Here is a 60948-nt window from a genome sequence, read left to right on the forward strand (position 1 = left end):
AGCTAAATAAACAGAGGTGCACCAACACCTCAAGATTCACAATCATTGTCCTCAAGAATGACTCAGAAAGCAAACCTGAGGCTTTCACAAGAGCTTTCCTTACAGTCATTGTGATTTTTATTTTTGGATCACACCCAGTGCTGTGGGTTCAGGGGATTCCTCTTGGCTCTGTGCTCAGGGATCACTCCTAACAGACTCACAGGATATTATGAGATCGAGCCAGAGATGAAGCCGGGTTAGTTGTATGCAAGACATATGCCCTCCCCACTATGCTATTGCTCCAGCCCCATCACTGAGATTTATTTTTATTTTTATTTATTTTATATAAAATCTTTATTTAAGCACAATGATTACAAGCATGATTGTAGTTGGCTTTCAGTCATAAAAAGAACAGCCCCCTTCACCAGTGCAACATTCCCACCACCAATGTTACCCTCCCTCCTTCCCAATCCCTAGCTATATTCAAGACAAGCAATCTAATTCTGTCATTCAATAAGATTGCCATGATAGTTGTTAGTGTAATTATTTCCCTAACTGAATTCACTACTCTTTGTGGCGAACTTTATATTGTGAGCCAATCCTTCTGCCCCTTATCTCTGTTGTCTCTGAGCATTATTACAATAATGTCCTTGATTTTTCTTAAAATCCATAGATGAGTGAGACTAAGCTGTGTCTATCTCTCTTCCTCTGACTTATTTCACTTAGCATAATAAATTCCATGTACATCCATCATGACTTCATCTCTTCTGACAGCTGCCTAATATTCCATTATGTATATATACCATGGTTTCTTTTTTTTTCTTGGTTTTTGGGTTACATCTGGCAGCACTCAGGGGTTACTCCTGGCTCTACATCCAGAAATCATGCCTGGCTAGCTCGGGGGACCATATGGGATGCTGGGGTTCGAACCACTATCCTTCTGTATGCAAGGCAAACACCTTACCTCCATGCTATCTCTCTGGCCCCATACCATGATTTCTTTAGCCATTCATTGTTGAAGGGCATCTTGGTTAATTTCAGAGTCTGGCTATTGTAAATAGCTGCAATGAATATAGGTGTGAGGAAGGCTTTTTTTTTTTTTTTTGGTTTTTGGGCCACACCCAGTGGCGCTCAGGGGTTACTCCTGGCTATCTGCTCAGAAATAGCTCCTGGCAGGCACAGGGACCTATGGGACGCTGGGATTCAAACCAACCACCGTAGGACCTGGGTCGGCTGCTTGCAAGGCAAACACCACTGTGCTATCTCTCTGGCCCCATAAATCTTGAGGAAGGCATTTTTTAATTGTTGTGTGTGTGTGTGTGTGTGTGTGTGTGTGTGTGTGTGTGTGTGTGTGTTTCTTAGGGTATATCCCTAGAAGTGGTATAGCTGGATCAATTTCCAGTTCTTTGAGAAATCTCCATACTGTTTTTATAAGGGCTGGACTAGACGACATTCCCACCAGTAGTGAATGAGTTCCTTCCTCTCCACATATCCGCCAGCACTGATTGTTCTTGTTCTTTGTGATATGTGCCAATCTCTGTAGTGTGAGATGGTATTTGTTTTGACTTGCATCTCCCTGATGATTAGTGATGTGGATGGAGCATTTTTTATGTGTCTTTTGGCTACTTGTTTTTCTTCTTTGAGGAAGTGTCTGTTCATTTCTTCTCCCCATTTTTTTTATGGGTTAGATTTTTTTTCTTGTAAATTTCTGTCAGCACCTTGTATATTTTGAATACAGCCCCTTATCTGATGGGTGTTGGGTGAATAGTTTCTCCCACTCAGTGGGTGGCTCTTGTATCCTGGGCATTATTTCCTTTGAGGTGCAGAAGCTTCTCAGCTTAATATATTCTCATCTGTTTATCTTTGCTTCAACTTGTTTGGAGAATGCTGTTTCCTTCTTGAAGATGCCTTCAGTCTCAATGTCATGGAGTGTTTTACCTACATGTTGTTCTATAAACCTTATTGTTTCAGGCCTGATATCAAGGTCTTTAATTCATTTGTATTTGACCTTTATGCATGGTGTTAGATGGGGTTACTGAGATTTTCTTTAATGGTGCTATGCAAGGAATGGACATCTGACTTCACACTGGCGAGGCCACACTCAGCCTCTGAGCCACTGCCCCAACTGTGTCCCTCTGTCCTCTGATCCCCTACGGAAGATCTTAACACACAAGACAAAGGTCCAGGATGTGACCTGGCCTGCTTGAGGTGCCCAGAGCCAAGGCCCTTATGAACAGGAAACTCCCCTGGCAGAAAGCTCAGGCAGTCATTCCTCTGTGCCAGGCCTCTTCGCTGCCCAGAAAGCTGCCAGTCCCTCCCTGCAATGATGTGACCCAAGTGTCTGTATGTCTGGCTGACGTCACTGGATAAAGCTCTTGGGGAACTGCAGGTCCTTTCATGTGCAGACAGTCTATCCTCCTGGCCCCCAGAGAAGAGGCAGGGAACCGAGTCTGACATGTGATACTTTGTGTGTGTGTGTGTGTGTGTGTGTGTGTGTGTGTGTGTTTGAAGGGAGACCTGACTCTCAGGGCTCAGGGGTTCATTTGTGGTACCTGGGATTGAACCCGTGTCAGCTGCATATGTTTTTCTTACTATCCCTGTCTCCTGAAATTTTGTACTTTTGAGTGTTTGTTTTTGGTGGAGGGTGGTTCTGCCACACCTGGCAGCACTCAGGAGGGACATATGGGATGCTGGGACTCAAACCCAGATTGGCAGCATTAAGGCAAACACCTTCCCCTCTGTGCTATAGCATTTCAGTCCTGTTTGGCACTTTTCAATCCATTCCATGGTCATGAGTTGTTTTTTTCCAGAGCCTGGTGTGACCTCACACCCTTGTCCATGCCAGGCATGACCATAATCATCCCCAGAATAACCCAGTCCCCCTCCTCCACCACCTCAAATAATCCTTTATCTGCCCCTTCTCCCATCCCACTTTCCCTCCAGTCCTCATAGTTTTCAGCAAGAATCCAGGACTATTGCTGTTTGGACCAATTTGGTTTTTTTGGTCTCTGATCTCATTCTCTGAGGTTTGTCTGTCAGTTCCTGACTTATTTCCAAGCACCTGGCCCCAGGTTCCAGACCTTTTGTCCCCAAGGCACAATTTGATCAGCAGAGGACTTTTTCTTGCTTGTCTTTCTCCTTCATCCCTGCAACTGGGGTCCCAGAATATTGTTCCTGTGACCACAGCCATAGAGTCAACAGCAGTTCAATGAGCCTTCCTCCCCTTCAGATAAATGGCTCTAGCAGTGGATACGGGTGTTGAGTCATGTGGCATTTCCACACTGGCGCCTCCTCTGAGATTTCTCTCCACAGTCCAGCCAGCCAAGCTCCCAGAACCACACTGTGGTTCTGGTTCTTTAGATAGAGGTGATTCTTAGGGTGTGGGATGATGACCTCTGCAGCGTCAGTCTGGGCTCCTCCAGCAGTTGAGTAGATGAGCACTTTTCCCTGTGCCCACGGGTAGCTATTTTTGCTTAATGCTATTTCTACCATTCTCAAGACCTTCTGTAGAATATGAGATGAGCACTTCTTTTGATTTTGTTTTTGGGCCAGACTCAGTGGTGCTCAGGAGGACTTAGTCCTGGCTCAGGACTCAGAAACCAGTCCTGGCAGGCTTGGGGACCCTATGGAATGCTGTTGATGGAACCTGGGTTAGTCATATGCAAGGCACACGCCCTTCCTGCTGTGCTATTGCTCTGGCTCAGGAGGACCATTTTTGAGTCCTACTAGATGGGAGGAGGAAAGGAGGGTTTTGGTTAGCTGGGAGACTAGGGTGCAGCTCCCAGAAAGCATGTTCATGTGGGAAGTGTGTGGGTTTCCTGCAGACAATTTCACTGCAAGAGTTTATAGAAGAAGGGGTCAGAGGGATAGTACATTTGTTTGCACATGGCTGGCCTGAATTTGATCTCGGGTATCTCATAGGGTCCCCTAAACACCACCAGAAGTGATTCCTGAGTACAGAGTCAGGAGTGAAAGACTGTCAGGTGTGGCCCAAAAGAAAACAATAACAATAAAGAGTTTATGGAAGTTAATGTAAAGAGGTGGTTTGGAAGTAGGTGGGGCTGAAAGCTGGTGCTCTAGGGAGCACCTCCCATGAATTGTCTCTCCCCTTGAAAGTGACCATCTAGAAGGCAGTGATGGGAAAGCCCCACTGAAAAGGGGGTCAGCACCCCAATGCCTGAGGGTGAGCCTCACACACCTTAACATTTCAATTTTTATTTATTTATTTAATTCTTGGCCACATCTAGTGATGCTCAGGGGTTACTCCTGGCTATGCACTCAGAAATCACTCCTGACTTGGGGGACCAATTGGGATGTGGGTGGGGGGATCAAACCACGGTCCATCCTAGGCTAGCGCCGGCAAGGCAGACACCTTACTGCTCCATACCACCTCTCAGGCCCCAACATTTCGATTTTTAATTGAGGAGCTAACTCTCACTCCTGGCTCAGTGCTCAGGGAACATTCTGGAGATACTTCGTGGAGCCTGTGTGGTGCTGAGTCCAACAAGGTTGTCACTTCATGGGGGGCTCCCTTAGGGGCAGAAGCCCTCTCCCCATCACACACACTCACATTCTCACATACTCACTGACATTTGGACACTCCTATATACACTCAGACTCTCACATATACTCCCACGTACACTCACACTTTCACCTAGTCACACACACTTCCAAATATTGCACACACACATTCACATACATTTATTATATCTTACACACACTCACATTGAACACTCACACACTCCCCCAGGCCAGTCTGACGATCGACCCCCACTCTGTGGCCCAGCCCTGGCCAGTGTTGATCCAATTCCAGAAGCTTCTTCAGCGAGGACTTGCTTCTCTGAATCCACCCACAGTCTTACAAGGAACTTTTAACAGGAGCCCCTACACGACCAGGCTAGGGGTTGGCAGGGGGTGGGGGTGCCCAGGAAGGGGTGTCCGGCTCAAACCAGATGCCCATGGCCTAGGCACCAGCACAGGGAGGCCCCTGAAGGAGAAGGACCTGCAGGCAGGGGGCGTTGTCTCCTCGGGCTGGAGCCTCCTGCTTCTCCCCTCACCAGGACGCAGCAGCAGGGTTGTCTGACCAGAGAGCAAGTGCCTTGGGTCAGTGACAGGGCAGAGCAAGCAGGAGGAAGTCTGGGGTCAGGGGTCGGGCAAGTCCAGGAGAATAAGTTAGGGAGGAGGGAAGGGGAGAGAGAGACAGAGACAGACAGAGACAGAAAGACAGAGAAATAGAGGGAAAGAGTCAAGAGGGAGACAGAGACTCGGAGAGAAAGAGTCAGAGACAGAGAAAGACAGGGAGAGACAGAGGGAGATAGAAACAGAGAGATAGAGGGAGAGACAGAGAATGAGTCAGAGAGAGACAGAGAGGGATAGACATAGAAAGATGGAGAGAGGGGAAGAGTTAAGAGGAAGAGACAGAAATAGGGAGACAGAGACAGACAAAAAGAGAGGGAGAAGGAGAGGGAGAGACAGAAGCAGAGACAGAGAGAGAGGCAGAGACAGACAGAGAAAAAGACAGGCAGACAGAGACTGAAGAAGAAAGAGACAGAGATGAGAGCAGGAGTCAGAGAGAGACAGAAAGAGGGAGAGAGAAGGTGAGAGAGACAAAGACAAAGGAAGAGAGAAGGGAAGACAGAGAGACAGAGGGAGTTAGAGATGGAGATGATAGAGGGAGTCAGAGAAAGATAGGAGGAGAGATAAGGGGAGACAGACAGTAAGAGAGAGAAAGAGACAGAGAGAGAAAGGAAGTGGGAGACAGAGACAAAGATACAGAGACGAGAGGGAAAGAGACAGCGAACAAGTATGCTAGAGCCCCATCTGCAGTGTGGAGCCCCCTAGCTGACCCTTCCTTTCTTGCTCTTTTTCCCTGTTCCTCTCCTCTGCCCCCCTGTGGTCCCGAGTGCCAGGCGGAGCTGGATCTTGGCCTCACACTAGAAGATGAAAGTGTGTGTGAACATAGGACTGATGGGTGCCCTGACTGCCCCCCAATCCAACACTGACCCCCACCGTGTCAGCTTCTCCCTGGAGAGCTCCTAGATTCAACACTGAACCCAATATGTCAGCTTCCCTAACAGTGCTCTCAGATCCAATACTGACCCTCTCGGTGTGGCCTCCCCAACAGTTCTCCCTGTTCCTTCCCAGCTCCACCCTGCCTCCTTGTTTGAGTTTGCTGTTGGTCAGCAGTTTAGTGGGCTCTGTGGTCAGACCCACCCATACTTGCCCCCTCTACCCCTCTCACATGCCCATGGCCCCTACCCCTATAGCCACTTCTTTACCCTAGCCCTCCGCACCACACTGACAGGCCAAGGGAAGCAGGAGAGAGAAGTAGCAGGCTTGACACCCTCTTGGCTGGAACTTTCCAGAAGTTAACTCTTTGGGAATGGGCCCAGTCCTGCTTTTCGTGAACATGAGAGCAGGTGAGCCCAGAGCACTGGGCTGGAAGTAGCTGGACTTTCTGCTAGTCTCTGTCACCTCTGGGTGTGTCTGTGTATAGCACAGTCTCTGGTCTCTGAGAGAGAGAGAGAGAGAGAGAGAGAGAGAGAGAGAGAGAGAGAGAGAGAGAGAGAGAGAGAGAGAGAGAGAGAGAGAGAAGATTTGGTTTGCAAAATTCCCAAAGCAGACAAAGTTCTCTGCAGAGTAAGCACATTTGCACGTTTCCACGATCCCAAACTTGTAAAGCACCATGACCAGGTTATCCAGAGTTTACTTTTAAAAATGAGTTTCAAGGGGGAAGGGATAAAAAATGAGTTTCAAAGCAAATGACAATCAGTGAGGATCCAGCGTCCTATGCCTAGCAATTATTATTTTATGGGAGAAAAATGTATATATGTTTGTGTAAGCCTGATTTGTGGTTTGTCTTTCCTTTTTTTTAACTATTTAAAAACTTTTTACAAGTGACTAATTTGAGAGTGGAATATGTAAACTGTTTTCAACTGGTAGTTTATGAATTAAAAAATAATTCATTTAGACTCCAGAGAGTGGGGTACAGGGAGGAGGGGGCTTACCATGCACGTAGCCAACCTGGGTTCAATTTCTGGCATTCCTTATGGTCCCCCAAGCCCATCTGGAGTAATTTCTGAGCACAGAGCCAGAAGTAATCCCTGAGCACCACTGAATGGAAACCCCAAAACAAAAACAAACAAAAATTTAGTTCAAAGACTAAGTGGACTTAGTATTTTATTTATTTATTTATTTACTTATTTTATTTGGCAATGCAAGGAACTGAACTCAGTTCCCCACACATGCAAGAAAAGCACCCTATCAAAGCACTGCATAGCCTAGCCTGGAATAATATTTTAATAATAATGATAAGGTCCACTGACCAACCACTACAGTGCCATGTGGGATCTCCAGCCAGGTGTGGCAACATTCCTCCCACTTCCGATGATCGCCTGGACTACCAAGCCATCTCCAGACAGGTGTGGCAATGCTCTGCCCCCTCCGCTGACTGCAAAGACTGTGTACAACCATCCTGTGCCTGGCATTGGATGCTTCCCGCCTATCATTCCTTCTTCTTCAGAGGTGAGCTGTTCTATACACAAAAAGTGGAGCCAGAAGAGCTTTTGTGTCTGCCCGCACCTTCTAGCCAATGACACCACCATAACATGTAGAAAAATCCACACTACAAGCATGACAATGGGGAAAAAATACAGGTCAACACAAGGCATAATGAATGAAGATAGCAGCTCTGATGGCCTGAAAATGGCCAACCACCTACTTAGTCTCTCAGATAAGGAATTTAGAGAAGAAATATGGAGGATGTTCACAGAACTCAAAGAAAGCATAGATTGAGTTGAATGGAACACAAACAAGAATCAGAAGAATATGAAGATAGAAATCAGAAAACTCCAAACTGAAATAACAGGTCTGAAAAACTCAGTAGATGAAAAAAAGAAACTCTATGGAAAACCTCCCCAGCAGAGTAACAGCAGTTGATGATAGAATCAGTGAGTTGAAAGATGAGATGCATAACAACTCCATCCAACAAAGAGATTGGAAAAGAACATTAAAAGCAAATGATCAGGCAATGAAAAAATTACTCAAAAAATGTGAAAAAATAAAAATAGAAGTCTTCTATAAACTCAACAGAAACAACATAAGAATCATTGAAGTCCCAGAGACCCAGAAAGAAAATCCCCAGTAAGAATTGACAATTAAAGACATCATTGCAGATAAACTTCCAGAGATAAGGACTGCATACAAACAAATTCTGCATGCCCGAAGAGTACCAGCTAGAAGAGAACCAAAGAAAAGCACCCCAAAATACATTATAGTCACAATGACAAATCCCAAAGATAGGGATAGAATACTGAAAGCAGCAAGATCAAAAAGGGTAATTACACTCAAAAGGGCATCCTTAAGATTTACAGCAGATCCCAAGCCAGGAGCAACTTCTGAGCGCATAGCCAGGAGTAACCCCTGAGTGTTCACCAAGTGTGGCCCAAAAACCAAAAAAAATAAAAATAAAAATACAGCAGACCTGCCACAAGAAACCCTCAAGGCCAGAAGGCAGTAGTGGGATATAGTGACATAACTCAATGAAACAAATGCTTTGCCTAGAATACTGCATTCAGCCAGACTCACTTTCAGGTTTGAGGAAGTATACATAGCTTCTGGATAAACAATAGCTTAGAAACTTTAAAGATTCAAAACCAGCCTTAAAAGAAAAACGGAGGGGCCCGGAGAGATAGCACAGCAGTGTTTGCCTTGCAAGCAGCCGATCCAGGACCAAAGGTGGTTGGTTCAAATCCCGGTGTCCCATATGGTCCCCGGTGCCTGCCAGGAGCTATTTCTGAGCAGACAGCCAGGAGTGACCCCTGAGCACCGCCGGGTGTGGCCCAAAAAAACAAACAAACAAAAAAAAAACAAAAAAAGAAAAACTGAAAGGTCTCCTTTAAGAAAAGATTGACAAACAGACACACCAAACTTCTAATTATCTCTCTCAACGACAATGGACATAATGCACCTGTTAAGACACACAGAGTGGCTAATCAGGAATCTCAAACTCAATTTATCTGGGGGCTGTAGGAGGCAAAGTCGGGGTGATCCTTGAGTGCAAAGTCAGTAGTAAGCCTTGAACATTGGGGGGGTGTGACCCAAACAACTAAAACCAAAGAAAACAAGAAATGATTCCTCTAGGGCAGGGCCACAAAATGTTGTACAGAGGGCCACAAATGGCACGAGTTTGAGACCCCTGGGCTAAATGGATCAGAAAGCTGAATCCAATCTTCTTCTTTTTTCTTTCTTTCTTTTTTTTTTTTTTCTTTTTGATGAATCCAATCTGCTGCCTACAAGAAACACACCTGAATAGTCAGAACAAACATAGACTCAAAATTATCCAAACAAACAACACCCTTATAAAATTTGGAGTAGCCATCTTAATATCAGATGACACAAACTTTGGACTCAGAAAAGTTGTAAAAGACAAAGATGGACATTTTGTATTAATCAAGGGATATGTGTAACAGAAAGAAATCACACTACTAAACATATATACACTCAATGAGACACCAGCAAAATATTTAATACAATTATTGACAAATTTGAAAGAAGATATCAATAGTGACACAATAATTATGAGAGACTTTAACACTGCCATGTCACCACTTGATAAGTCAACCAACGAGAAATGGAAGAAAGTGGTATAAATATATATGGCACTACATTCCCAGAAACCTGGATATATATACTTCTCCAATGAACATGGGTCATTCTCCAGGATAGACCACATGCTGGCACATAAAACATACCTCCATAAAATCAAGAGGATAGAAATTGTGCAGACTACCTTCGCTGATCATAAGGCTCTGAAATTAGATGTGAACTACAAAAGGACACAGAAGAAAATCTTTAACACCTGGAAACTAAACAGCTTACTACTGAAAAACCAGTGGGTCAAAGATTAAATCAAAAAGGAAATCAAAAGATTCCTGGAAACAAATACCAATGAAGACACAAATTATCAGAATCTATTGAGAGGAAAATGTACAGCTTTGCAAAAAACATCATGAAGGAAGAAGGGGCCTACCTAAATGGCTTAATGACACAGTTTATAAAATTAGAAAATGATCAACAAAAGAAACAAAAAATAGGTAGGTAGAAGAAAATAACAAAGCTTAGAGCAGAAATCAATGAAATGGAAACCAAAAAAAAAAAAAAAAAAACTAAAACTAAAACTAAAACAATCCAAAAGATCAATGAAAGCAGTTGGTTCTTTGAAAAAATAAACAAGATTGATAAACCACTGGCAAAACTCACATAGAAAGCGAGAGAAAGAGAAACTTGATAAACCAGATTAGAAATGAAAAGAGGGGAGATAACTACAGATATTGCAGAGATTCAAAGGGTAATCAGAGACTACTTTGAGAAACTCTATCCCACAAAACATAGAACCTGGAAGAAATGGATAAATTCTTAGAGTTTTAAAACATTCCACAGTTGAATCAGGATGATGTAGCATATATAATATCCCCATTACTATTGAAGAAATTAAAATAGTAATCAAATGTCTTCCCAAAAACAAAAGCCCAGGCCCAGATGGATTTACTAATGAATTCTTTCAAACTTTTCAAGAGGAACTACTACCAATTTGTCAGATTCTTTCATGAAATTGAAAAAAAAACAGGAACACTTTCAAATAGTTTTCATGAAGCCAACATTACCTTAATACCAAAACCAGACAAAGATGCTGCCGAAATAATTACAGACCAATATCCCTTATGAACATAGATGCAAAGATCCTCAACAAAATTTTGGCAAATATGATCCAAAGCCTCATTAAGAAGGTCATTCACTTGGGCTGGAGAGATAGCACAGCGGTAAGGCATTTGCCTTGCATACAGAAGGAAGGTGGTTCGAATCCCACATCCCATATGGTCCCCTATGCCTGCCAGGGGTGATTTCTAAGTGTAGACCCAGGAGTAACCCCTTAGCGCTGCTGGTGTAAACCAAAAACCAAAAACTAAAAAAAGAAGAAGGTCATTCACCATAATCAAGTAGGTTTCATCCCAGGAATGCAAGGATGGTTTAACATCCATAAATCAAACAACATAATACACAATATCAACAACAACAAGAAAAAAAACATATGATTATATCAAGAGATGCAGAGAAAGCATTTAATAAGGTACAACTTTCATCAAAATGGGAATGAAAGGAACTTTTCTCAAGGCCATCTACCACAAGCCAATGGCAAATATTATTTTCTCTTTTTTTTTTTTTTTAGGTCACACCCGGCGGTGCTCAGGGGTTACTCCTGGCTGTCTGCTCAGAAGTAGCTCCTGGCAGGCACCGGGGACCATATGGGACACCGGGATTCGAACCAACCACCTTAGGTTCTGGATAGGCTACTTGCACGGCAAGCACCGCTGTGCTATCTCTCCAGACCTGCAAATATTATTCTCAACGGAGATAAACTAAAAGCCTTTGCTCTAAAATCTGTTACAAGGCTGCCCTCTCTCACCACTCCTATTCAGCATAATGCTGGAAGTGCTTGCTATAGTAATTAGGCAAGAAAAAGATATCAAGGGCATCCAGATAAAAAAGAAAGAAGTCAAACTCTCACTGTTTGCAGATGACTTGATCCTATACTTAGAAAAACCCTAAAGACTCTACCAAAAAGCTTCTAGAAACAATAGCAAAGTGGCAGGCTACTAAATTAGCACGCAAAAATCAATGGCCTTCTTATACGCCAATAATGATAGAGAAGAAATGGACATTAAAATAATCAACCCCATTCACATTAGTGACATGTAAGCTCAAATATCTTGGAGTAACTTAACTAAAGAGGTGAAGGACCCATACAAAGAAAACTAAAAATATTGCTTCAAGAAATAAAAGAGGACACAGGAAATGGAGACACATACCCTGCTCATAGATTGGCAGGATTAGCATAATTAAAATGGCAATACTACCCAAAGCATTGTACAGATTTAATGTAATTCCTTTAAATGTATCCATGACATTCTTCAAAAAAGTGAATCAAACACTCCTGAAAATAATTTGGAACAATAAACACCCACAAATAGCTAAAGCAATACTTGGGAAAAAGAATATGGAGGCATTACTTTCCCTAATTTTAAATTGTATTACAAAGCAATAGTTATTAAAACAGCATGGTGGGGCCGGGCGGTGGCACTAGAGGTAAGGTGCCTGCCTTGCCTGCACTAGCCTTGGACGGACCGCAGTTTGATCCCCTGGCGTCCCATATGGTCCCTCAAGCCAGGAGCTACTTCTGAGTGCATAGCCAGGAGTAACCCCTGAGCATTACCAGGTGTGGCCCAAAAACAAAAAAAAAAAAAAAAACATGGTATTGGAATAAAGACTGATCCTCAGACCAGTGGGATAGATTTGAGTATTCAAATAATGTTCCCCAAACATAAAATCAATTAATTTTTGATAAGGGGGCAAGAAATTCAATGTGGAGCAAGGAAAGCCTCTTCAATAAGTGGTGTTGACACAACAAGTTAGCCACTTGCAAAAAAGCAAACTTGCAAAAGCAAAAAAACCATTTAAAACCGTGCATAAAGGTCAAATCCAAATGGATTAAACACCTTGATATCAAGCCTGAAACCATAAGGTATATAGAACAACACATAGGTAAAACATTTCATGACATTGAGACTAAAGGCATCTTCAAGGAGGAAACAGCACTCTCCAAACAAGTTGAAGCAGAGATAAACAAATGAGACTATATTAAGCTGAGAAGTTTCTGCATCTCAAAGTAAATAGTGTCTAGGATACAAAAGCCACCCAACCCACAGAATGGGAAAAACTATTCATCCAATACCCATCAGATAAGGGCCTAATATCCAAAATATACATGGCACTGACAGAACTTTAAAAAAAAAAAAAAAAAACATCTAATCCCATCCAAAAATGGGGAAAAGAAATGTACACTTCCTCAAAGAAGAAATACAAATGGTCAAAAGACATGTGAAAAATGTTCCACATCACTAATCATCAGGAAGATGCAAATCAAAACAACTATGAGGTACCATTTTATGCCACAGAGACTGGCGCATATCACAAAGAACAAGAACAATCAGTGCTGGAGGGGATGTGGAGAGAAAGGAACTCTTACTCACTACTGGTGGGAATGCCGCCTGGTCCAGCCTTTATGAAAAACAGTATGAAGAGTTCTTAAAAAACTGGAAATTGAGCTCCCATATGATCCAGCTATACCACTTCTAGGGATACATCCTAGAAACACAAAAATACGGGCCCGGAGAGATAGCACAGCGGCGTTTGCCTTGCAAGCAGCTGATCCAAGACCAAAGGTGGTTGGTTCAAATCCCGGTGTCCCATATGGTCCCCCGTGCCTGCCAGGAGCTATTTCTGAGCAGACAGCCAGGAGTAGCCCCTGAGCAATGCTGGGTGTGGCCCAAAAAACAAAACAAAACAAAACAAAAGAAAACCCACAAAAATACAATTCAAAAATCCCTTTCTCACATTCATTGCAGCACTTTTTATAATAGCCAAACTCTGAAAACAACCGAGATGCCCTTCAACAGATGAATGGCTAAAGAAACCATGGTACAAATGCACGATGGAATATTATGCAGCCATCAGAAGAGATGAAGTCATGAAATTTTCCTATACATGGATGTACATGGAATCTATTATGCTGAATGAAATAAGTCATAGGGAGAGAGATGATACAGATTAGTCTCACTCATCTATGGGTTCTTAAAAAAAATAAAGACATTATTATAATAAGAGCAGAGACAATAGAGTTAAGGGCCAAAGGACCTACTCACAGTCTGAAGCTCACCACAAAGAGAGGTGAATGCTGTTAAGGAAATAACTACACTGACAACTAGCATGACAATGCTAATGAGTGAGAGAAGTAGAATGCCTTTCTGAATACAGGCATGGGTGGGGAAGGAGGGAGTGGGGCATTGGTGGTGGGAAGGTTATACTGGTGAAGGGGAGAAAAAGAATAATGTAATATTCTTAAATAATAACATTTAAGAATAATGATCAGGACCCAGAGAGATAGTACAGCGACGTTTGCCTTGCAAGCAGCCGATCCAGGACCAAAGATGGTTGGTTTGAATCCCGGTGTCCCATATGGTCCCCTGTGCCTGCCAGGAGCTATTTCTGAGCAGACAGCCAGGACTAACCCCTGAGCAATGCCGGGTGTGGCCCCAAAACAAAAACAAAAACAAAAACAAAAAAAAGAATAATGATCAACCAAGTGAGAACAAAAAACTATTTCTAGTAAACATCTCTAGAAAGTTCGCAGAGAATTTCCTTGACTAAACTAATACTTCTACCATCTAGATTCATATTTTACATTAAAAACTTGAATCTCTCCATTGGGTCAATGGTTAATTGACCATAGTTAATTTAGAAAATAAAACGTCATTATCTCTAAATGATTAATCATTTATCAAAATACATGTTTTTCTAGATATGGATTAGAAAATGTTACTTCTATAGAAGTGTTTGAGTGCATTCCTAAAGTCTGTTCTGCTTTTTGATCTAGGCATTTCTCAATCAGAAAAGATACTGTTTAGATCACTTGATTAAACTCCCATGTTTAATGCCTGGTGACTGAGTGAAGTGACATCCAAATGAAATATTAATTTTGGGGGTAAATAAAAGATTATTCTGTATATATGAGACAATGCATTTTTTCCAGGTAAAACTCATGATTATCTTGGCTCTGTGCTCAGAGGTCACTCCTGGAGTGCATAGGGAGCCATATTGAAACTCCATATTGGACCCAGGTCAGCCACATGAAAGGCGAAAGCTTTAACCCCTAAACTATATCTTTGATACTCTATATTTCAAAGTCAAGAATTATTAGTTGGGCCGGAGAGATAGCATGGAGGTAAGGCGTTTACCTTTCATGCAGAAGGTCATCGGTTCGAATCCTGGCATCCCATATGGTCCCCTATGCCTGCCAGGAGCAATTTCTGAGCACAGAGCCAGGAAAAACCCCTGAGCACTGCCGGGTGTGACCCAAAAACCACACACACAAAAAAAGAATTATTAGTTACATCACTATGACTATTCATTCTACTTATTCCTATTTGATAGAAAAACATGTCAGAGATAATTTTATGTATTTATTTTATACCCAGCAGTGCTCAGGACTACTCCTGGTTCTATGCTCAGGGATCACTTCTGGCTGGGCTCAGGGTACCATATGGGGTTCTGGGGAATTGAACCTGGGTAAGTTGCATGTAAGACAAATGTTCTACAAGCTAATTTCTGACTCTGTGGGTCTGGGAAGCCCACACATGGAAGACAAGCTGACCCCAGTGTAGAGAAGTTGGGGGTGGGACAGGAATTGGCCTTGCAGTCTTTGTAAGGGCCCAGCACCCAGTGTTCTTCTAAGGCCTTTCACCCTCAAGACTTCTGAGCTTGGCATGTTTCTCCTTGTCAGACTCAAACCAGACCAGAGAAGAGAATAATGGGCTGCAAATTTCTGAATTAATTGAGTTCAGGCATTACAAACCAGATTGTATATGGAGGCAATGTTTAGGCTGCTCCTCACTTGTCATGGATATTTTTATTTGGATGAAATGAAATGTTTCTTCCCAGTAGGCTCAGAGCTTACTTTGGTACTTTTTAGAATAAATATTTTAAAGTAAAGAAACCAAGAAGCCACAAAATTTGCTTTAGATCTATAAATCCTGAACACCTCAATATTTTTTTATTTTTATTAAGTAAATTATTTCACTGAATCACTGTGAGATACACAGTTTCCAAGTTGTTGATGGTTGAGTTTCAGTCAAACAATGTCCAACACCCTTCACCAGCACACATTTCCTGCCACCAATGTTCCCAATGTCCTACCCTGACATTGCCTACCTCTATGGCAAAGATTTCTCTCTCTTTCTCTCTCTTCCTTTTTTTTTTTCCATTGAGACACTGTGGTTTGCAATACTGTTACTGAAGGAGTATCCTGCATATAACTTTCCCTCCTTTTAACACCCAGAGTGATCATTTCCAACTATCATTGTCATAGTAAATCCTTCTCTACTCTCACAGAACTTCCCTCTCTTTGTGGCAAGCTTCCTACCATGGCCTGTGGACACCTCAATATTTTATAGTCATTATCAGCCCAGTAGAATTTCAGCAAATCTGATGGAAAACTTCCATAGGAATCTATCAAGCTCATGGAGCCTAAACAGTAACATAGAGGCTCAACTAGCACCAACCACAGTCCAGTCTATCCTCAGACACTGACTTTAGTATCACTCTGGAGAGAGAGCACAATCACTTCACATTGACCCTTGTGGATCTAAGTCTTGATCTTTCCATTTGCCTTTGTGTTGTAACAATAGAAAGAAAATTGGTTGGTATCTGCATAAAGTGAATGCAAAACTCCACCAATAGGGCGTCTTCTTTATATATATATATATATATAATTTTTATTTTGATCATAGTGGCTTACATATTGTTGACAATAATATTTTAGGTACATATTTACATAAAATCAGGGGGGATTCCCATCACCAAATTGTCCTCCCTACACCTCCGTTTTTGTCCTACCTCCCATTTCCTCTTCCCTCACCCCAGGGCGGCTAGAATATGTGGTCCCCTCTGTATCTAACCTACTACTTAGTAGTCTTCTAAGGGTGTCAGCTTTCTAGTGATTAGTAATTAAAGTCCCTAAATTACCTTTGCAGTCCTTCTTCCAGACTATCATCTTTCTAGCTGGATCTTTCTAGATGGATTAGATGGTAAAAGGTTAGACAAGCATAGACAGGTAAGTGTTAACCTTTGCTCTTAGGGAGGGAGGCTTGCTTTGTCCTGTCCCCCTGTTAAAAAAGTTTCCCAAGATTGTATGAGGTCTTGAAAGAGAGAGAGATCAGAGAGGCCAAAGAGCAGGGCAACAGCAGGGAGAAGGACCACTGCTCCCAGGAGGCCACTGTGAGGAAAGTTCTGCACCGAGAGAACTGGTGAAGCCCAAGAGGATTCTGAGATTCTTCCCCAGGACAAGTTTGTCCCCCAGATGCTTCCAATCTGCACCCAGACTCCTGGCAATGACCAGCTGCTCTACATTGGGGAAGATAGGACAGCACCAAGGCCCCTGGTATGGCCGCTCTGCCTAATAAGGGCTTCTCCACAAAACCAAATAACAAAGTCATCATAGTATTGAGAACGACCCATCTGTAGGGATAGTGTCAGCAGCTCATGCTTTGATTTGTGATCCCTGGATTCAACCAATTCAACCAATTCCTGTAACTTGGTGGTCCATCATTATTGCCACATTGACCAGAGCGTCCAGCTTGGGGTGTTCCCAAGCACCACACAAGTGCTCCCCAAAATCAAAGGAAGCTGACTTGTCAGAAAGGCCAGCATCAGCCAGAGCAGGTGCTCACCCAGTAGGAGGCACTGTTGTCAGGCGTAGCCTCTGTTTAGGGCTGCTCCACGATTTAGAAAGATAATCTGGAGTCACAGAGGACCCCACTGCCTGTATGCCTCAATTTCTTGGGATTGTGTGGCTGGAAGACCCCTCCCCTTGTCCTGGTGCTTCAACTTTGGTTCATCTACACCATGGGAAAGTATCCTGCTTTTAGGATAAATGATGTCATGAAATTTGCTTCTACATAGATGAATCTGGTGAGGACTGTGCTAAGGGAAATGAGTCAGAGGGAGAGGGATAGACCTAAAATAATCTCTTTCATTTGTGGGGCATAAAAAATAATATAGTATTGTCATACTATCTAGGAGGACCAGTCTATGGTAGGAAGGTTGGCACAAGAGCAGGGGTGTATAATTATGGCAAAGAAGGGACCACTTGGACAATGAGTGTTTGATATGTCAAGAACTTCGTCATGGGTGCAGAAAGGAGGGAAAGTGAGAGGTAGGATACCCCTCAGTAACAATGTTTAAAAGGGGGGAAAGGAAGAAAGAGAGAGATGGGGAGGAGAGAGTAAAATGCCTGTCCAAGAGGCAGGCAGGGTGGGTAGAAGGGAAAATGGAAAATTGGTGGTGAGAAATGTGCACTACTGAAGGGTTTTGGACATTGTATGACTGAAACTCAATCAAAAACAACTTTGTAACAATGTATTTTATGGTGATTCAATTGAAGATATTATTTTATTATTTTATAGCAAGCAAGAAATTTTAATTAACTAAAAATGAAGGAAAAGGGAAAGAAAGGAAGTAAGGAAGAAGGGAAGGAAGTAAAAAGGAAAAGGAAAACAAGAAAGCAAGAAAGCAAACAAGAAAGAATGAAAGAAGGAAGGAAAGAAAGGAAGGAAGAAGTAAAGAAATGAAGGAAGAAGTAAAGGAAAAATGAATGGAAAGAGGAAGCTAGTAAAAAGTAAATAAGGAATGAAAAAAGTGAGAAAGGAAGAAGCAAGAAGGAAGAAAACAAAAAGAAAGCAAAGAAAAAAAGAAAAACGGAAAGACAAGTAAAATGAAAGAAGAAAGAGAAAAGGAATGAAGGAAATAAAAAATAGAAAGAGAAAAGAAAAGAAGAAAGAAAGAAAGAAGAAAGAAAGAAAGAAAGAAAGAAAGAAAGAAAGAAAGAAAGAAAGAAAGAAAGAAAGAAAGAAAGAAGGAAGGAAGGAAGGAAGGAAGGAAGGAAGGAAGGAAGGAAGGAAAGAAAGAAAGAAAGAAAGAAAGAAAGAAAGAAAGAAAGAAAGAAAGAAAGAAAGAAAGAAAGAAAGAAAGAAAGAAGGAAAGAAAGAAGGAAAGAAAGAAGGAAAGAAAGAAAAAAGGAGGAAAGAAGGAACATTCTGCCATGACCAGTCAGGTCCACTCCCTGGAGTCTTCCCCAAGGACACAATTGCTTGCTTCTGCACATACCAGGACTCTTACACTAACTGCAAGGATGACATCTTGGACTTTGCTAAGACTTGAATGAAACTAGAGGAGACCAGGTGAGCAAAATATGTCTGAGCTCAAGGGCTGGGTGAGCTCACTCCTTTGTGACCTACAAAGAAATGAAGTAAGGAAACAGGCATTCTCAAATGAAAATCATCTTGAGACTTTACCAATCACTTTAATGTCCTCAGTAGCCAATAGTTTATAGTCTTATAAAGCAATCTAGTGTAACAAAACTGTCATTATTGCAAAAGAGAGCTCAAATCTGCTTTTAGTGAAACTGACTAAAGATAGAAAACCTAAACATCTGAGCAGAACTTCTGGAACTTCGTCCTAGGATCTGCGCAAAAAACAAGATCACTAATTACAGAAGACTGATTACAACAACCGTGACAGAGCAGAGCATCTGGAACCATAAAGACTCTATCCTAGACTTCGTCCTATGACCTGTACAAATACCAAATTACAGAGGACTGATTTTGACAACCACAACTGAGCAGAAAGTTTCCTGGCATCATAAAAAGACCTTGGGGTTTGACAATTAACATGCCCGGAGTCAAAGTTATTCTGTTTTTTGTGTTTTTGGTTTTTGGGCCACACCCAGTAACGCTCAGGGGTTACTCCTGGCTATGCGCTCAGAAGTTGCTCCTGGCTTGGGGGACCATATGGGACACCGGGGGATCGAACCTCGGTCCGTCCAAGGCTAGCGCAGGCAAGGCAGGCACCTTACCTTTAGCGCCACCGCCCGGCCCCGTCAAAGTTATTCTGATGGCAGTGTGTTTCAAGGGTGGAAAAACCCTGTATCTTCTAGGACAAGGGAATTCCCTTTACAATTTCCCCAATATTTACTGTACCTATGGAAGAAAACAAGCAAACGAACAAAAAAAATAAATAAATAAAACCTTGCCACACAGCCTCCCTTCCTTTTTTCGCTTCTTTCTTGTTATTGTTGCTTTGTTGTTTTATTGTTGTTGTTGTTGTCATTTTGGGTTTTTTTTTGTCATTGCTTGTTTTGTTTTGGTTTTTCCTTTTTATTTCTTTTTTTTAAATTTATATTTATAGCTTCTCGAGAGGTTCCTCCAAGCTTTTTTTTTTTTTCCAACAGAACCATAGAACTTGAATCATCTTGTTCTGCCTCATAAATTGAGAGGGAATAAAAGTGAAAGGTACCAGGGGCAAACAGTCGTTCATGATTGAGTTTCAGTCATATCTTATCCAACACCCTTCACTGTAGAAGAAACCAGTGATGTTAGATCTCTGGTGAGTTTGTGATCAGGACCTGGAAGGATGGCTTAGCATGGGGCAGGACAGCAAAAGATGAGCCCATATGGATTCAACCCATCCAGGAGCCACTTCAGGGAGATTATCTGATTTATTTTAGGTGAGAATGGGATACTTATAATATACTTCAGGAAATCAGGCTAGGGGAAAGCAGGGTGTGACCTCTATGTGTTTAGCTCCATCTCCCCCTTTTCTGTTAGCTAAAGACAAGAAATTGAGATGAGCTTGATTGGCTGTGCTTTCTGGACTACTTTTTTCCACAACAGACAGGATCCCAGAATCAGTAATTCCAGCACTACCAATAGCCTAAGTGAACAAACCCATTATTCCAGGAGCAGAACTTATATAAAAGTGTCTAATCTTGTTCAAAATTATGATTGACTACTGCCTGGACTGTCCAGAGTTGGTGTGAGTCATTCTGCACATTTTGACAAAAGTATGCATCTGACCGAGGTTTGGAGAGCTGTGTTTATGAAAGCAGCATGACGATGACAGCATTAATCCTAAAATTGTGGCTATCAGGAGCCAGATTGCAGGGAGCATCAAAGTATGTGTGTCATGACCTCTGTCATGAGTCCTTTCAGGTTAGCTGGCAGCTAACACAACCTAGTTGTGACCTAGTGTGACCTAGTATGATTATGCTATGAGAAGAGACAAGGCTTGAGAGGCAAGAGTTGAGACAGGTAAACAAGGCACAAATTATGACAAGAAAACTTTTTAGACAGGATCTAAAAGAAGAGAGCCTAGGACAAGCACCTAGCAATGTTCATGTAGAAAATGAGATGCGGTCAACACTGGTAGTGGGAATCACCCTAATTCACTGTCACTATGTTCCTGAAGTACAACTGTGAAAGACTTGTAATTCACATTGGTCTTAATAAAAACTAAAAAAAAAATTAGAGGCCAGAGCAGTGGCACAGTGATAGGGCGTTTGCCTTACACGCGCTGTAAGGCAAGGACAGACCGAGGTTCAATACCCTGGCATCTCATATGGTCCTCTAAGCCAGGAACAATTCCTGAGCACATAGCCAGGAGTAACAACTGAGTGTCACCAGGTGTGGCCCAAAAACAAAAAAATTAACATATGTATATATATGAATCCCACAGTGCATGAGATTATTCTGCCTGTTTTTCTCTGACTCATTTCACTTACTTTCTACATCATCGATGGCTAAACAAATTTCATGACTTCCTTTTTCCTAACAATTGTTTAGTATTCTAAGCAGTTTCACTTTAAACTAGAATCTCGTCCATTCTCAAATAGCGATTTCTCCATCCATTTTCTTTTTCCTTAACATTTACATATATACTTAGTCTTTTTAGGTTTAACCCACAGTTTTAAAAGTACTCAGTGAAATCCCTAAAGAAGTTTGAAAAACATTTAAAACAAACCAAAATAGTCTCTAAGATTCAATGTTACGGTTTCAGATGTATCAGGGTGGAATATTCTTTCATTCCACCTGCCATCATCAGAAGAAAAGAGATATTATTGTGGGTAGGGTACTGGTCTTGCACATAGCTAGACTGATTTTAATTCCTGGCACCATATATTGTCACCTGCCAGGTGTGATCCCTGAGCACAGCCAGGTGCAGGGCACAAAAAAAAAAAAAAAAAAAAAGCAACCAACTGATCAAACAAAAGAAAATACTTTAACCTAGAATAATTATGTTGCCTGAAATTATTTATTATCAATTAAATTGCTCTAAACATTTGTGTCATCAAAGATGTGAAAAACAGAAGATTTCTACAGATTTTTATTATTGGCTTGAATCTTTCACTTCTCAAATAAATTGATCTAATGTGGCAATTCCATTAGTAACAACAAGCAACTTCCTTTTGTAATTTTGCAAAGCAGAATCAACTACTTTCTGTGCTTAGATAAGAAGTGAAAATTTGGGGCCGAAGAGATAGCGTGAAGGTAAGGCGTTTGCCTTTTATGCAGAAGGTCATCAGTTTGAATCTGACTTCCCATATGGTCCCCCGTGCCTGCCAGGAGCAATTTCTGAGCATGGAGCCAGGAGTTTCCCCTGAACACTGCCGGGTGTGACCCAAAAACTACAAAAAAAAAAAGAAGTGAAAATTCGGGGCCAGTGAGGTGGCACTAGAGGTAAGGTGTCTGCCTTGCAAGTGCTAGCCAAGGAAAGATCGCGACCAAGGACGCCTCGGTTCGATCCCCCAGTGCCACAATGATCCCCCCAAGCCAGGGGCAATTTCTGAGCGCTTAGCCAAGAGTAACCCCTGAGCATCAAACGGGTGTGGCCCAAAAAACAAAACAAAATAAAAGAAGTGAAAATTCTTTTTTGTTTGTTTGTTTGGTTTGGGGCTATACTTGGTGATGCTCAGAAGTAACTTCTGCTCTGCACTCAGAAATTATTCCTGGCAGGCTTGGGGGACCACATGGGATGCTGGGGATCAAACCTAGGTCAGCCATGTGTAAGGCAAATGCCCTAACCCACTGTGCCATACATAGTTTAGGACCAAATTCTTTTTTTTTAGCCACCCCTGGAAGTGCTCAGGATTGACTCCTGACTCTGCACTTAGTGATCAATCCTTGTGATAATTGAAGGGGATCAGGGATTAAATAAAAGAGTCAGGGATTGAACATAGGTCAGCTATGTGCAGAGTACCCAACCCACTGTACTATCTCTTCGACCCCTCTGGGCTGGGTCTACCGTTGAGATCCCTAATCCATTCTGATACACAATCTGCTGGTTGCTCAGGAAACTCTCTCTCAGTCCATCACCTCACCAGAGTTTTCCTACCATGAGACACAGTCAACCAAGTGCAGGACTGACCACGATGAGTTGACCTTTCACCTGGGTAAGGTTGGAGGAATCATTTGACTGACAGGATTCACTTTGCCATGGAACTGTCCCCATCTTCCCCCACCAACTTCCCTCCCCTATGCAAGCTGCCTCATGACACGCTAGAAGGATCAGAGCAAGCTAAGGGTTTGTAGGAAAAAGGTGAAACGTAAAATAAAATGTAGATTAATTACCTTTGGGACACCAATATGACCAAACTTCAGGTACTGACTGTATTTGGGTTGATCTCAGCAGAACTTTTTGGGATGAGTGCAGACACACACACACACACACACACACACACACACACACACACACCCTACAATTCACCTTTTTCTACACCTGGCACAGGCTGAGAACACCTTCCTAAAATTTATAGTATCAGGAATAATGCTTTGAATTTATGAACAACTTCATGTTTGATGCTGTCATCCCTCTAGGAATACACCAATTTAGCAGTATAGAGAGCTAATAACAAGAGCTTACTAAACCTTTTGCCACTGTATTAATGAATTCATCGGAGATGCAACAATTTTCACAAGTGTGCCTGTTACTGTATTTTTCTTTTCTTTTTTCCTTTTCTTTATTTATTTTTGGCCACACCCAGTGACGCTCAGAGGTTTCTCCTGGCTATGTGCTCAGAATTGCTCCTGGCTTGGGGGACCATATGGGACACCAGGGAATTGAACCGCAGTCAGTTCATTGTAGGTTAGCCACATGCAAGGTTAACACCCTACCCCTTGCTCCACAGCTCCAGCTGCTTCTTTTCTTTTTAAAAACTTTCTTTTTTTTCTTTTTCATTTTTCTTTCTATTCTGTACTGGAAGCCTCATGTCCCAATTCCAAGGGATTAGAGACCATTGGTCTGAAAGCAACACTGACTCAGGAAATAATCCACACAAGATTAGGGAGATAAAACAGGTTCAAGGGGCTTGGAGAGATAGCACAGGGGTGTTTGCCTTGCAAGCAGCCGATCCAGGACCTAAGGTAAGGTTCGAATCCCTGTGTCCCATATGGTCCCCCGTGCCTGCCAGGAGCTATTTCTGAGCAGACAGCCAGGAGTAACCCCTGAGCATCGCCGGGTGTGGCCCAAAAACAAACAAACAAACAAAAAACAGGTTCAAGAACTTCCACCACAAGCTCTCTGCCAGCAGGCCAAGGGTACTGCAGGCAGACAGGCTGATTATGGGGTTAAAACTGGAAGCAGTCTCTCTGACTTGAGGTCTTTATTTGGAAGAGTATGACCACCCCATGGATGTAAAACAGGTAGGAGTAGGGGCCAATCCAGAGGTACTTTCCACCCAGGTGGTACAAGCACATGAAAAGAATTATCCCGCATAATGTCAGAACTGTTTACTTCAACTGGTTATTATTCTATTTTTTTGATAGCTTTTTTCTCAGTTATCTGGAAACTAGTGTATTATGGTCAACTATGTCAATCATGTGATGCATTTTGTTTTGTAGTTTTTTTTTTTTGGTTTTGTTTTTGGTTTTGGGGCCACACCCGGCATTGCTCAAGGGTTACTCCTGGCTGTCTGCTCAGAAATAGCTCCTGGCAGGCACGGGGAACCATATGGGACACGGGGATTTGAACCAACCACCTTTGGTCCTGGATCGGCTGCTTGCAAGGCAAACGCCGCTGTGCTATCTCTCCGGGCCCAGTTGTTTTGTTTTTTAGGAGTTTTTTTTGGCCATACCCAGTGATGCTCAGGGGTTACTCCTGGCTATGCACTCAGAAATTGCTTCTGGCTTGGGGGACCATATAGGACGCTAGGAATCGAACTCAGGTCTGTCCTGGGTCAGCTGCGTGCAAGGCAAACACTCTACTGCTGTGCTATCACTCCAGCCCCTATGTGATGTATTTTATTTAAATAAAGTAAATATTGTGGATTGAGATTTTTCTACCAGATTCATATAAACTGAGGATAAACATAATTTTGATCTCCAGAAATCTGGCAAAGTGTATCTTCTGTTCAGGAAGATAGAATTATTTGCTATTTTCCCTTTTTGTGCCTTTTCAATATGTCCCCCCACATGTGCTATTTACATACATGCAGAAAAAACTAGTTAAACTTTATCTTGAATATAAAAAATGATATATTAGAAATTAATTAACCTCAGGGTCAGAGCAATAGACAGAGGGGTGGGAGCTTATTTTGTAGAGCAGACCTGGGTTTGATCTCTAGAATCCCTTATGGTTCCCCCACACAGACCCTTCCAGGAGTGATTCCTGAGCTCAGATCCAGGAATAATTCCTGAGCACCACCGGGTGTGGCCCCCAAACCATAGCAAATCAATAAACTGTAAAATGACACTCAGCTATTAACTCAAAACAAAGGCATTCTCCATATTCCTTTTTTTCTTTAAACCTCTCCTTTTGATATGTAAAAGCCCACTTGGATCACTTGACCATCCCCCTCCTGAGAATTGGTATTGGTTTAATAGAAAGATCAGTCTGGCTTTGGTGCTCTGAGATATTCTTTCCTGACTGGCTTGGTTTATTAATTCTTTGCAGCAACCCTTCCTTCTTCAGACCCATCTGCTTGGGAGTGGAAATATGTGTGCGTGGTGATTTCATGACATGTGGGATATATATTTTACAACTGGTGCTCAAATAGTGACCTGAGTACCAAAAAGACCCCAAGAGTAATTAGTGATTTGACCCTTTGGTGGATAATCACCATGGCCTCCTTGAGTTAGACTGAGTGTGCAGTGTCCATCACTAGAACATTGGTGCACATGGCCCCCATTCTGAATGCCTTCATGTTGTTCAGGTCTAGTCACTCAGCTGTCCACCATGCATGTAGCAGAGGTCCCATCAGGCATAACAGAAGCAAGCAGTGAAGAGAAGAAAGTTGAAGACTCTGAGCAACATCCGGAGGCTGAGGCCCCACAGCCTTTGTTCTACCAAAGGTGCTTTGTGAGAGGACCTTGGTCCCCACCACAGCAGCTTATTGAGGTCAGTGATAGGGTAGAAGACAAAGAGAAAGCCCCATTTGAGGGGGACAGCAGGGAGATGAGTGGGTCCCTCTACTCAGATTCTGGCCCAGGAACTGAAGGCCTTTCCATCTCAAGTGACCTAACAGGTGAAGATGGAGGAGAAGATGAAGGATCCAAACCTGGCCAAAGCCCAACTGAGAAGCTGCTTTCAGAACCTTCTGCAATTTTCTTCTAGGTAATCTCTCAGTCTTCTTTGATTGGTTACTATATTGCTAAACAGTGTGTTCTACCTGTATAGATTTTAATAGATACTCTTTTGTTCTATGCCCCACTGCATGCAGATAATTATGAATTCAACTTTAGTGGTTTAGTATTAGTTTTCACAGTTCTGGGGAAATGTATAATGTTCTAATGCTTATGTTCAGAGAAGGCTATAAACATTGTGATATGTATAAAGCAAAGATTTGGAAAAAGCTGATTGTTTTGAGAATATGTATGTACAATTTGGCCTTTGACAATTTTACAACTAACTTTTATTGTGCCTATACAAAATAAAAACTACTTTTATAAGTTCTGATCTGGGGTTCCTACGTCTGGTAGAGAACAGTGGAACAAGACTTTTGTAGCCTTTCTTTTCTTTTTTTTTTTCAGGGGGGGTCACATCCGGTGGCACTCAGGGGTTAGTTACTCCTGGATCTGTGCTCAGAAGTCACCCCTGACAGGCAGGCTCCAGGGACCATATAAAATGCCAGGAATCGAACTGGTGTTCATTCCAGGTTGGCCGCATGCAAGACAAATGCCCTACCATTGTGCTATCACTCCAGCCCCTTTGAAGCATTTTGTTTATTATTTTGGTTTTGGGGTCCACCCAGCAGCACTCAGGGTTTACTCCTGGCTTTGCGCTCAGAACTCACTCCTGGCAGGCTCGGGGGACCATCTGGGATGCTGGTATTCAAACCACCATCCTTCTGCATGCAAGGCAAAAGCCTTATCTCCATTTTGTAGCCTTTCTCACTTTATTTTGTTCTGTTTTAAACAGAAATGGTGGATTTGTAAGATTATACTGAGCTATTAACCAAAACAAAGGCACTCTCTCATCTTCACCTTTCCTTTAACCTTCTCCCTTCAATACATAAAGTCCACCTGTATCACTTGACCTTCCACTTCCTGGTGAATTGTTATTTGTTAATAAAGAGCAGTTTGGCTTGGCATGTGGAAATCCACGAGGAGAGAAGCAAACTGACTCTATGACTCCTGACTGGCTTGGTTATTAATCCTTTATGGCTACCCTACCTTCTTCACACCCATCTACCTGGGTGTGGAAATATGTGTGTGTGATTTCACGATGTGTGGGGATATATTTTATAACAAAAAATAAACAAAAAACATTTACCTCTAGAAAGAGGAACCATTTCAGAGTTTGCTAAAACAGCTGCCCCAAGAAATGAGAATTGAGTAATCTTGGCACTCTAAGAATTGAATAATAGACCTCAATATGACAGCATCTTGATGTGAAAATTAGGATCCTGTGAAATAATATTTTATTTTAAAACCCTCAGACACCAGTCATATTATCTTTTTAAGAAAATACTTCTTTTTATTTTTTTTGGTGGTTTTTAGATCACACCTGGCAGTGCTCAGGGGTTACTCCTGGCTCCACGCTCAGAAATTGCTCCTGGCAGGCAGGGTGGACCATATGGAACTTCGGGATTCGAACCAAAGATCTTCTGCATGAAAGGCAAATGCCTTACCTCCATGCTATCTCTCCGGCCCCAAGAAAATACTTCTTAAAAAAAAGAAAAATAAAATATTTCTTAGTTCAGGAACCATAATGTACAATATAATAGTTTCCTGTGTAAAACATACTTAAACCAAATCGATCAGCCCTACCCCCATGCATCCTATATTCCCTCTCACTCCTCTTCCTGCATCCTTAATAGGCATGTGTGTGTGTCTAGGTCAGACTCTTGTGATCAAGTCCCTTGCAGACCACAGTTAGCACCATGGTTTAGATGCCAACATATAGACCACTTGGGCTCCACTGACCTCACCTACACTTCCCCTGGCTCAATTCCATGGACTTGTTGCTGCTCTGAGAACTGCCATGAACAATTATGTGTATATGATGTTTTGAAAGAATTTTTTTGAAAGGGGGGGGTTACACTCTGCAGTGCTCAGGGGTTACTCCTGGCTCTGTGCTCAGAAATCGCTCCTGGCAGCTCGGGGGCCCTTATGGGATGCTGGGATTCGAACCACCGTCCTTCTGCACGCAAGGCAAACGCCCTACTTCCATGCTATCTCTCTGGCCCTGAAAGAACTTTTTTTGGTCTTGCAGGAAGATACCAAGAAGTGCAATCTCTGGGTCAATGGCAGCTCTGTTTTACTTTTTCTGAGAAATCTCCATATTGTTTCCTATAGGGAGTGAGGGTGGAAACTAAATGGACTAGTGTAAAAAGGAAGTATCTTCTTTAAAACAACTTCTAAAAAGCACAAGGATCCTCAGGAAGAAAAATAATGAAAGATGATTTCATCTGGAAGCAGCCAGTTTTGACACAAGAGCCCAGATTCCAGAGAGATGAAAAAAATGAGAATGAGATTAAAACTAGCTCAAAAGAAGTCCAACTCTGAGACAACAATTGTCTTTGTCTTACTGTCCCCTTCCTGAAGACTAAACAAAAAAAGTCCATGTTCCCTTTCTTGTCTTCACTCTGTAGCTTGGTAGGTAATAGGAAATAGCCTTTGGAACCAGCATATGAAAAGATTGATCATTATGGAACCCACTAGGCTTCCCACTCTTTCTTTCGCATTATTTCCTTATAAAGCTCCTTTTATGACCATGCAGACTAGCTGATAGCTTCGAAGATGTGATTCCACCAACTTATACCCTGCTGGCATGTTTCCAATAAAGGTCTTTCAGCACATGTGTTGCCTTGTACACGTTTATTTGATGCCCTCATCTCCCCTCTTGAGATGTGAACTTCCATGCTTTCACTCTGGGATGTATGTTATCCCTCCCAAAGCCAAATGCTAATCTTACCTGGATGGTCAGACCCTCCCACAACTGGAAGGGGTCTGTGGTTGGTAATTAAAGTGACCTGGCAGCAAAGTGAGCAGTTTTGAAAAGGGGTAGCTGAAAGCTTGGAGCAGCTTCCCCCCCCCCCCAAAAAAAAAGCCTTCCCCAAAGGCCCAGGCACCCAATTTTTCTTCTATGAAAAGTACTTTTTCCGAGAACCTCGGCCTCCCAATTTGCAGAAACTTACAGAGGCCACTGATTGGAAAAAGACCAGAAAGAAAAGACTTCATTGATGGTGGACTGGTATCTGGATGCGACCTACAGCCCCCGACATGGATTCTGGCTTTGGCACTAACGGACTTTCAGGTTAAGACCACCTTGCTTTAAACTCCCAGACAGGCAGCATCTGACGGAGAGTTGCCTCCCTGCAGATAAGCACTACTCCAATAAGAGCTGCCTCATGGGGCAGAGAAGCAACAGCAGCGTGTGGGGGTGGGGGGGTGGGGGGATGGGGGGGGCGGGGGTAGGGAGCATTCGAGCATGCAAGCATGCTCCAGCCCAGGATCTCCGGTGGGGCCTGGGATTCTGAGGAGCTAAAACCATGTGGCCGGCCGTGCACCCTGGGGAGTTACCCATAGCTTATCCCCTTCTGGACAACATGGTGATAGGAAAAAAAGAAAAAGGAGAGAAAAAAGTCAGTGAAGTCCAACTGAAAAGCTGATTTTTAAAAACCTCCTGCATTTGAACTGTTTCAGGTTATCTCTTAATCTTAGGTGCATCATTGTCTTGCTGGTTTTAATGTGTTTTATAGTTTTTCCTAATTAATTTTTCCAATTGCATAATGTTTTGTTTATCTTAATATAGTAGCCTGTTTTCAGACTGTATTTTCTACAGAAATGTTCTTGTAATTTTGTTTAGGGAAGATAATGGAAAGGAACTTAGGATGTTAAGTATAAAAGTGCTTGGTTAAATAGCATTAAGAATTTTAAACTACAAATGTATTTTGCAGAAAAGTACTGATTTTGGAAAAGGCTGATATTTTAATTATACACTTTAAACTTTGTTTCTTTAAAAATTTAGGGTTCCTGGCTTTGGCTACAGGCAGATGTCAGGAAAACAAAAGCTAACCTTTCCTCTTTTGTTAAGGAATGGGGTGATGTTCCCCCCCTCCAAGGACAAATAACTAATCTTACCTGAATGGTCAGACCCTCTCACAGTTGGGAGGGATCTGTGGTTGATAGTTAAAGTGGCCTGGGGGAGGAGTGAGAGACTCAGCTGGAAGATGAAGTAGGTAGAGAAAGGAGACACAGTTGGGTGCAGGAAGGCTGCAAGCTTAGAAGCCATGTGATATATGCACATAGCACTTTGGGCCTTGTAATAAGGCTGGATGACTCCTGAAACTTCATCTGACTGCTGTGGGTCATTTCCTCACTGTTACACTGTCACCTACAGACTCGCCAGGCCATAGAGCTGCAGGTGCTGGCCTGACCTAGAAAGGCCTCACCATCCATCTAGCACCACTAGGACTATATAATTAATAATTAACACAACAGGATGTAAACCGGGGCTCTTTTACCCATTGGAGAGGGCTTCACACATATGCTCCTTGGGCCCATGTTCATGGAGCTCACATTTTTCTCTCTTGATAATGTAGACTCTCCTACTTTCTTACTTTCATGTTGGGTTATATATCAGGGATCTTCCTTCACATTTGGAGAAGCCTATGCTCTCTATTAAGTGATTAGCACTCTCTTTCTTATCCTCTTCCTCCCTCTGTTCAAAATTTCCAAATAAACTGTTTTTACTTCAACAAGTCTTTTTTCACTGTCCCCGTGTTTCCCTTGAGTGTCAGGATCAAAATGTCACGATCACATCCCATGTTTATGTCTCTCACTCCTGAATGTGTACATGACAGATATTGAGTGGAGGCAGATGAGAGCATAGTGAGATAGGAATGGGCCAAGCTAAGGTGAATTTGGGAAGTCTGTGCACTGCCAAGTCAGTGGAGTTTCTCTTTTGAGCAAAGAAAACTAGGGTTGGGGTGGTTCTCTTAAGACACATTTTCTAAGAAAATTGAAAACAACATTATATTCTTTTTCATTTATTCAAGAAGAAAAATAAAATCACACCTCATCATTTAGTTTCCACTTGGCAATCAATGCTTCATGCCCAGTGCCTCATTCTTTCTCAATACAACAAGCATTCCATGTCAGCTATTATTGAATCTCTGAATTACATCTCTTGTCCTGAGTTGAGTCATTACTTATAATAGAGAAAAGGAGTCTATAGTGGAGCAGTGGAGAGTGGGCAGATCTTGTTCCTGTTTTGGGAAGTTATGTGTATGTATGTGGGGAGGAGGAAAGTCCCCTCAAGTTATGTCCGTTTTAATGGGGGCAACAAGGTGAGGTCAGGACACCAGCGTCAGAGTCCAGAATCCTCTGTGCAGAGACGACATCTCTCAGCTCTTAGCTCTCAGGCACAGTCACCTTCCACTTTACTTTAGCCAGCAGACCTTCAGTGTGTTTCAGTTTTCTCATTTGTGTGCATGCTTGGGTTTTTGTTGTTGTTGTTGTTGTTCATTGTTTATTTTGAGGCCACATCCTGTGATACTCAGGGATCATTCCTGAGTTTGTACTCAGGAATGACTCCTGAGTGTGACTCAAAAAGAGCAAAATTATGAGACTGGTGGGTAACAGGCTCCTCTTTGACTCAGAAGAATATTTTCAGCCAGGTCAGTGCATCCTGAGAAAAGTACGGCTGCTTCCTTTTATTTCATGGCTGTTCATTTCTTCTAGTCAATGAGCCCCAGCAAAACACATAAAAACACCCCCACACTGCAAAGGCCACAATAAAAAAGCAACACAGAACCCCAGTAAGCTTAGTAAATTAAGCTTACTAACATCACCCATCTATATAGCCTCTCTAAGAAGAACTTTAGAGAGGAAATGTTGAAGATGTTCAAGGAACTCAAGGAAACCATTGAACAGACAGCCAAGAAGACTCAAGACGGTATTAGATAAGAGTAGAGATGAGAAAACGTTCCAGGACTGAAAAAAAAAAACTTGGTAGGCAAAATGAAAACTTACTGGAAGGCCTCACCAGAAGAGTAACAATTTCTGAAGATAGAACCTGTGAGCTAGAATATTAACTGCATAACACCTCCAGACAATAGCAGGAGGGAAAAGAAAGTACTCCTGGTGGTGACTGGAGGACCATATGGGTTGCTGGGGATAAAACCAGGGTTGGCCATGTGTAAGGCAAGTTTCTTCTCTGCTGTGTTGCCCAAGAATGCTTTAAGTTTTTAGAGAAATGAGTCAGGATTTAGGCCTGAGCACTGCAGAGTGTAGGAGGGAGGGAGGGAGGGAAAGGGAGGAGAGAGAGAGAGGAGAGAGAGAGAGAGAGAGAGAGAGAGAGAGAGAGAGAGAGAGAGAGAGAGAGAGAGAGAGAGAGAGAGAGAACAGGACAGGATCTAGGAAGTGAGGAAAAGTGAAACTGTCACTTTTGCAGTCACCAGCAGAAGGAAAAAATACAGAGAAATGAACAACTCCCACTAGAGCAAGTGGAGGGGTTTCCAGGACCAGGGACAGTTCTGTTCATCGTTTGTCATCACTGTCAGCTGCTAGAAAATTTAAAATAGTGCAAATATTACTATCCCAGAGCACCAGAGCCAGGAGTGAGCCCCAAGCACAAAGCCAGGAGCCCTGACCACAGAGTAAGCAATAATGATAACAATAATCTGACAGCTATTGTGTAGTTTCACTGAGGTCCGTGGACATTCAAAACAAAGATCTGTGTGTACATCAGGGTCTAATTAGATGTGTCAAATCAGACACACATTACCTCCAAACTTTCTGTGACCACCACCCTTGCTTCCTGCCCAGGTAAATGCATGTCCATGGAAGAACAGGTTTGCTTTTCTGAGGCAGGACATGACACTCAGAGGTCACTGCAGTCCTTGGGATGGGTCCTGGCAGCCTTGGGCTACTGCACAAAGGGGCCATCAGATCCCAGGTAGAGATGACTCACAAACCTCAGCCCATTTGATCTTCTGCCTTTTCTGCCCAGACAAAGGAAAAGGCGTGGAGTGTTTGCCTCCCACGACCCTGACAAGCTTCCTCTGGGCCTCGGGCCAACTGGCTCACACTGGCATTCTGGATAAGGCTGCGTGGAGATGCTCACACTTCACTTCGATGGAGTGGCTCAGGGGAGGATAGGGTGACAGGCAGGGTCCATATGGGCAGGGAGTTGGGGATAAACTGTGTTTCTTTGGTGATCTTTGCAGGGAAAATCTGCTTCAAGGCACCATCTTGATATATGCAAAAGAAGCTTTCACAATTCTGCTGCCACAGATGAGAGGTTGGAGGGAAGAAAACCTCAGGGTCTGAGCAGTTATGAAGTGCAAGAAATGCTCCCCATATGCGGTTTTGAGGGAGTCCCCTCTCCTCAGAACCAAGTACCTGTCAGGAGCCTCTATGAGCTCATGGCTGCCCCAATTTCTGTCCAAATCTGAGTCCTCCTATGGCTTCTCAGAAGAGAAAGGGCAGTTTCAAGTCCCTGAGTGCCAGTGTCAGGGGCAAAGAGGGCTCAGATGTTTGTTGGGCAGAGCCTGGTGTGTCCACAGGTGCCCACACCCCCACCTTGGTGGGGGGGAGAACACAGGTTCTTTTTTCTTTCTCTTTTTTTTTTTTTTTTTTTGTGGTTTTTGGGTCACACCCGGCAGTGCTCAGGGGTTTCTCCTGGATCCGTGCTCAGAAATCACTCCTGGCAGGCACGGGGGACCATATGGGATGCCGGAATTCGAACTGATGACCTTCTGCATGAAAGGTAAACGCCTTACCTCCATGCTATCTCTCCGGTCCCAGAACACAGGTTCTTTTCCCCCAAGCTGTGGACACTCATCACGGGTGCTAGATCACTAGAAGACAAGGTGCAGTGTGCGTTCCAGCAGAAACAGGAACGGGAGTGGGGGAGTGAAGACGGTCCCTTCTCGAACCTTCTCCATGAAGTGAGGCTGCTCGAAGCACACAATCCACCTCATCTTTGCCTGGAGAAGCCCAAGGATCTGGGCTTACAGCAAGAAGGGGATCAAGATCTTCCTTGACTTTGGGTAATCCTTGAATTTCTCCAGGTACCACCTGAAACACAAGAGAAGCTCCTGAGGTCTCACAGATCCTGTGCATGATCTGATCTGAGCTGTGGATGCCACAGCAACACTGGAGCCAAACTCAGGAGCACTGGCTTGAGATGCTTCTGGGTCACACAGGAAGGACATCTGTGTGGCAGGGCCCAGGGCACTCATGCACCCACCCAAGGGCTGGATCTAGGGAAGGGTCTGCACATGGCTGGGCTAATGCAGACATCTGTGTCAACTAAACACCAGCTGGAGCTGGCACATACGTGCTATGGTATCCACGATGGGCAGTGCAGAGCTGGGGCTCCATGAACAGAGGAGTCTCAGAAGATATGGGGATTCACACACAGGCACACACACTTTCACACACATGTATTTTCGTATACATGCACAGTTTCCTGCATGCAACACTCATGTTGTTGCACTCATGGTGGTGTCTTGTGAGCTCAGTTGAGCCTATCTGAGCACCCACGGGGAGAAGGAAAGTACAGTGACACCTCATGAAGACAATGAACTTGTGAAGATGCACGCACATATAAAAACAACTCACACACACACACACACACACACACACGTACATTTGCACACATGCGCAGTTACACACGTTTACATTAACACACATTTGCACATATACAAGTAGGGCTTCTAGGAATCAGGGAGTGTCTCCAGGATTGCCACACATAGGTGGAAGCATTAGGAGGTGAACCTGTTTCTAAGTACAGAACCAGGAGTAAACCTGAGCAGTATCTGGTGTGTGTGGACCCAGAGGCAATAGAATAAAATAATAAGGTAAACTTAGTGGGCTTTACTTCCTTCCTAGTTTGTACCCTGAGCTGAATCCTGGCCAGAGCCTCCTCTTCTCTCACTCCCCCACTGGACTCTTCCTGCTTCCTTGTGCTCTGGACTTGGGGTTCAAGGGCCCACCCTGGCCTACAGGACCAGGCTGACTCTCCTTCACCCTCTTGCATGCACGAGGCCATGGGTGCCTTTTCCTGGCATTTCCAATATCCAGCCTATGCCAGTTCCCGCCTTCTATCCATGGCCCCTCTTACTCTCTGTTGCTTCAAGACACCCACTCACCTGTGGTGGTGCTCGGCCCGAGGAAACAGGAAGCAGAAGGAGAAGAAGGCAAAACTGCAGGCCTGGAAGGAGCAGCTGGCCAGTGCGAAGCCGCACCACTCCACCAACTCCCCGAAGTAGTTGGCAGCGCTGACATACTCAAAGAGACCTCCTGTGTGAGGATACAGGGCAGAGCTGAGGACTGCGAGGACAGGGCAGGAAGGGGGGGGGGGCAGGCACGACTCCATGGCTGAAAGGCAGACTCACACTGACACTAAGGGCAAAACGGCTCCTCCCGACTCCACGCTCAGGTATGTCCTCATTAGAAACAGTTTGAGCTGGCAGAGCCAGGACAGGAGAAAGGAGATATCAGGCTGTCTGCCCCTGCCACCCTACCCCAACACCCCAGGCCTGACTCAGCCATGCCCCTTTAAGAGGGCAAGACAGGACAGCAGGGCTCCTGTGGGCAGAAGTTGGAAGGAGTACCAAGGGCAGCTGAGCCCCTGCATGTGGGAGGCCTTGCTTGTCTAGGTCTTGGACACTGAGACAAACAGCAGGGCCAGCACACATGCTCATTTGACCAGATGGCAGCGGGTGGCAGTGATACTCAAGAGATCTCACAGACCCAGGTGTTCAAATGTGCCATCTGTAGGCATGTGATTGCAGGGGGTCCCTGCACCCCTAACTTCAGTGCTGGGCATCAACATCATATGGTAGCTATGGGAAACCTTCTGGTTTTTTTTTTTTTTTGGTCACACCCTGCAGTGCTCGGGGGTTACTCCTGGCTCTGTGTTCAGAAATCGCTCCTGGCAGGCTCGGGCAACCATATGGGATGCAGAGGATTGAATCCGGGTCCAACCCGGGTCATCCATGTGCAAAGCAAACACTCTACTGCTGTACTATCGCTCTAGTTTTCACCTTCTGATTTCTTTCCTTTTGGTGTTGGAGATTGAGTCCATCAGGACAAGGGCCACTCTGCTGAGTCCCACTGCCAGACTTGCCATCTCCGATTAGAGAACCAGGTGGAGAAATTAGATGCTTCCACCACTCCTCCTACCCCACCTGTGTTCCATTCGAGTGGTCCTATCCACATGTGCTCCAGCCTCTGACAATGACTGCCTGTCTTGATGCCTGCAGTATGTACATCCCGCCAAGTGGCCCCCAACATTTTTATGTTTGTGAAGGCGGGGAGACTTCAAGATCTCTACTAATGAGTGGGAGATGCTCTCACCCTCCCCTTCCTTCCAGAAGTTTCTCTCCAAACACAGCTGTACTCCAAGTTTTTTTCCTGTGGCCACTCACATGGTGACATGGAATCTGTCCCTGTATAACTCAAATACCTCGAGAGGCATGAAGACTGCTATGAGCAGCATGGAGGACTCACAGCCCTCAAACACTTGGTTTTGACCAAGTAGTTTTGACCACTGGGTAGAAGTCAAACAAGCAAGACTGTGAGAGGAGCCGGTACCCCAGGCCCAGACATACCACGTGGGATCTTGTAGCCGGTCTCCCCTGGTTTCCGGAGATTCCTCAGGATATGGTCTGAATGGATGTTGATCACCAGGCCAGTGAGCCACAGGATACCACCTAGAAGAGACACAAGTGTAATGTCTTGTGAGCTCAGTTGAGCCTATCTGAGTACTCATGTGGAGGAGGAAGGTAAACTGTCACCTCATGAAGACAAATAAACTTGTGACGATGATCCATCCCACATGGTCATGACTAGGGCATGGCTAGGCCCCGGAGACACACAGGGCATAGCTGACTCATGTGCCTTTTGCTTATGTTTGCTTGTTTTTTTCTTTTTTGGGGTCACACCCAGTGGTGCTCAGGGGTTATCTCTCCAGCCCCTCATGTGCTTTTCCAATATTCATTAACTATGTGGTTTATCTGGATAACACAGGTGGACTCCTGAAAAAAAAAAAAACTAGCAATCGGTACCCAAAGGAAGGTGTGATCCTTCTCCATGAGTGACTCACAATATCTATGTACCCAACACTGGGATCAAGTATAATCACTTCTGTGTGAGATCCATAACTGTAGACAGAGAAGTCCATCCTCTATGGGCAGGTGAATGGGCCAGGTCTTCATGGGTGATGGACTAGCTCTAAGGATGGATGGATCAAGTCTCCATGGAAGGATAGACAGTTCTCCCTCCTTCATAGAACAGATATCCAAGGATAGATGGACCAACTTTTCATGGATGAATGGACCAGGTCTCCTTGGGTCATGAACTAGTCTCCTTGGTCTTGGTCCAGGTCTCCATGGGTGGAAGGACCAGCTCTCCATGGGAGGAGGGGATGACCAGCTCTCCATGGACAGGTGGGCAGAGGTGAAATCTTGCCATGCACCACCACAATAAACTATTCAGGTCTCTCACAGGGCTGATGGCCCAACACTTTGATCTGGGTTGTCTTCCTCTTTTCTCCCTTGCTTCCTACCTTTACCTACAAGGCCTCATTCTGTTCATCCTCAGCTTATCAGATCCTTCAGCTCCCCAATGCAGGACCCTCTCTAACTGCCCCACAGCCTTGTGTTTCTATTTCCATGGCAATGAGGGTCTTCATCATCAAGACCCTTACCCAGGCCCCATCTAGCAGAGCAAAATGCCCAAAGAAGGCTCATGGAAAGGTATTAAGTATTGATAGTGTTACTTTGAGCTTCTTACAAAGCAGAGGGCAGTGCAGTTGGACCCCATAGTAGCGCTAGGGTCACAGCTCAGTTTGCTTGGACCAGGGCTGTGTGTGGGGTGCTCTACCTGGTCCCCTGACATTTCCCCTCACTCACCCCAGGCTATTCCTAATTGTGGCTCATGATTCAGACATGAGACGCTGTTGGGTCCAGATGCCTGAGCCAATCAGCCCCTTTTCTATACTTCGGTGTCTCCTCTAGGGAGGTGAACCCCCAAACGAGAGCCTACTGACAACTGTGTCCCCCAAACACCATTGTCCTTATCTCTCTTCTGATGCTTGACCCCATCATGGCTAAGGTTGGTCAGGAACTGGATCTCTGTGCTCACTTGAACACGATACTGAATCTTGCTTTCTGAGGAATCTCCTATCTCTATATTCAGCTACTTAGTTTCACTTTGGCTGATCAGAAATGCATCATGATATCTGCTTAGCTTTTTTTATTTTTTTTTATTTTGGGGCCACATTGGAGCTTACTCTTGGCTCTGTTGGGTCTCCGTGGGGACTCAGGGGACCTCACGGAATGCCAAGAATCACACCCAGCCGGGGTTATGTGCAAGGCAAGCACCTTCCCCGCTATGCTATCTGGCCCAAATTAGGTTGGCTCTTTCTAGCCGCAAGCACCTCACGGTGCTGGTAATTGTGTTCTTTCAAATCTGACTGTCAACAAAAACACAAACGCAATGTAAGGGTTCAGTCTGGCCTATTTCCTAGTCAGTCTGTGTCTTTTCTTCCCCCAGTGCTTCACGGAAGTCTGGCTCCTAGACTTCCATTTCATCACCCTTTCTGAGTCACCTTGAGGTCATTGCCAGTCCTGGTTCTGAGAACTCTTGTTCATGTAAAGTGTCTCATGAAACCAGTCCCAGGAGAATCTTAAATGTTTTGGTTAAAACGAACCAAGGAAAATGTTCCTCTTCCTCTTGTCCCCGGTCACCAATACTGAGGGACGTAGTGGCTAAGTGGAGTCTGCTATGGGGCACCTGCTAAAGTCCCTGGGTAAGACCCCAGGCCATGCTGTGGTGCTGGGCAGCCTTCCCCTGACTGTGCCATCTCCTGGTTCTCAGTCAGAGAACAAACACCACAGAAGGTGGAAAGGGGGTGGGCTAGAAAGTATTCTGGATGGTTCTGTCCACCCACTCAAGGAAGGATGTGCTAGACCTGTGAGTGTAGGCCATTCTCTGCTCAAGGAGACACACCCAAAGCCACTCCTGGGACACAAGAGGGAGACTAGCATGCCCACAGGACAGACCCCTCTAGGCCAGGGATGGGTGCTTAAAGGCCCCCTGGACCCAGAGTGACTGTGACTATGACAGACTTCTGTGGAAAGGGCTGCGCCCTGACCTCCTGCAGGACAGATGCCAGAAGTCCGTGGAAGGGGGCCAGAGAGATAGTAGATAGTACAATAGGGAGGGTGCTTGCCTTGTATGGGGCTGATGTGGGTTCGATCCCTGGCATCTTATAGGGGCCCTGAGCACTGCCAGGAGGGATTCCTGATCTCAGAGTTAGGAGCAAGCCCTGAGCATCATTGCGTGTGGCCCCAAAACAAGCAAACAAACCAACCCAGAACTCTGTGGAAGAGCTTTCTGGATAAGCATGAGAACATGAGCCTTTTCCAGGCTTACCAAGTACTCCTGCAAAGTGTGTCTCTGATAGCTAATGTGTGCATGTATGTGTGTGTGTGTGTGAGAAAAAGAGAGAGAGAGAGAGAGAGAGAGAAAGAGAGAAAGAGAGAAAGAGAGAAAGAGAGAGAAGAGAAACTATGTGCAGAACTTGCAGTTATTATTAGCATCTAGTGGAAAGGATGCTTTTCATTTGCTAAAATGTGTGGGAATCAGCCCTATTTTGGTCACAATGTCCAACTCACTTTACAGCCCTAAAACTCAGGTGGGAGTACCAGAGTCTGGATTCACTTTATGGCCCTTCCATTTAGGCAGGGGCCTTCCTGGAAGAAGCCAAACAGTCTTCTGACATTGCTCAATATTCCAGAAGCAACCCAGGAGGAAGAATGGGTCCAAATTTCAGATGAATACCCAAGATCTCGCTCCCCTCTCCCTTGGTCCAGCTACCTGTGCTTGGGGCCTGAGCAGGCAAGTCCTGCCGAGACCTGCTTCCAGGAGGCATAGGGTCTGCACCATGGGACCACCACACAAGCTCTTTGCCTCACAAGCTTTTCCTCTGGGAGCTGCCCTTTCTTCACAGAAACCCCTGGAACAGGGCATGACAGTCCAGCTACTCACCGAGGACAAAGCGGGGGTCAGTGACCCAGTCATCAGGGTATACAGCAAACTGGCTCAGGTACCGGCCCTGCATGTACCCATTAAAGGTACAGAAGATGGCGGCACTCAGGAAAATTGTGAAGGGGGATGGCTTTCCTCCTCGGATCAGAAAGGGGAAGATCAGGGACCTAAGCCAGAGGAAACAAAGGCAAGTTTAAAGTCCCAGAGACACAGGGGCTGAAACAATAGCACAGAGGGTAGGGCATTTTGCCTTGCACACAGCTTACCCGGTTTTGATTCCCAGCATCCCAAATGGTTTCCTGAGCCTGCCAGGAGGGATTTTTGAGCACAGAGCCAGGACTAATCCCTGAGTGTTGCCGGGTGTGGCCCCAAAACAAAACAAAACAAAACAAAAATTAATAAAATAAAATAAAGTTCCAGAGACAAAGGCCTTCCTTCCTCCCTCCTTCCCTCCCTCCCTCCCTTCTGTTTGGTTTTTGGGCCACACCAGGCTCTGCACTCAGGAATTAACCCTAGCAGTGCTCAGGAATGCTGGAGATTGATTCCGGGTTGGCTGTATGTCAGGCAAGCACCTTCTTACTGGCCTATTGCTCCAAGCCTTGTCCGCTTGTTTCATCTTGTTTTTTGTCCTGCTCCCAGGAGCCATATGTAGGGAGGGCTAGAATATGGGCCCAGCACCAAGAGGCTCTAGTTCACAGTGCTCAGAGGCCCCATCAGATGTCCAAGGAGCTTGTGGACAAATCAAGAGGATCTGGACAATGGGGTTGAGGGTGCTCCCAAGTGGTGCTCAGAGGGCAGGTGGGTAGAGGAAGAGGGTCTCTCCTGTGGGTGCCCTGGGCAGCAGATCAGCTGCAAATGAGTAACAAGAACACACTTAGAGGGTGCCTGAAAGGGAAGGGAAGGGTGCAGTCAGCTGGAGGACCCAAAGCCCTGACTCTGTGTCTACCACGCCACCCCAAGAGCATTTGTTTTCCTGAGCTCTTCACATCCAAACACCAAGACACGGTGACAGAGTCCAATCTGGCGAGGGCAGGGAGGGGGCAAAGTGTGGTTTGGATGGGTCAGAGCAATAGTACAGAGGTGGGGTGTTTGCTTTGCATGAACAATCAGGGATGGGCCGGGATTCGATCCTTGCTATTCCATATGGTCCTCTGAATCTGCTAGGAGCAATTTCTGAGCACAGAGCCAGAAGTAGCTCTGAGCACTGCTGGGTGTGGCCCAAAACCTCCTCCCAAAAGTGTGGTTTGAAGAGTGGTTTGGTGGCAGGGGACACTAGCATTACTGGCCTGAGTTCCTGAGTGTTCTGGATGCCAAGAAGTCAGAGGAACAAATGCCAGCGGCTAAGTGGGTACACATGGACTTTTGCCAGCAAGCCCAAAATGTGGGGTCCCCCAATAAGCCCACAGCTCCATCTCCTTTTCTTCCCAGCACATGCCTCTGCCCTTCCTGCCTCAGAGGGGCACTGTCTCTGTACCGCTACTGAGCCCATGGGTTCCTCTTCCCCCAGATTCCTGAAAGGCAGGATCGGACAACCCTACAGACAACTGCCCACTGCCTGACTTGGGGCTATTGGACTGGTAAGGCTTATCCTGAGATACAACGTCCCATGTATGCTTCGTAGTCCACTTGTCTATAGGTGGCTTTGCCACAGTGCAGTCTGTGGCCAGAAAGGCCAGGAAGACACTCCCTTGGTGCAGGCACAAGCTCCCTTGGAGCTTGGCACAGGTATGGAACTCAGGCAGGGTACTAGATACTCTTTGGCTCCCTTCCAAGCTGGCCTTGGAACTGGATGCTCCTTTGTTCTAAGGTGCCCAGAGATTCTCCATGGTCTGGAAACCAAACCGGGTACTGGACGCTCCACAGCTCCCTTCCAAGTGGGCCTCAGAAGTGGGTCAAATAACCCTTGAATAAATTAACTGCTTGAGTGGAATGGAAAAAAGCTTATCTGGGCTTTTAGTTGGAGAAGTGAAATGCCCCTGACCTCACATGACAGGTGTCAGGTAATGGGTGCTGCTTCCAAAGGCATTTCCAGGGGATTCCAGAAACACCACCTGGCCCCAAAATCCTCCCTAGAGGACTTTGGAAAGTGTCAGGTACGTAGAGAAGACCCCAGCTTTACACAGGGGCCACCACTGAGGGCCAGGAAGGACACAGCTTCCAGCCCTAGGAACCAATAACCAAAGGAGATTAAAAAATAAGTTCCCTTAATTAAGTACCAATTAGGAAAGGCCAGCAATGGGACAAAGCAGATAATGGGTAAGGCGACAGGCTCAGTAGCTGAGGCAGGGAGGCGGCCCTGGGGGCCAGGAGAGGGAGAAGAATGGGGGACGGATTGGGAGATGGACTCAGATGACCAAGAGCAGATGCTGATGTGAGATCTTTGCTCTGGACAGATTTTTCTCACAGAAAGGTCATTTTGGATAGTGGCCTTAGTTAGTGGCCTGGGTCAGGCCAACCTTTGGTTGGTTGAGCATGGTCAACATTACTTTTTTTTTTTTTTTGATTTTTGGGTCACACCAGGCAACACTCAGGGGTTACTCCTGGCTCTATGCTCAGAAATCGCTCCTGGCAGGCTTGGGGAACCATATGGGATGCCGGGATCTGAACTACCGTCCTACTGCATGCAAGGCAAACACACTACCTCCATGCTATCTCTCTGGCCCATGGTTGTTGGGGAATTTGAAATCCTTATTGATTGTTTCTGAGTCCACAAATAGCTCCCAGAAAGATAAATTAAATCCCATTCTTCCGTCCCCCCTTTTGGGGGAGACCCTGGTAATAATATCCGGAGTAAATAATCAATACAGACAAAAGATCAGGGGATCAAAGGTTCAGCAAAGAGAGTCTTGTCAGTCTGTAGCCAGCTCCAAAAAGCAAACAGAACCAGCTGACAGTTCTGGCAAAAAAAGTCCCTTACAAGCTATTTTATTCTTTCCTCAATCGCCCCCACCTGGAAGATCCAGGTGGGATGACAGGCAAAAACAATATTACAAAACATATTACAAAACCAATATTACAAAAAATACAAAATAAATGGTTAACATTTTTTATTTTTTTTGGTTTCTGGGTCACACCCGGCAGCACTCAGGGGTTACTCCTGGCTCCATGCTCAGAAATCGCTCCTGGCAGGCTCGGGGGACCATATGGGATGCCTGGATTCAAACCAATGACCTTCTGCATGAAAGGCAAACACCCTACCTCTATGCTATCTCTCCAGCCCTGGTCAACATTTCTTAGGGAGCCTTCCTGACCTTGGCTGGAGGCAGTGGCCCCTAGGGTCACCTTTAGGAAAATGCAGGAGACAAGGTATTACCCTGTGGAGCCTTCACTCTGGGTCCCTGTCAACCCTGTGTCAGAAGAGCCTTCAGAAGGGTGCAGGGATGCAGGGACGCAGGCTGCTGACAGCAGGATCCCAAAGCCCACCCTAGTGCCTTCCTGCCAAAGGCCTCTTGCTGGCTTAGACCAGCAGAATTGGTGGGGTGTGCCTGACTGAGCACAGAGTACCCAGGGGGCCCAGAGTGGGGTATGGGGAGGACCCGGGACAGTAAGGGGAGGTACTGAGAACTGAGCCCAGGAAAGTGAGACGGCTGGGCTAGCAGTGCCAGGAATCACGCACACCCAGGGTGGAGTCCTCAGTGGTTGCTGGGTTGTGCCTCTGCCAAAAGATAAGGTCCCACAGCCCTTACGTGGACTTCGGCTCTGCCATCCTGCCCAAGACACACAGCGGGCACCTCTGAGACTCACCCACGCAGCATAGAATGATGCCACATCAGGCCCAGTGGAACCTCTTAAATAATTGTTCTATGCTGCAAGTTGCTGGAAGCAAAGCTGAGCAATCACCAGGAGCCCAAGAGGGGAAAGGGCGCCACCTCCCATCCCAATTTCCTGTCCCCATTGCAGCAGGGCTGCAAACTGGTTGTAGAATTGTAGCTCTAAATGTCCACGGTTCCCAGAACCTGCCTTGGACTTGGACTCACAGCCCTGCCCTGCACGCAGCTGCTTGGGATCCATGCCAAGCACCATTCTGGGTTCCCCAGAGCACTTCCAGGGGTGGCCCCTGAGCCCTAGAGTCACTCTCCGACCCCCAAAAGACAAGTCCGGCAAATAGTTTTTGCTATCGCTCCCCTTTCCAATTCTAAGTCTAAGTCTCGTCCCGTTTCTGGACTATTTTATTTTTTAAATTTAGTTTTGGGGCCACAGCCTGCGGCCCTCAGAACTTAACTCCTGGCTCAGTGCTCAGGAATCACTCAAGGCCATCACGGGGGACCCCACGGGAGGATTCCACTCCAGGTCAGCCTCTTGCGAGGCAAATGCCCTCACCATTGTTCTTTGGCTTGGGCTCACCAGACTAACTCTTATTTCTAAGCTATCCCCCTGATCCAAGAGGGAAAGTGCAGAGAGAAGACAGGGTTGGGGTCTTGAGTGGGGTGCACAGAGAGAAGACAACCTTTCTGGGACTTGGAAAGAGGGTCAGAGGAAGGAAAAAGAAGAGGTGGGGAAGAAGAGGTTTTCTGGTTCGGGAGGGAGGCAGGGCAGCGGGTCTCGGTGGGGAGATGGATCCCGGGTGGCCTGAGGAGTCGGAGGCGGACGGGGCGGTGGGGGAGCCCGGCTTGGTGCTGCAGGGGGCGGCAGGATGCAGGGCGGGCGCAGGTGATGTGCACTGACCTTTGCAGGTAGTGCGCGACGAACATGGCCAGGAGGATCCTGTTGGGCCAGTAGTGCAGGTGTCCATCTCCGGCCCGGGCGCACCAGAGGGGCACCACCAGCGAGGGCAGCTCCTGCAGCACCCAGGCCAGCCGCGCCGGCAGCATGCAGTGGCTGCTGCCGTTCGAGTAGCGCCCGTAGAACGAGCCCAGGATCTTGATCAACAGGAATGTGAACACGCCGCATACTGCCATCAAGATGGCCAGGTGGTCCAGCAGGTGCTGCTCCCGCGCGGGCTCCATGGCCGGGTGCTCCAGCTCGAGTGCTCTGCATGTCGGGGATGTTCACATATAGTGCGGCAAGAAAAAAGAGGCGGGAGGCGTGGCCGCCCGTGGCAGTGCCGGAGTGCCCGGGCTTGCCAGCCGAGCCAGCGCCTTTGCAGGGAAACCTGGGCACCGCATCGAGCTCCGCGCCGCCTCCGTAGGTGGAGAGGTCGCAGGCTCTGGGAAGGGGCGGGGCCAGCTTTGAGGGGCGGGGCTCCACGGGGCGGGGCCAGCCTTATGTAGAAATCTGGGAGGGGCGGGACCAGTCTGGTAGGGCGGGACTATCTTCGCTGGTCGAGCCAGGGATAGGACGAGGCTAAAAGAAGGACGTGGCTAGTCAGAGAGTGCGGGGCGATGACGGAAAGGGGCGTGGTCAAAACGCAAGGTAGGCGGGTGCTCGGCCTGATAGGGGCGGGGCTAGCTTAGGTTGTTGAGGAAAGGGGCCAGCCTCCTGAGGCGTTCTGGGGAGAGGGCGGGGCAAGTCTGGCGGGGGCGGGGCTATCTTTGCTGGGTGGGTCTGGGATAGGACGGGGCTAAGGGTGGGGCGGGGCTATCTTTGCTGGGTGGCCTGGGATAGGACGGGGCTAAGGGTGGGGCGTGGCTAGTCTTGGAGGGCGGGTCGGTAGAGTAAGGGTCGTGTCCAGTCTAATAGGGGCGGGGCTAGTTGGTAGGAAAGGTGGGCCAGCTTTCTGAGATGGTCTGGGGGGAGGGGGCGGGGCAAGTCTGATTGGGGCGGGACTATCTTTGCGGGACGAGCCTGGGATAGGACGAGGCTAGCTAGCCTTGGAGGAAGGAGCTAGAATGAAAGGGCGCGGCCAAGCTTAGAAGGCGAACTGAAAAGGGCGAGGCCAGTTGTTGGGCAGAACCGGTCTTGGCGGGGCGTGTCTGGTGGAACCGGCGTGTCTGGCGGGATAGGGCGGAGCTAGCATGGATGAAATGAGGATGACCACGCCTCCCTCGCCGTTCACGCATGCGCTAAGTTTAGGCTGTCCCTAGATCTGCCTGAGTCTTGAGCGGGAAACCAGGACTTGGAACGGAGATGTGGCGCTCTTGAGTGCAACGACTTCGTCGTTTACAGAATTAGACACTATCAATTCCTCTTCCGATGTCTTCGGAGAACACGGGTGGCCGTGCTTTGGGTTTATTTCTTGTAAGGGTCCTGCAGGCGGGTACAGGGACAGAAGCGGACCCGGGGTCCTCGAGCTCCACTCGGAAGTGCGAGCTGGTACCGTGGCGGGACGAGGTATCCGGGCGGCGTGCGCGGCCGCGTGGGCCATGGGGCGTCGCTCCCGGAATCGACGGCTGCAGCAGCAGCAGCAGCAGCAGCAGCAGCAGCAGCAGCAGCAGCAGCGATCTGAAGGCGAGGAGAACGGCGGCCAGGATGGCCGGAGACGCAACAACGCGGTAGGGGCCGGGCTGCGATCTGCGATCCCCGTCGCCTACCGCTGTGCTCCCGGCCTGACGTCCCGGTCCGTGGCTTCTTGCTCCGTAGGGCTGGGAAGGCGGCTACCCCGAGATCGTCAAGGAGAACAAGCTGTTCGAGCATTACTACCAGGAGCTCAAGATCGTGCCCGAGGGCGAGTGGGACCAGTTCATGGAAGCTCTCCGGGAGCCCCTCCCGGCCACGCTGCGAATTACGGGCTACAAAAGGTGGGCGTCCTGGGGGTGGGAGCGGATCTCTTGAGAGAATTGGGGATCACTGCGGGGGAGATGGCCGGAGATGGCACAGGCCGAGAGCTCAGGGTCTCCGCGGGCCAGTTCACGGGGGTATTGCAAGTTTGGGAACTTTTGGATAAGAAACGCAGAGGCTACCTATCTGAGGATGTGTGGACTCCCGAGGATTCCTGAGCCCAGGGTGTGACGTTTGCATCAAAGTTAGGACTCTTCGACCAGGGGGTGCTGCAGGTAGGGCACTTGCTGGTTCGTTTCCGGGCACCACCGATGGTGCCCCGACCCCCCCCCCCCCCACACACACTGAGCACAGTCTGGTGTAGCTCCCCAAACAGTTTAAAGCTAACAAACACTAATAATTTATCTATTTTGTAGTTTTTTTCTTTTCAAGGTGAGTTGTGAATTCAGTGAAGAACCATGGGAGAATATTTAGGGGGAAGGGATGCTTTAGAACCCCACTTAACCTACCCTCAGCAGTTAAACTTTCGAGGGCTTTTGCTCAAAAAAGCAGTAAGTCTGGGTCCAGAGAGACAGTAGAGGGGATAGGAGGCTTGCCCTGCAGGCAACAGACCTGTGTTCTATTTCCAGTATCCCATATGACCCACCAAGCACTACCAGGAGTCATTTCTGAGTTCAGAGCAAGGGATGAGTCCTGAACATGGTTAGATATGGCCCAAAAAACTGGAGTGAAAAAAAAACCTGAGTCAATATTGCTACCTCTGCTTGCCTGAGAGAGGCATTTGGGCTGGTCTTCGATTCCTTTTTTCTTTTTCAGCCACACCCAGTGGTGCTTAGGGCTTACTCCTGGCTAGTGTTCTGGGATCCCTCTGACCAGGCTTGGGAACCAGATGGTATGCTATTTGGAATTTAGGTTGGAACAAGACAAGCGCCCACTGCTGGACATTTTAAGTTTGCAAAGAAGGAAATAGAATGGAGGGAACCCTTTGGGCCTGTTTGTTTATCATTTCTTCATAGCCACGCAAAGGAGATTCTCCATTGCTTGAAGAATAAGTATTTCAAGGAATTGGAGAATCTGGAGGTAGACGGTCAGAAGGTCGAACTTCCACAGCCCCTGAGCTGGTAGGTGTAAGATTTTTAATTTTCTTTTCCATCCCCTTTCTATCCCCGTCACATATTTATTTCCTGCTACTGTCTGCTGTTGGAAGCAAATCCTGGCCTTATGCTACACAACTGCACACTAGTAATGGTCACAGATTAGGGCCCTTATGGGCTGTTGGCCTTTCATGTACGAAGCTGTGAGTGTTTTTCCTGCTCGCGCATTCCTGTTTTTTTTTCCCCCGGCCAGGTATCCTGAAGAACTAGCCTGGCACACCAACTTGAGTCGGAAAATCCTGCGAAAGTCCCCTCAGTTGGAAAAGTTCCACCAGTTTCTCGTTAGCGAAACCGAGTCTGTAAGTCAATTCCTGAGATGCAGCTCTTTCTTGCAGTGTTTGGACACTCATGAGCCCAGTTCGAGAGGGGTTGGTCAGGGCAGGGATGGGGGGACCCCACTATGCTGAGTGCAAAGGACAGCTGAATCTGGGGCTCACCCACTCACTGCTCTTGGGATCCTCCGCCCAGGGATGCACCTGTCTTGAACTCCGAGGTGCTGTAGGAACAGATAGGTGGGCTATGCTGCCCGGCCCCTGCTCTCCCACGACCTTGGTGGTTCTTCATTTCTCATACTCCTATCTTTTCTTTGGTTTTTGGGTTATACCTGGCAGTGTTCAGGTGTTACTCTGAGCATAGAAATCGCTTCTGGAAGACTCAGGTACCATATGGGTTGCCAGGGATCGAACCCAGGTCGGTTTGATCAAATGCCCTACTGCTGTGCTATTGCTCCAGTCCTAGGTGACCCCTTTACCCCTTTGCTGCAGACATGAAGTCGCCCGTGGTCTGGGCTCCTGACAGTCTACCTATGTCAGGCAGTCCCTGGAGACATAGCTCCATCCTCCTCTGAGGTTGGGGTTCAGGGAATCTCCCGAGTGTTCCTTTTGAAGACACTGCACAGGAAGTGCCATCAGTGCCCAGAAAGCTCCTTTCTATACCCCTCGAGGCATCCAGTTTCTCAGACCTGACCCCAGAAGAGCCCCAAACCCTCCCTGTTGAGGGGCTCTAGTTCCTGGCCACCCTTCTCTCCGGCCCATCCTGGCCTCACAAGAGGGGGTGCAGGGCATGGCTTACAGTCAGAACAAGTGGGCAGGATTCAGGGCTGTGGGAGGAATGTGTGGCATTAATGGGGTGCTGGACGGGCCTAAGTCCTTCTGGCCACTGAGGGGCAGCTTTTGGTTTAGTCCCTGTGGAGGGGTGCCACTCAGGATTGGGTGTCGGCCATGAGTGGGGATGTGCAGGTGTCATCTCATGTTCCTATGCCCGGATGATGGGATAAATGTGAAGCTCTGGTTGTTGCGCCCTTCTCTGGGGTTCCAGACCCCATCATGTCGCTGTGGTCTTGTCACCAGTGCTGGGTTGCCTTCACTAGAGCCAGCCTTGGCAGAAATCTCTGAGGAGACGGCACTGCCCGGCCGTTTTGTGGTGCTGGGGATCAGCCCAAGTTGACCCCTCTTCTGAACTCAGAAACTTCTCTTCAGGGCAACATTAGCCGCCAGGAAGCCGTCAGCATGATCCCGCCCCTGCTGCTCAATGCTCACCCTCACCATAAGGTAGGGGCCTCAGGTCTGGGCCTGCATGTTAGTAGGGCATGGGATGGGGTGGGGGGGGTAGACTTCTTGTTGGCATACCCAGGCCAGTCACTGTCCAGAAGTGACTTTATCGGTGTGTCCATGGCCCATGTGGATCTCTGCAGAGATGTCTCAGCCCTACTCCTGGCCAGCTTGTGGCTTCCTGGCTGTGCCCACCAGAGGCACCTCAGGGCCCCAAGAAGGGCCAGGTATGCTGGGCTCCAGTGACCTCAGCATCCTCCCATATGTATGGCCGCCCCAGCCCTGCAGAACCCAACCTGTGTCAGGGGATTCCTTTGGTTAAGTAGGTCCTATCCCCCGATAGATTCCATGGAGAAACAAGGGGCAGGAACAAAGGGTTCAGCCCAAAATCAGAGGGTGATCCTGAAACTGGGTACAGTGACCCTCCTGCCTGGGGCTCTGGGTACATGACCCCTTCCTCTCGGTCCTCACCAGATCTTGGACATGTGTGCGGCTCCTGGCTCCAAGACCACCCAGTTGATCGAGATGCTGCATGCAGACATGAATGTGCCCTTCCCAGGTAGGCCTGGACTGGGCGCTGCCTTCAGCGTGGGGTGCCCCGTTCCCCCTGAGCCTGCAGCTGAGGCTGGTAAATCTCTGTGAGGAGCAGTTTCGTGTGCTTGCTGAGGCCCATCCCCTCCTGTCTCCCTGTTTTCCAAAATTGGCTGCACACTTGCCTTGAGCTGATGCTTGGCAGTGGATGGTGCTGTTGTGCCTGGCATCTGGTTGTCTGTCCCCGTGTGCCACTCTCAGCTCACTGCCAGCCTGGCTGCTATCTGCTAAGAAAGGCTCTTGTCCCTCCCAATTCACAAAGTTCTTGATTGCTGAGGGCGCAAGAACATGAGGGTGCCAATAGCAGAAAGTCCCCTTTTTGGTACCAGGGTTTGGCATGTCATAGCAGTTCCCAGCATAGTGCTATCTATGCTCAATGTTGGTAGGCCTGGGTTCCTGGTAGCTGGGGAAAGAGAAAAGGAGTAGCTCCCTGGCCAAACCACAGGGGAAACCATCCTTAGGAGCTGCCACTTGAGGGTCTTTTTACTCCCGTCCTGAGGCTCCCACCTGACTGAACTGGGGAGGCCTGGCCACCTCTCCCCAGCAACCCCACTTCTCTCCCCAGAGGGCTTCGTCATTGCCAATGACGTGGACAACAAGCGCTGCTACCTGCTGGTGCACCAGGCCAAGAGGCTTGGCAGCCCATGCATCATGGTGGTCAACCATGACGCAGCTTGTATCCCCCGGCTCAGCATTGACGTGGGTGGCCGCAAGGAGACGCTCTTCTACGACCGCATCCTCTGTGATGTGCCTTGCAGGTACTGTCATCCCCCGCCATCTTCTGCCATTCGCCCTGCATGGACACTACAGCTTAGAGGGGACCTACCTCCTCTCCTCTTTATCACACTGTGGTGCCAAAGCATCAGCATCATCCCACAGAGAGAGGGCAGCCCTGCCATCTAGCTCCCTCCTCTCTCATGTCTTGGGACCTCAGTGTCCAGGGTGGTTGGTTCCTCCATCGGGCAGGGCAGGATTCCATTAGGATGTTCTGGATCTTTGCACACTGGGCTCAGAGTTCGGTTTCTTATGGAAAATTGTTTTTTTCTTTTTTCTTTTTTCTTTTTTTTTTTTTTTTTTTTTTTTTGGTTTTTGGACCACACCTGGTAACGCTCAGGGGTTACTCCTGGCTGTGTGCTCAGAAGTCACTCCTGGCTTGGGGGACCATATGGGATGCCGGGGGATCGAACCGAGGTCCGTCCTAGGCTAGCGCTGGCAAGGCAGACACCTTACCTCTAGCGCCACCATGCCGGCCCTGAAAATCATTTTTTTTTCAATAGTGGTTCTTGGAGTGCGGTTCAGGTTTGATGCTTTGCTGCTATGTTTATGCCTCACAAGTGTTCCTGAGTTTGGGCACAAAGGAATTGTGCAGATGTTAGACCATCTGTCTTTGCCAGCATGTGGACCTACGTTCAACTCTGGTGTCCCACAAAGTCCTCCAATTTCCCCAGGAGTGGCCTTGAGCACCATTGGGTGCTGCTTGATAGTAGTGACACCGCATTTCTCACAAAGGAAAGAAGAAATCAAAAGTTGAGCATCTGAGGGTTACTGGAAGGCAGTGACATGATTCTTGCAGGGTGAGGTACACTACAGGGCTGTCTGACCTGACCCCTCTGCTCAGCACATTGCCCTTGGCACTGGGTGTACTTGGTGGCCTGGATCAGGCTGAGTTAGAGACTGAGGAGCTTCCTTTCATAGGAAATGGGACCCCACCTTGAACTGCCTTCCCACAATCTCCGGGGCTCTGATTACTTAGCTCCTGGCTGGTGCTATAGGCATGATATAACCCAGGACTCTGGCTCCCCAGCTGGGAGTCTCTTTGCCTTGGCTCATGACGACTGGACCCTGCCTTTCCCCCAGAAAAATGAGCAGATAAGTTAGACGTGGACCGAGAAACCTCAGGGTCTGATCTCTTGGGTGTCCACGCAGATGCCACTAAAGGAATGTGAAGGGGCTGTTTGGCCGTGAGATGTGAAGTGGGAAATCCATTTGTTTGTTTGAGCCATGAGAGCGCCTCCCTTGTGAGGTGGTATTGTCTGTCCCATCATGTGGTGGCTTTGCTGGCGTCTTGGTGTGGACCAGGTAGGGAATGGACTTTATTTGTTGCTCCATCCAAGGTGGGAAAATTCTCCAGCGTAAACCCAAGTTCTACATGTAGTTCTGTTAAAGATGGTTCCTTTTTCTTGTCTGCTCACTGAAAAATTGACTTATGATGACAGTTGAATGTGTTTTGGCCCATAGCAAGAGCTCAATGGCCAAAGCTACTCCCATGCATGTGGGAAGCCAGAGTTCAGTCCTGGGTACTGCATGGTCCCCTGGGCATGGCTGGGAAGAAAGTCACACACACACACACACACACACACAGACACACACACACACACACACACACTCAACCAGAGCAAGAGCTCATGGTCCCCTGGGCATGGCTGGGAAGAAAGTCACACACACACACACACACACACACACACACACACACACTCTCTCTCTCTCTCTCTCTCTCTCTCTCTCTCTCTCTCTCTCTCTCTCTCTCTCTCTCTCTCTCTCTCTCTCTCTCTCAACCAGAGGTCAGTCCTGGGTACTGCATGGTCCCCTGGGCATGGCTGGGAAGAAAGTCACACACACACACACTCAACCAGAGGTACCAGCACAAGGGTAAAAATAAGTATATTGTTCGCGAGGACAGGCAGAACATTGGATTCTGTGAGATTGCAGGTGTTTTCTGGAGTAATAACACCTGTGTACAGGCTGGCAGGAGCGGGATGGGGCTCCGGCCTAACCCCCGACCTTTCTGCTTGCAGTGGAGATGGCACCATGAGGAAGAACATCGATGTCTGGAGAAAATGGTCCACCATGAACAGCCTGCAGCTGCATGGGTGAGCCCAGGGGCATTGGCACCTCAGTTCCCGATAGGTTGGCCCCTGAGAGTCTGGGTGCTGCTGGCGGTTGGCCGAGTGGCCGCTTGGCCTCAGGGTGACCTGGTGTCCGACCCTCAGCTTGCAGCTCCGCATTGCCACGCGGGGTGCTGAGCAGCTGGTGGAAGGAGGCCGGATGGTGTACTCAACCTGTTCACTCAACCCTATCGAGGATGAGGCCGTTATAGCTTCTCTGCTGGACAAGAGCGAAGGTCAGTGTTGCTGTTGTGCGCATGCTTATGCCTGTCTGTTTGCCGGACAAGAGTGAAGGTGACGCGGTCACTGTGCGTGCATGTATCTGTGTGTCTGCCCCCAGAACCTTCCCCATGTGAAACTAACTTATCGTTATACCCTCTTCTGTGATTCCATCCAAACTGAGCACCCAGCAGCCTCAGTGACCAACACATTGTCTCAGGTGCAGGTGGACCCAGTATCCGAAACACACTCCATGCTTGTCCCCTGTGGCTGTGGCTATTAGATCCCTAACAGGGGGCTTCAGGTGGAGGATGAAGGGCTCTAGGGTTGCATCACTCTGATCCCCAGCCCTGGACTAATAGATCGCCAGCTCTCGAACCCTCCCCTCAAGACTCCCCCAGCCTGTTGTGACCCGGCTGAGCCCTGACCTCCTGAGGAGGCCCCTGAGGGATGGACCTCAGCACTGCCAGGGCTCATCCAGAGGCCAGGCTCATTTGGTGAACATGGAAACCTGCCTGCTATGTCCGTGTCTGGGTACTGCTTGGGGCTTCTGACCCTCCTTCTGACCCATCTTAGCAAGTACTGCTCAGGTGATTGCTGGGGTCCTTGTCCTAGAACCGGGTAAGCTGTAATTGCTGAAGGCCAGAAATCTCACAGACTTCATGTCTGGAGCTGTCCGTCATTTTCTGTTGGCTTTGGGTCCTAAGATACCCATCATACCAGACTGGAGCCCATCAGCGGAGTTGAGAATTTCTGACTCCTTGGAGCCTGCTATGGCCTGGATCTCTCCCCACCTTCTCCCTCCCCAGCCAGTCCCTGCCTGTCCTCTGCTCTGAGTCAGCACCCATCTGTCTAGCCACATAGTGTCTTCTGGAAACTTTCCCAGTGAGAGCAGCTGCCCTGCTGGAATCTGCTCCCTGGAACCAACTCCTTACCATCTTGTTTGGTCCTCGCTGGGCATTGCCCATGAGGGGCAGGCAGCATCTGGCCTCGGGCCTGGTGTCTGGCCCTCACCGAGATGGCTTCTCTGCTTCCTGATCTACAGGAGCCTTGGAGCTGGTGGATGTGTCCTCCGAGTTGCCAGGGCTGCGCTGGATGCCGGGACTCACGCACTGGAAGGTGGGCACGGGCCCAGCATCCTGCAGGCCAAAGATGTCATGTGGGACAGTCCTGTGGGGACATTGTGCCTTGGGCCGTACTGGGCATGTTTAAGGCACATCCCTGCTGTTTCCTCAGGCTGTGCCAAGGTTTCTCTGCCTTTGCTCTGCCTGCAGAAACCTGGTTCATGTCTTTTTGCTTTGGGGCCACACCCAGCAGCGCTGAGGGCTCACTCCTGGCTCTGCACTCAGGAATCACTCCTGGAGGGCTTGGGGGACCATAGGAGATGCCAGGGATTGAACCCGGGTCAGTTGCATGCAAGGCAAATGCCCTCCCCACTGGACTATGGCTCTAGCCCTGCTTTGTGTCTAGTCATCCCAGAGTTCAGCTTTGTGCTTTGGGGATGTTTGAGAGGCTGGAATTCAACTTTCCAGTTGGAAACCGTCACTGCACTTTGCAGCGGGAAATAGTTGGAAGCTTGTTTTTATCATTTGTTCAATTTCTCTCTCTCTCTCTTTCTTTCTTTCTTTCTTTCTTTCTTTCTTTCTTTCTTTCTTTCTTTCTTTCTTTCTTTCTTTCTTTCTTTCTTTCTTTCTTTCTTTCTTTCTCTCTCTCTCTCTCTCTCTCTCTTTCTTTCTTTCTTTCTTTCTTTCTTTCCTTTCTTTCCTTTCTTTTCTTTTCTTTCATTCCTGGTGGTATTCAGAGGACCATAGGGGGTACTGAGGATAGAATCCAGGTGTTTGCTATTCTTCTGGCTCCCCAGAGGCTTCTTTCTTTCTTTCTTTCTTTCTTTCTTTCTTTCTTTCTTTCTTTCTTTCTTTCTTTCTTTCTTTCTTTCTTTCTTTCTTTCTTTCTTTCTTTCTTTCTTTCTTTCTTTCTTTCTTTCTTTCCTTCCTTCTTTCCTTCTTTCCTTTCCTTCCTTTCTTTTCTTTCTTTTCTTTCTTTTCTTTCTTTTCTTTCTTCTTTCTTTCTTAAAGAAAACACTATGACAGTTGTCCTGTTTTTTGGCTGAAAGGTCATCTCATTGGGGGCTGTACCCAGAAAATCCTGGTGGTGAGCACCCAGGACCCTTAGTGCCTTTTTGAATGAACTGCAGGCCCTGTCAGTAATCCCAACCTTGGGCCCAGCCCTGGTCATAACCCTGAGCCCTGGGCCACCTGTCCTATTTGTAAATCTGAGCCGGAATCTGTAGCTCCCCTCCTCCTGCGCTGCAGGTGATGACCAAAGATGGACAGTGGTTTGCGGAGTGGGCTGATGTACCCCAGAGCCGGCACACGCAGATCCGACCCACCATGTTTCCCCCGAGCCCCCCTGAACAGCTGCAGTCTCTGCACCTGGAGCGCTGGTGAGTCAAGGTGCAAGGGCTTGAGCCCTGGCTCTGGTGCGCCCTCCTGCCTTTCTGCTCCACAGCCCCCCTGATCTCCGGCTCTGTTCCAGCCTCCGGATCCTGCCGCATCATCAGAACACTGGTGGCTTCTTTGTGGCGGTGCTGGTGAAGAAGGCTGCCATGCCCTGGAGTGGGCGCCAGCGCAATGTGAGCCTGTGGGGCAGCATCTTGGTGGGAGGGATGGCACCTAACATACCACCTTTTGAATTGAGTTAATTAGTTTTTTGTCTTTGGCACACCCTACATAGCTCAGGGATTCCTTCTGGCTCTTTGCTCAGGAATTATTCCTGGAGGTCCTCAGGGGACCCTGTGGGATGCCCGGGATCGAACCCAGGTTGGTTGGGTGCAAGGCAAATGCCAGCCCCGACTGCTTTCACTTGGCCTTAAAATATCACCTTTTCCAAGCAGAAAAGGATTCGGGTGAGTCAGCCCCTGTAGGCCTAAGTCTGTTCCCTGGACTTCTTGCCAAGATGGATCTTGTTCCTTTCCGTGTGGACCAGATCTGTGGGCAGACCCCGCTGGCCGTGTCCCAGGCTTTGCTTATGTGCTGGCCCCAGTCGCCATCTGCCCGCGTGTCATGGCTTATTCCTTGCCCTGCCAGGTCGGTCCTTGGCCTATACTGCCTTTTGTGAATGACCAAGACAGAGCCCCAGTGAGGAGCTGTGTTTCTCCTGTGTCTGCTTCAGGCAGGGCATTTCCCTGGGATACTTCCCTGGGGTGCGTCCCCACCATGTTTTCTTTTAGGTGGGGAGGGGTGTTGGGGCTTGAACCCTGTGCACAGCCCTCAGTGCTCTCCTTCATCTGGTTTTCAGCCCAGAGTCGTGGCTGCTGCTGGCTGACCCAGCCTGTAGACTGAGGGAAACTGCCCTCAGCTTTGCTCTGGGGTCTCTGGGCAGGAGCAGCTATAAAGGTGCTTTTTACTCTTTCTCTGCCTCTTGCGTCACTTGCCCTGGGGCCCCTGCAGAGTCACCCACTGGCACCATTACAGGCATCCTTGTGTGCCACCTAGTCCAGGGCTCTGGATGTGCTTGCGGCCACTGGCGCTGGGGCCCAGCTCGTCTCATCCTGTCACACACAGCTCACACACAGCTCTGGCCTGCCCTGCTGCCTGGCTTCAGAGTTTTCTCTTGTGCAGGGACAGACATGGACAGGAGTGTTCAGGCCCCCCGCAGAGCTCTCACCACCCATGGCCATTACCTGGCAAAGCGGGTCCTGCCTCAGAGGAAGCTCGGAGCTTGGTATTGCCTTTTCACGGATGGGCTGTGAATGCCCCACAGTGCCTTGCCCATCTCTGGCATTTCTTGGGCCGCTGAGGGCCTACTCTTGTTCTGGGGCTTCTGGTCCCTGGTCATTGGGAAGACCTCACTTGAGCAGATTTAGAGCATAGGATCCTTGAGTCCTAGGGACTCGAGTGCCTCTATCCCTGGAAGAAGAAAATGGATGGGGGCCGGAGAGTTGGTGCAAGCCATAGGGCATTTGCCTAGCATGCGCTGACTTAGGATGGACCATGGTTCCATCCCCCGGCATCCCATATGGTCCCCCATATGGGATTTCTGAGTGTATAGCCAGGAGTAAGCCCTAAGTGTCACTGGGTGTGGCCCAAAAAGCAAAAAAAAAAAAAAAAAAAAAAAAAGGATGAGAATTGGACCCCACCAAGCTTAGGGCCCCTGCAGGGATTATGGTGTTGTGGGCCTTGAATGTATTTGTCAGAATGAGGAGAGTGAGGCAATTTCTCTGGGTGCAGGGCTGAGTGCAGGGGTTCCTGCTGAGGAACAGGGATTCCTCAGCCCTGCTCACAAGGGTCGTGTCCCTGCTGGGTACAGGAACCTTTTAGCCTGAGTCTCTGTGGTGTCCTGGTGCTCAGGGCTGGGCTAGACCCCCTTCCTTCAATCTCACTGGTAGTTTTCTCTGCGCTTCTGTGTGCGGCTGGGCCGGCCCTGGTCACCTAGGACACAGGTCCTTCTCAGATTTGAGGGGTTTGACCTGCAGGCCCAGGAGCCTTCTAGGGTGGTGGTGACCCCGTCCCACACCAGCTGCTCCGTCGAGGCTCTGAGCCTGGGGTCATGGGATTGTCCTCTATGCCAGGTGCAGGGCAGAGCCAGTGAGCCCAGGGCCTCTGTCCAGCCATGCCCTGCAGAGCCCACGGGAGATGGTGCCACAGGCCCCTCGGAGCAGGAGCCAAAGCCGGAGACTGGGATGGGAGAGACGGACGTTTTGGAGAGCAACGAGAACAAGAGAGACGGGGTGTGTGGGTAAGAGCCAGCCGGTCTGCCCGGCTCTTGGGCCCAGTGAGAGCACTGAGCTTGCACATACACGTGTGTGTGTGTGTGTGTGTGTGTGTGTGTGTGTGTGTGTGTGTGTGTGTGTGTGTGTGTGTGTGGGTCAGACAGGTGCTGGCCTATGGGAGTGGCAGGGCCACCCACGGGTGGAAGTGAGGCAAGTGGGGGTGCCCCTTACTTCCATTATAGAGTCTCCTCCGTCTTCCTGTAGCCCTCCCCCGTCCAAGAAAATGAAGCTATTTGGGTTTAAAGAAGACCCTTTCGTGTTCATTCCCGAGGACGACCCACTGTTCCCACCCATCCAGTAAGGCTCCTTCGGCCCTCAGGATGTGTGTGGATGGGATGGGACAGGATGGGACTGGGACAGAATGGTAAAGGGTGAACGGGACAGGACACGGTGTATATGTGTATCAGTGGGATCTTGAGAAGATCTGGCAGTTCCTGAGCTGAGACCATGGCACTGGGCCCCACCTTCCTTTTTGTTCTTTTTGAGGGGTGGGAGGATGTGGGGTCTAGCAGATTCTCAGTTTGCTCTTCCTGATACTTGCTGTTGGGATTCTACTGGGCCTGGGCATCACCCTTCATCCCTACACACACACCATGCACATATGAGACCTAGGCAGGGCGGGGGTTCTGGCCACTGAGGCTCCCACTTGACAGAAAATTCTACGCCTTGGACCCGTCGTTCCCGAAGACAAATCTGCTGACACGGACCACGGAAGGCAAGAAGCGGCAGCTCTACATGGTGTCCAAAGAGCTGCGCAATGTGCTGCTCAACAACAGTGAGAAGATGAAGGTGTGTGTCTGTCTTATCTGTCAGTCTGTCGGGCGAGACAGTGCTCACTCACAGCAGCCACCTCTGTAGGTCATCAACACCGGGATCAAAGTGTGGTGCCGGAACAACTGCGGGGAGGACTTCGATTGCGCCTTCCGCTTGGCCCAGGAGGTACCTGAAGGGGGGTGTTGTTGTGTTGTGTATATGTATGTGCATGCCTGTATATATGAGTGCTTCAATAGTGGCATGCGCGGGGCCCACACAGACACATTTACAAGCTTGCACACACTTGCTAATATACACATGCCCACACGATCATACACAGTCACACATAAGCTCATAAACATCCTCTCACTGACTTTCACATGCTCACACACTCACCCTCTCGCACTCCTTGACCTGTTGGTGTTGGTGCTGCCCCCAGGGGATCTACACGCTGTTTCCCTTCATCAATTCGAGGATTGTCCGTGTGTCCCTCGAAGACGTGAAGGTTCTGCTCACTCAGGAAAACCCCTTTTTTCGCAAATTGAGCAGCGAGGCGCATAGACAAGTCAAGGACCTGGGTGAGGTTTAGCGGGGGTCCCCCGGGGTGCTTCCCCTCTCCTACCTACCCCTGGGCCCTGCAGAGCTTTGCAGGGCTGAGAGTGGGTTCTCGGCACAGAGGGATAGAGTGGGCAGGGCTTGGGTCAACATGGCCAACAGACCCTGTTTTTCCTCACAGCCAAGGGGAGCATCGTGCTGAAGTACGAGCCAGATCCCACGTGAGTGAGGGGCACCAGGGGGGGCTGAGATGCTGCTGTGAGCACCCCCAAAAACAGACAGCATCGGGGTTACATTGGAGTAGGCACTTTGTTGGAGAACTTTACTGCAGTGTCCCTGGAACTTTCCCAGACAGGCCTCAGACACCAGGGAGGGAGGGAGTGAACCCATAGATAGAGCACAGACAGAGAGACACATGTACACATGCACACACACGTGTTCAGGAGTCCAGCCCTGTAGACAAAGGCCAGGGTGTGGGTGCTCCCATACGAGCTGCTAAAATGGCTGTCCAGGTCTGAGGGGGTCTAAGTTGCTGACAGTTTTGAGGTGTCACCGTTGCAGGAGGCCAGACACCCTGCAGTGCCCCATTGTGCTGTGCGGCTGGCGCGGGAAGACGTCAGTGCGCACCTTTGTGCCCAAGAACGAGCGCCTGCACTACCTCCGCATGATGGGGCTCGAGGGTGCAGCTGATGTGCAGGCTGAGGGCAGCGAAGAGAACAAGGCCAGCGAAGAGAACAAGGCCAGCAATGACCCGGTGGCCAGCCCGGCCCCCACACAGGAGCCCGAGGTCCCCACAGATGCCCCTGCCATGGACATGCCCACTGTGGACAATCCCACTGTGGCCACCTCCAAGGCTGGTGCTGCCTCGAACACTGCCCCGGACAACCCCACGAACACTGCCTTGCCCCGGTGAGCCCGCTGGGATTCTGCATCAGAGCCAGCCAGGCTCAGAGTCTCTGCCAGACATTTCTAAGGAATGAGATGCAAAGTGGCCACCGGCCACCGCTGCTTTCTTAGGGAGCTTCCGCTAAAGGATTTTATTTAGCTCAGTACAAGTTCTCATTTCGTTTTTTTTTGTTGTTGTTTGTTTAAAAAAATTGGGGGTGGCTGGAGCGATCACACAGCCGACCCAACCCAGGTTTGATCCCTGGTATCCCATACAGTACCCGAACATTGCAAAGAGTGACTCCTGAGCACAGAGCCAGGAGTAACCCAAGTGCTGCCTGGTGTGGCCTCCCTGCCTCCCCCCCCCCCCAAAAAGAAAAAAGAAAAATTTTAAGAAATCAGGGAAGGCAGAGATGTCCCGGGTTGGGGCACTTGCCTAGCGCAGCCCCCACAGTCAGGGTCCCCAGAACGCTTCTAGGAGTGACCCCTGAGCACCAGCTAGACCTCCTTATCAGTGCTCAGGGGTCACTCATGGCAGGGCTGGGGACCAGTCGGGGTGATGGAGCCCCAACCTTTGTAACATTTCTTCGGCCTATTTGGCATCTTCCCAGCCTGCACTGTTTCCATTCCGCCTTCACGTTTCAGCCTCCTAGGAACATAGCTGCCCTGGGAGAGCTATGGCCTCCGGAGTATGATCTGTGTTTTTTTAACCTACATTTTTTGCAAAGACGCTATAGACAGCAGGTCCTGGGAGTCCTTGGGGCACTGGTGTTAGTGGCAGCTGGGTTCCTGGCTTAGGGTGAGCGTTCTCAAGGACCCCTCTTGGGAACTGGTACCCCAAGGAGAGTGTAAGTACTTTGGGGCAGCTCCTTATGGCTACAGGTCTTCAGGGATAGGTCTCTGGGCTATTCAGTAAAGCCAGTGTCAGCTACCCTGGGGAGGCACAGGCGCACGGTGACATGGATGTGCATATAATGCAAACTAAGACACATGCATAGGTGTGGGTCGTGTTTCTGCATCACAGATCCATGCAGGCAAGTCTACACACAAGTGTGTGGG

The 60948-nt window shown here is 47.6% G+C and overlaps 2 protein-coding genes across 3 annotated transcripts; one reads left to right on the forward strand and one right to left on the reverse strand.

Moving 5' to 3' along the window:
- Positions 1-33677: 33677 nt before the first annotated feature.
- SRD5A1 (steroid 5 alpha-reductase 1) lies at positions 33678-45046 on the reverse strand. Its single transcript, XM_049767953.1, has 5 exons — positions 44595-45046; positions 39930-40096; positions 36488-36589; positions 35024-35174; positions 33678-33947 (listed from the first exon to the last, which is right to left on the reverse strand). The coding sequence occupies exons 1-5, from the start codon at positions 44873-44875 to the stop codon at positions 33881-33883; spliced, it is 768 nt and encodes a 255-aa protein (XP_049623910.1). The 5' UTR covers positions 44876-45046; the 3' UTR covers positions 33678-33880.
- Positions 45047-46105: 1059 nt separating this feature from the next.
- NSUN2 (NOP2/Sun RNA methyltransferase 2) lies at positions 46106-60120 on the forward strand. Of its 2 annotated transcripts, none has more exons than XM_049767912.1 (19): positions 46106-46300; positions 46389-46546; positions 47543-47647; positions 47874-47979; positions 49159-49230; positions 49705-49789; positions 50387-50579; positions 52617-52691; positions 52812-52942; positions 53971-54044; positions 55238-55368; positions 55461-55557; positions 57496-57662; positions 57901-57993; positions 58350-58485; positions 58555-58635; positions 58889-59027; positions 59186-59225; positions 59566-60120. In XM_049767912.1, the coding sequence occupies exons 1-19, from the start codon at positions 46172-46174 to the stop codon at positions 59915-59917; spliced, it is 2364 nt and encodes a 787-aa protein (XP_049623869.1). In that variant the 5' UTR covers positions 46106-46171; the 3' UTR covers positions 59918-60120. The 2 variants fall into 2 exon arrangements, with proteins under 2 accessions (XP_049623869.1, XP_049623870.1); XM_049767913.1 differs by having other exon boundaries at positions 57502-57662.
- Positions 60121-60948: the final 828 nt, after the last annotated feature.

This window comes from Suncus etruscus, chromosome 2 (assembly GCF_024139225.1).
Source record: "Suncus etruscus isolate mSunEtr1 chromosome 2, mSunEtr1.pri.cur, whole genome shotgun sequence".
NCBI lineage: Eukaryota > Metazoa > Chordata > Mammalia > Eulipotyphla > Soricidae > Suncus > Suncus etruscus.

Bases quoted from the DNA above. Each gene is read 5' to 3' on its own strand.
- NSUN2 (XM_049767912.1), top strand. From the start codon at position 46,172: ATGGGGCGTCGCTCCCGGAATCGACGGCTGCAGCAGCAGCAGCAGCAG. The intron at 46,301-46,388 runs GTAGGGGCCGGG...CTTGCTCCGTAG, and splicing joins GCCGGAGACGCAACAACGCG to GGCTGGGAAGGCGGCTACCC. The intron at 47,980-49,158 runs GTAAGTCAATTC...ACTTCTCTTCAG, and splicing joins TCGTTAGCGAAACCGAGTCT to GGCAACATTAGCCGCCAGGA.
- SRD5A1 (XM_049767953.1), bottom strand. From the start codon at position 44,875: ATGGAGCCCGCGCGGGAGCAGCACCTGCTGGACCACCTGGCCATCTTG. The intron at 40,097-44,594 runs GTCAGTGCACAT...CCTCTGGCTTAG, and splicing joins GTCGCGCACTACCTGCAAAG to GTCCCTGATCTTCCCCTTTC. The intron at 36,590-39,929 runs GTGAGTAGCTGG...TGTCTCTTCTAG, and splicing joins TGACCCCCGCTTTGTCCTCG to GTGGTATCCTGTGGCTCACT.